The 72,089-nt window shown below is 42.0% G+C and overlaps 1 protein-coding gene across 1 annotated transcript; it reads left to right on the top strand.

Annotated features, from left to right (window-relative positions):
• The first annotated feature begins 13,729 nt into the window (after positions 1-13,729).
• ADTRP (androgen dependent TFPI regulating protein) lies at positions 13,730-44,308 on the top strand. The gene is made up of 6 exons (XM_010708350.3): positions 13,730-14,324; positions 21,414-21,548; positions 22,903-23,004; positions 33,403-33,518; positions 38,099-38,250; positions 43,414-44,308. The coding sequence occupies exons 1-6, from the start codon at positions 14,172-14,174 to the stop codon at positions 43,455-43,457; spliced, it is 702 nt and encodes a 233-aa protein (XP_010706652.1). The 5' UTR covers positions 13,730-14,171; the 3' UTR covers positions 43,458-44,308.
• Positions 44,309-72,089: the final 27,781 nt, after the last annotated feature.

Raw genomic sequence — 72,089 nt, forward strand, 5'->3', positions numbered from 1 at the left:
GGCATCTTCACCGTATACACAGCAATGTACTTTTTGAAAGCTATTGTGGATTCTCCAGAACATTTTCATTTTCCTGTCAGGATCAGTTATGCCCCTGTTCCAGCACTAGCTGAAATAATGAAGAGAGATCTCTACAGGCTTCAACAGACTGAGAACGAAACCTCTAATTTCCTGGATGAGACTTTTTGAAGAAGCGCATCACAGCGAGCTGCCCTGTGGTACGAGTGAGTTTTGACTGGAGAAAGTGAAATGGAATGTTCCTCTTGCAGATCAGAAGCCTTCTGTTCTCACCTCCAGCAGAGAGGCCTATCACTCAGGGAGGCAAAGCCATGTGTGAACTTCCTAGGTGATCTTGCCTTGTGTTACACCTTTGTTTGCCCCATACTTAATTCTTCATTGAAAATACAGTACAAGTGTAACGGCCCCAAATAAATGTACTTGCTCTATCTGATGACTGAAAACCCTATTAATAAAGAAAAAATAGTAAGGACAATCCCTCTGACTTATGAGTACACTTTTCATTTCTTGCACCTTTCTCAAATTGGATAACCAAGCTAATTTCATCTTTATTTATGGTTCAGTTTCACTGGTGGGATTTAGTTGCAAAGACAGAAGCAGGGAAGGGATAGAGCTGTGGATGAAAAACAGCAGCTGACAATTGAACTTCTTATAAAAAAAAAAAAAAAGGCATTTTCTACAACTCTTTTCCTATCACTGCCTAATTTGTGGCAAAATCAGAAATGCATTCCAATAGATGAAGATGACAACATCAGAAAACTCTCATTGTTCACAAGGTCACAGGAAGATGATAATGATAGCAACGGGAGAGCCCAGGGTCCCTCCACAAAGGGATTTCTGGTTTGTAGGGATTTATTTATTTAATCTATTTTTAGGATTTATCCTTAACGAAAACCTTGGGTGAAATTCAGCTTGATAAAATCTACTTCAAATTAACATTTTGGCAAAAATATTGTATATGTTATCATTCCTACCACATACATTTGATTGCTGTGTCAGGCCGTTTTGAGGCTCTTTCCGCAGATACAAATTGTGCCAAAATAAGAAAGTCCTAATTAGCTACGCAGCCTATCGTGTAATCCAAGCCCAAAACACAATATTACTCTTCTCCTTAACCCTATAAAAATCATCAGAAAGTCCAAATTTGCATGCTTCAAATTAGATCATGCTCCCATTGGGCTGTGATAAGTTGGTACCAAAGAGAAGATGTTCCTTTCTGCATAATGCCACCCCACAGAAGGGCACAGGCTAACAAAACAACCACTGACCGTAAACAAGAGGGGAATGGCATCAACAGCCAGATGGGAGCACCACACATTCAAAAGGCATCTTGTTCCAGAGGCAGCACCATACATGACCTGTGCCAACCACATCTCAGTAGTGCTAAGATGCTTCCCTCCAAGGCACACCCAGAACTTTTCAATGAGAGAAGGCTCCCTCGTGAATGTACAGCAACAGGCATTGTAAAAAAGCTAAGAACTGTAAACCTCAGAATCAAGCTTAGAAATGAGTAAACTGTTCGTAGGAAATTACTGTCTGTATTCCTTCACATCCGCCTCAGTTGGACAGTGTCCACCAGCAGATACCAACCTTTGGATATACATTGTTGAAATAATCAAACATGTAACTGTCTGCATAATTTATCATGTAGATCAGTTATGAGCAGACTCCATAAGCATTTAACATTCAAAATTCAGACTGTGCTGATTAGTCCTGATTGAAGACAAATCAAGAAGTCTTGCTGTATTTGAATGATTAACTCCAATTTTGGGGGGAAAAATGCTGATGTTTATTATTAATTCATAATTTGCTTTTTGGGGACTACTGTGTGACATTTGCCTTTTCTCTAAAAAAAAAAAAATCCACAGCACTCTCACCAGTAAGTCAATTTGCAGAAAGTTAGCAAAAAGGTGGATGTACTCCAGTAGCTTCTTGCAGAAATGGGAATCTATTTTTTACAAAATTTTTCTGCAGTGCTTGCTTTGACTCTGGTTCTTCAGGCAAGTAATGAATCCATGCTGATAAGCTCTGGACAATTTGCTGACATGGAAAGTCAAAGAGTTCTGAAGTGAACTTTTTTGGTCTGCCTTGCCTAAGATCAGATCAATGAATGCAAAAAAAAAAAAACCTACAGACTTGGGGTCTTCCATTTAACTATTTTCAGAAGAATATCTGGAAGACATCCTCTCTGTTTCTTAAGATGAAAAGCCTTTTGAACTCCATTGTCACTTCAGTGACAGTAATGAGATCAAAATGAAGGGTTTCTTGCTTGTTATACCTCCAACCAGTGTAAGCCTGCAGGAATATCTGAGACTATCTGATAGTCTCCATTCTCTTTGCTTCCCCTGGTGGCAGATACCCTCTTCACCCTTGAACACTGCTGTCCTCTGAAGTATTTGTAAACCCAAAGCCAAGGAAGAATGCTCTAGAAAAGGAACCTGCTAAATTGCAAGCAGCAGTTAAAATATCCTATCACTAGCCAAATTTGTAGCCAACTGCATCGTACTGTTACAGCAAAGTGCACATCAGATCCCTCTGATGCCAAAAGCATCCACTGTAGATAAACCACCCTGGGGAGAGATCCCTTGGAAAATGGCATTCCAGCAAAATCAAAGCATAGCAAAGTCAAGATGTCAGCATTCACTCATGATTTCTTTTGGAAATAACATTAGGAAGTGAACACTGTCAATTCTAAGACACCCGATCATATTTTATGGTTTCCTTGTGCTTGAACAGCATTGGTATTCTCTCTTCAAAACAACCTCTGCTTCACTTTTCAGTGTGGCAATCCCTATCTATACCTACAAGAAAAAGAGTGGGAAGGAAATGCTTGGGCCATTTTGTTATTATCTTGGTCAGTAATTGTGCAATTTGGGCATGTTATTCCAAATGAGCAGGAACCATTCAGAGTAACATCCCCAGTAATATTGGTGGGTACGTGGAAGAGGGATGAGCAAACGGAGCAGTTGCCTCTGAGGAGATGAATGATGTCTCCTATCATGGCCTCTGCAAGGGATTCTCCAGCAGCAGTTATACCGCTCCAAACACAGGGAAGGGGACTCGGGAAAATTAGTTGGCAAACGATGCTGAGAAACACAGATCTGCTCTGATTTCTGCTTCAGATGGGGAAACCAACTGAAGCTCTTCTGCTTCTGTTCTTCAAGCAGCTGTGCTCCATACATGCACACTCTATGTATTTTATTTCACTTGTCCAGGAGGAGGACAGGGAAAGAGGAACATACTTAGACATACAAAGCCTGTGTTTGCTTCATGAGAAGAGCGAGACAAAGTCAAGCAAGAAAAAGAACAACAACAACAAAAAACAAAATTGGCAGAGCAGAAGGACAGCACCATGTGAGCATGCACCCACTCACCAAAACACAGCTGGCTGAAGTTATTTTTAGGCCTGTTCTAACAGGGTCCCTTTAAATTTAACTGGCTTTTGTCAGCCTGGACCACAGAGCTGGCATTGTTTAAGGGAGATGTATTATTTTTGGCCATGAATCACGGCGCTCGCTCAGGAGCCTTTTCACGCGAGCCACTGAGAGGCTGTTTTCATGGCAGCAGATTATTGCTGAAAAGCTAATCACCAGGTATGGCCACGGGCTTCAAAATCTGCACGTCAGGAGCAAGCTATCAAACAGCTTCCTGGAGCTGTCAGCCGTGCGATCTCATTGCCGTTAATGAGAGTTTATGCAGCTAAATCATCTCTTTCCTATAGGCGTACGTGTATATGAGCACAGTGCAGTGCCTTGCATCTGCAGGCTGGGCTGCTTTGTGCCACGTGGGGTGTCCCTGGTGGCACAGTGCTAAACACGGGCATCCCTGGGGAGCGACGGCGGTAATTGCGGGCTGCGGCCGGGAGGGAGATGCTGGCAGAGGAGCTGTGGGAGCATCGCGAGGGAGGGCGAAGCACCAGGGGAGTGCTAAGCAGGAGGGGAAGAAAAAAAAAAAGAAAAAAAAAGAAATAAATGAAAGGAGAGTAGTTTGTTTTCTGCTGTATTCCTAAGGACGGCTGGTCTCTAAAGACAAATTGTCCTGACCAGCTGTGAGCATCCCCAGCCCTGGATGGGCTCACCTATAGGGCAGCCCTGGAGCACTGCAACCCCTGGGACTGCTGAGCACCTCACAGTACTCAGGAAATCAAAACAAAGCCGTGCTCATTGTTGGCTGAGGATGGGTTTAGGAGATGATTTGCAGCTGTTGCACAAGAGCAGCAACCTCTGCAGGCACCAGCCCCTTCTGAGCACCCCGGGGAGTGGAAGACAAAGCCCCGAGGAGGGCCTTGCTCTGTGAAACCAAACCCTCATGCTGAGTGGTCCCAGTTGCCTCTGGCTTCCCTCAGTTGTGCACACTCAAGAATGGCCATTGCAGAACCACAGGAATACCCAAATCATGACATATGTGTGAAAATGAAACAAATGCAAAAGTTTTTTTTATTTTTATTGGTTCTGGGGATTCTCCTTTGCTCTAAATAAAAATAGAGAAGTGAAAGGGGGAGGGGAAAGTACACACCCTGCATTTCTGATGTTGGCATAAAGTGACGCATTTAGTCATTCTCACTGGGGAACTCCATGCTCTTCCTCTTTCTACAAGGATCAACTCCTGTATCACAACATCTCCAGATACAGCTCCTCTCCATATGCCTTGTGGCCTGACACCATCATAACTAGCATCCCCAACCCAAAAGTCCCAAGAGATGGGGAAGGAAGTGAGCAGCATGACCTGCACCAGGCTTCAGATGCCCTCAGCCCTAGGAGGGAAGCCCAGCAGGTGCTCAAGGAGGGCTGAAAGCTAAAGCAGAGAGAGGTCAGATGGTTGTTACTTTCTCTGGAGCAAAGATTTCTGTGTTGTTCACCCCCTCATGACACTTTTTCACCCACTCCAGCATCCTCTCTGTAAAAACATATCATCCTCTGGGACCTCTGTGTAGCTGACCCACTTAAAGAACTTACATTGCATGTAACCACCACTAACTTAATAAGGAACAATGTCTCCAAAACAAACATGTCAGGCCAACGAGCTTTGAGCAGCTTCCAAGCAAGGCTTACCAAAACTCAAATGAAATCAATGTGAAAAAGCATGCCTATCTTCTGCTTTTCCCCCACTTCCCCACATCTGGGGAAAAAAGAAAAAAACAAACAAGTTTGTTCTCAGTGAAAGATTCCACCAGAAGCAAGGAAAGATAGGATTACCTTGAGGGAACAAAGCCTCATTCATTAGGGGTAACAGAGTGATTTATATGAAGAGAGAGGAAGAGCTTGATTACCATTAACTACTATTTCACCTCAACAGTTGAGCAAGAAGGAGAGTCATGAGTTTGCCATTGAGTGGCAACTGCCAACTGCAGTGACTGAGGAGGAAGGAATAAATGCATTAACGCAGAGCAAGAGTCCTCATGGCAGCTGGTAGGACAGCCTGATTTGGGGAAAGGACGGGAGGTTAATAGGACAACACTAGTGACTCACACAGCAGTTCTTTACAACTATTGTATCCCCAAGAAGCCCAGATCCCTTTCCTCAATGCTTCACTCAAATCTCAACACACTGCACTGTGCCTCTCCACTTGTTCACAGCAGACAACCACCACTGCAAACTACTTCACCTACCCCTAAAAACCTAACTGGCTGGAAAATGAACAAGGCAAGAAGAAAAGATGCTTGCTAATGATTTCCCACAACTTTTTGACAAAGTCTGCACTGCTGATGCTTTGTGATTTTCACTGAAGACCTACCAGTTACATAACACAGGTACTAAGCAGCACACTGGAGATATGTTGGACTTAATCAACATTTCCATTCATCCTGCTTTAGACAGTGCTGTAATCAAAAAATAAGCAAACTGCAAGTTAAATGCAACCTCTGAGCCGGAAGAGTCCAATAGCAGGGTGTCATACCAAAGTGCTATTCAGATAATCTCCTTCCTCCACCATAGAGCTGCTCTACTGTAAATGAAGCAACCCAGGGAAGGCTCATCAGCAGGTGGACAAAACAATACATCTATATACATACATATATTTAAATACAGGGATTCCAAGAGACAGAATTCCCCTCTCTACTTCACCAAACCAATTCTTGATTCTAAACCAACAGCATTCACAACATGTCCTCCTTTAAGAAGAGAGCACCCAAAGGCAACAAGCAGCATAACTGCTGCTGCTGACAGCTACCTGCTTGCACAGATCAGCTGCTGCATTTGAAAAGCAGGACAGCTGGAAGAATCATACTCCAGCTTCCTGAAAGCTGTGTGCTCTCTCTTCTTTCCATTTCTTGCTGTCTGTTTTCATCTGCATACTTTCTTCCTGTAGATTGTAGGATATTTTTCATTCCTTGCCTTCATCTTTTTTTGCCTGCTAAACTCTCCGTGGCCTAAATGCAAAGCTAACCACTGAAGCTCACAAAGTGAAGGTGAATTCAGTGAGACCAATTAGAATGGAGGGCTTTTTTTGCCTTCGCTGTAGAAATACGTTTCAAACACATTTTTAAAAGTCTGCATGTGTCCTACAGACTGAGGTGGCAAGCCTGATTTGCAACAGCAATCCCCAAAACCATCAAGATGCCCAGGTCATTGTACTATTGAAACAGAGTAGAGCTTGCTTACATCTATTTTCTCCACATTTTCCACAGTGTTTGACTTTTTTTCCCCACCATATATCTGGAACAAAGTACAAATAAGTAATCAGGGTATCCCATTTTCTGGGGGCTATACACATTCAGAGTAGCCATACAGTGCAGCACAAGACAACTAAAGAAGGGCTTGTGTTCTCAGAGTTTGCCTGCTGCTTCCCACAGAACTAGGCTTGCTGATGAGGGCTGTTACTGTACCTCTGCAAGCTGGAGGTGCTGCTGGAATGGCTTCTGCAAGTCCAGCATCACAGCGACTGTTGTGGAGACACTGGCAAACCACAAAGGTGAGTTCTGAGCAAGAAACAGTTCTGGAATTTTAGCATCACCCAGCTCAGCTTTTTTGATAACACTGCTCCACAATGATAATGTTACTCCTCCAGAGAGGAGGACATGTTTGCGAACACCTGCACAAGGGAGCTTCTGCCACCAAAGCCAGGGAAACCATGCCAAACAGATCCCAAGAGCACACTTCTGGCTTTGAATATCAGTGCACACCACCTACGTTTTCCACTGTGCTTTCTGTACACATGCTGGGCTGAACTCCAGGGATTAATTTACCACCCACTACGCAGTTTTGCAAGGGAGAAAGGGATCAAAGGCTCGTTCAGCACCATGAAGCTGTCACTAATGACGCAGAAGCCGATATTTCCTCTTGGCAGCCCAGGGCATAGAGAGAAGTGGCACTGATGCCTCATTAGGTGGCACCAGCACTCCTCTCTGTGGGAGCTGGCACTGCCCAGCTTCAGCCTCAGCCAAATACCAGCTGGGCTCACACAAGTCTGGTGTTAATGGTATCCAGCAACAGTCTCCTCCAGGTTTGGGTGCTCTTCAATTCATTGCCTCTTTACCCCATGCCTTGGTCACCAGCCGTGGCCATCACCAGTAAGACACTCAAAACCACCTGCAGCATTCACCCATGTGAATATAGGCAGTGCCACTACAGCAGGGCATGGTTTGGAAAGAAAAGACAACTCAAAACCATCGTCTTTTCACCAATTCCCACCTATTACTTTGGGATCAGAACCCCTGAGCAATTTGTCCAGGAGCTCAGGTTTCCTTCACAGCAGGAGTCACAATGCTTTCCCTTTTTAAAGGGCTCCACAAAGTGCAAACAGAAAGCACTGCTATGGATCACTCCTAAGTCTAAACTCAAACAACAGAAGAAAGCTTCTTTAGAAAACAAGGAGGAAGCTCTGTCCTGCAGGCTGCAGATGAACTCAAACTCACTGCCAAATACAGGAAGCTTTCAGCTGCGTGAATGGTAAACAGTAAAAAGTACTGATAACCAGCATCTTGAATTTGGCAGGGGCAGGTTTCTTTATTTCTTCTCCACCCCCACTTTCAGGAAGGAAGAACGAAAGAAAATTTCAAGTATATGAAACAGAAAGCCAACAGCAAAAACCACTGCCCCACGGCAGCTGTCCAGGAGACAAAGATCTATGGACAACCTCAGATTTCATTAGGAACCTAAAGCACACAGACCAACAAATCTCAGGTCCCTCAAAAGTAGTGAAACATTCATGAAGCGTGTTTTCAGAGGACTGCAAAAAGGATCATATCAGTACAAGAGTTCTGTAGCAAATGGCCTATCCCAAGCTCGGATTCCTCACAGGTAAATCTGATTATCTACCAATAGCCAAGTGAAGTGTTGAAAAAGCTGGAGGCACTTTTACTCAGCCCTGAAGATAGCCACAAGGAAAAGAAGCATGCCAATGTGCTGCATCTAACAAAGCCAGCAGCAACAACAACAACGTTAAGGTGGATTTTATCAGTAAGGATGGAAAAAAAATATTTTTGTTTGTTTTCTCTCCTATTCCCTAAACAAAGTCCATTCCTACATGAAATTACCTTAAGAAGTTAATAGCAACAGCTTGCCTTGCAAGCAGCAATAGCAAGGTGCTCTTTGAGATGCCATCTCTGCACTGACTCAATCCACAGGATGTGACACAGTGCAAGAAGCAGGCAGGTCTGGGCAGAAAGAGGTAAGTCCAGCTGTTCCCTCCTTCCCTAAGCTTGCAGTCAGAGAGTGCAAGACTGAGGAAGGAGATAATGCACTCTCACTGTCACCTCAGTCACTCCCCAGAGCCTTCTCCTCTCTGGGCTAACAGACCCAGCTCCCTCAGCCTGTCTTCAAAGGAGAGGTGTTCCAGTCCTCTGATCATCTTTGTGAGCCTCCCCTACACCTGCTGCAAGAGTCCCACATCTTTCTTGTGCTGGGTGCCCCAGGTCTGGATGAAGTTCTCCACATAGGGCCTCACAAGGGCAGAGCAGAGGGGGACAATCACCTCCCTCTCCCTGCTGGCTATGCATCTTTTGATGCAGCCCAGGATACTGCTGGCCTCCTGGGTTGCGAGCACACACTGCTGGCTTACGTCCAGCTTTTCATCCACCAGGATCCCCAAGTCCTTCTCCGCAGGGCTGCTTCTCCCAGTCTGTATTCATATCTGGGACTGCCCCAGCTCGAGTGCAACACCTTGCACTTGGCCTTAAAGCAAAAGAGATTTTAATCCCCTAACTCCTACCTTATGGTTCCGAAACACGAGAGATGTGGGAAGCCTGGCTGCCAGCAAAGACCAAGGCAAAGAACACACTGAGTACCTCAGCCTTCTCCGTGTCTGTTGAAGCCAGTTCTCCCTTCTTATCTTTGCTGGAAATATTTCACTGTAATGTCATAATTTTCATTCATTTAACTCTGTCAGAAGTGTCAAGCTAGTTATTGTTACAGAGTTGTTTCTGTATCACAGTGACATTTCATTGAGCAGTGTGAATAAATGCACAGCTTAAACACCAATACAACTCACGGTATTGCACAGACTGAAATCGGGGCACAGACACAAATAGGGCCACCTGCTGCATCCAGCTTCTGCCAGCACACCAATTGTCACCACAGGACTGAAAAACCCCTCTGAACTTTGACAACATAGAACAAGTTTTAAAAAAACATTCAGAAGAAGCCTATCAAGATGAGATAAACCACTTCCCATCTTGGCCTTAAACATCCACATGAAGAAAATCTCACAGAAGGTAAGAATGAGAGGCCCATGCAGAAGGATGCATGATGTTGTTGAACTGTTCTTTCCATGAGCAGCAAGTAGCACTAAAATCTGGAGAGCAAACAGGGTCTCAGGATATTTGTTTTTTATTGGTTGTAGCTATCACTGCCATGCAATAAGGCAAAGCCCTCGTCCCAGATTAGCAGTTAGAGCATCTTTACATTTGTCACTCACACAGCTGTGAGGAAGAGCTGGAAAAATCAGACCCCTAGAAGCTACTAAAGCCCACGACAAATAAAATCAGAATGAATTACGTCTCATGATTTACACTAACCACATGATTTCCAGGAGCTTTCCTCAGGATTTGAGGATGCTTGGAGCAAACTACACCAGGCTTGCAATTTTGTCAATTATGCTTCATTTTGAATGTCAGAACAGCTACAGAATTGTTTCTGTAACCGTTATTACAAACGTCCCCAAGGATATAAAGCTCAGGCAGACTACTTCTACATGCTAAAATCTTTCTTGGCTAATATTCATCAGACGATGCATCTTTACACAAACCCCTACAACACCAACAGCTACCAGAACACAGCTGAGATATGCTCTATTAGCTCTGGAAACGCTCACATAAAATACAGAAGATGCCACAGAAGGGCAGCTATGGGTCCTGCTTTAGGGGATGCCATCCTCAACACACGCCAGCTTATGACAGCAATAAATTAACAATGAACTATTTATGGCATTCAAGCCTAGGATAACAGAATTGCATTGAGGACAAAAACAAGCAGCAGAAAATTAGAAGAAAAACTGTACTTACCTCACTCTTCGTGCTTTGTTCACCCAATAAAATCCCTCTGATAGGAGCAAGTTCTGTTTTCACATCACTCACAGATTCTTAGAGCGTGTCTAGGAAAGAAGCTAGGCACAAAGACCCAGCTTGGCTTTCACATCCCCAAAACCTTTCCTGTGTGGCTTCCTTGGCTTTGAGTCCTTCCCTCCCACCTGCCCTTAGAGGCAACCACCTGCTGGCGATTTCCTGCTCAGCCTCATTTTGCCATCAATGGAGGCATCTCTGGCAGAAAGCAAAACTTGCCAGTGTAAAGTATAATAAGAAAGGCACCTCACCAATTGCTAGCCCATGAGAAAGCAAGAATGTTTGTTTCTATCAACAGAGGCAGCTTTCAAGTCCCTGCATGGAGCCTTTTCTGTGTGTTACACCTTGCAGCCCATTTGAGTACATAATCACACAAACACATCATGGGGATGAGGGCTCATCACTCCCTTTTATACTCTCATTACAGACAGGCTGAGGTGTGAACCAAGCACTGCATGGTAACAACATGCTTAATAAGAGGAGTGCTTGGGAGCCTGGAGGTACTGTGCCAACCATTGGAGACACACTGTTGCATCTCAAACAGACGTGTTGGTCTATGATAATACCATCCCCTACCTGAACCATAATAATCATAGAATCACAGAATGGTTTGGGTAGGAAGGGACCTTAAAGCCCACCCAGTTCCAAACCTGTGCTGTTGGCAGGGCAGCCACCCAGCAGATCAGGCTGCCCAGAGCCCCATCCAACCTGGCCTTGAATGCCTCCAGGGAAAGGGCACTGACATCTTCTCTGAGCATCCTGTGCTGGTGCCTCGCTGCTCTCTGAGTAAAGAGTTTCTAATGAGTGATTGAAGGCCATTTCACAGAAAAACCAGGTAAACTGGCTTAAATCCCTCCCCTAGAAGAGAATATGAGCAGAGGACATTTTGCATATGTAAGGTGTTTCACAGCTCTGGTTAGTCATCACTGCCCTTTAGTTTAACACATTATTGCACCAAGTGGGAGCCTTCAGTTTCCTTCAGCAAAAACTCAGCTATCACTGCTCAAACCAGATGAGCCCCTGCAGCATACTGGGAGCATTAATACATTCACGTAGTTCAGCTGCACACGTGAGCTGGGATGTGGGACCAACCAGATGGATAATGGGTTATCCTTTGCCGATCCTGTCTGCTCTGCAGCAGTGCTAGATATGTCTGCATCCTGATGTGCTCGCTCTTTCTTCTTCATCTTCAATTCTTGCCAAAAAAAAAAAGTTTTGGGTTGAATTTTCTGTTCCATTGAACTTTGAATAGCTGTTTATCCCAACGGGGAGAAGGCGCAATGTACTGCTTTTCCAGTGTATTTCCTCCCTGCGTTGCACTGGCAGCACAAGAAGACTCTGTGAATCACGGTGTGTGAGACTTCAGACATACCTGGCACTCATCCTTCCTTTGCGATTTTTCTGCATTCAAACTGCATTCTGTAGCTAGGCTGAAGGATACGTATCCTGTTTCTTGTAGATAGGAAAACAAAGCAGATGGTCTCAGTCTGAGGGACAGGTGTCCACATCAAAAAACTGTCACCATACTTGACACTTTCTCAGCCCTACCGGCCACGATTTTCCAGAAAAGAAAAACATACCTTGCCATTTTGCATATATTTACATTTATTTGCATGAATTCACGAACCTGCTGAGCAAAAGCAGACGCCTTCCTGTTTTTAAAGTTGCACTGTAGCAAATCCATCAAAAAGACTGGTGTGAAGATAACTTAAGTGCTGAATGCCAGGTGCCTTTGATATGCAAATCAATAATAAAAAGGGCCCTTCCAGGCCATACTCCTATTCTACTCCTGCCTTTTGTTGCAGGGATGAGTCTTAATATGTCCTGGTGAGCTGCAGAGGAAGAAGTTCATGAATCATAAAACCATTAAGGTTGGAAAAGACCACTGAAATTATCACTAACCTGCCCCCCACCATGCTTGCTAACCATAACCCTCAGTGCCATATCCACACATGTCTTGGACACCTCCAGGGACAGTGACTCCACCGCCTCTCTGGGGAAACTGTGCCAGTGCATTACCACTGTTCAGAGAATAATTTCTTTACTAATATCCAACCTGAAGGATGCAAATTGAGGTCTTTACCTCTCATCCCACACTGCCCCTCATCAGACTGTCTGTAAAGGCAACTGAACACTGTTTCCCGCTGCCTTTCTTTGGAAAAGGCCAATGGCCTTGTCAATGTCCAAAAACATATTCCTTTTTTCTTCCTTCACTGTTTTTTTTTTCTGGTTTTCTCCTCCAACCTCAAACAACCACAAAAACATCTACATCTACATCTTCCTAAACAAGTCAGAACTATCTCATTTGGGCTGGAATGCTTAGGGTATTGGGATGTGGGTAGTCTGAACCAGGGGAAAGGTCAGTGAAGTCTTACTGAAAGGACTACTTCCCAACATACATGCAAATCATTGCCTGAGCTCATAGCAAATCAACCCACATGGAGCCTTATGTCCAGTATCAGAGGGGAAAAATAAATCCAAGGGAAAAAAAAACAAACCAATTCAAAACACAGCAGATTGCTCAATGCTTCCTCTAGGACAACTGGAAATGCAAAAAGACTTCATTTTATGCAGTGTGCTTGGCCAAAGCCAAGCCCTGCTCAAGGAAAGCCTTTGCAGTGACGAGAGGAGCACCCCATTGCCACATCCTGCAGGGCTCGAGCATGGAAAAATACCCAGGTGCATATTACTGCCAGCAGCACTGCGATTATGGGGGCCCAGATAGGAAGTGTTGGGTGTAATGTCCAGAGCTAATCAAGGCACTTTGGCAAGGTGGGTGAGGAGGAAAAAATGAGCATTTCCATGAGATCTTCACTCTGTGTCCACGGTGTGAGTGCTAGTTCTGCTCTCCTTTACCTCAGCTGGTCACATTGTGGAAGAGGTTGTCTGGATGGCAGCGCTAGGGGAGCAGGTGGGTGAGGAGCTCTGTGCAGTGCTCTGGCATTGTCACCCATACCCATGCTCCATGCCCTCTGGGGTTTCCTGTGTGAAGGGCTCCAGCTGCACACAGCAGAGTGGAAGAGGCTGAGCTTTTTCCCATAAAAAATGTCAACACTCACTGTTTTTCAACTCAGAGAACCTTTGCCTACTAATCTTCTCGGCTTCCCTCCCACCTCCCCAGCCTATTAACAACTCAGTTTCTCTTTCACTGAGCACTGTGTTTCCCTTTGGCACAAGGGAAGGCAGTCACAAAGGCTGCTCAAAGTGAATCAGAGCTGTGCCTGTACCTGGAGCTACAAGCAAGCAGAATGTCTGTTCTCACTCACTTGTTTGCACCGCAGTCAGTTACACAAAATCAGTAGCAAAGCTCCCCCAGACTTCTGCATTAAAAAAAAAAACCAACCAACCACCAAAAAACTTATGTAACTCTGCAACTAATCTTTGCTAATCTTGAGCAAGGCATTTAAATCCAGGGAGTAAGCCTATTCTTCCTCTCGCCCCGTCCCCCTCCAGCCTCTCTTTGCAGTAAAAAGGGGAAAAACAGAAGCAAGGTTCACAGCACTGTGAATGTTCCTACCAACGTGATAAAGTGGCACAGGGGCCCGAGTCTGCTCAGAGGCAGCAATCCCTCCCTCCCTGCTGCCTCCATGCACAGCCACCGAGGGCCTTAAAAGAAAAGCTGCTTTCAGACCGATTACCACTCGCTTTTTGCTAAAGCATGGAAATCTCTACTCTTGCAGCTTACCATTGCCTTGTTCTTGTCTGGTATTTTTTCGTCCTCTATTCACTCACACATCTAAGAACAGAAGAACGGCCATCTGAAGTGTTCCTTTACGGTGGGCAGTGGAAATATTTGACAGTCCTCAATCTGGTAAGCAAATTGTGTTGTACAGTGATACCAATATGTCTATTTGTTTGTCTGCCGTCTGTGCCTCAAGACATATGCAGCTGGTGGATTTGCTGCTGTTAAACTGCTTCCTTTAATGGTTTATAGCCCAAAGGGAGCTCAGTGGGTGCCTGTGCTTGGTGCAGTGAAATGTAGTCACAGGTTTTATGCAGAAAGAGCATTGGCTGGCAAGCTGCTTGGCTTCTGAAAAGTGAGTACTCCACAGCAAGCTGCCTCTTTGTGACAGATGAGCTACCAGTGAGAAGGGGGGAACAAAGTAGAGTATGTCCAGCAGGACTGATGCATGCAATCTAACCCTTAACTAACAGTTAAGCAACAGCAGTGCATGTTATCGTGCTGCTTGCAATTTGACTTCCTCTCTTTAGTAGGTTGCATTTCCTGTAAATTCAAGAAAGGGTGAAAAAAAGCATGGCATAATGCTAATTTAAGCATTCACAGTTTGAAAATCACTTTAGAACACGAGGGGAAGATATTCCAGCCTACAGAGAGATGCTTGTGACATTATTACTTGTGTTTTAATAGTGCTGTCAACTGTTTGCTGCATTTCCTAAAATTACGCTGAAAAATGTGGACCATAATGCGTTCTGGTTCTCCTATAATGCTGATGTTATATGAAGCAGACATAAAATGAAAGTGCCTGAGATATTCTGAGGTTGAGCACTTTTTCCAAAAGGTTCATCAGTGACTCGTGATGATGGCAGCAGTGGGGTGGAAAAGCTGAGCACAGGGAGAGGGTTCCTGCAGGTGACAGATTTCAGCTAACCTGAAAGTGACCAAGGGGATGGAGGTCACTTCGGTCTTCTGTTTGTTCTATGTGACAGTCAGAGTTAAGTATCAGTGGGAAGCCTGGCACTGGATGTATTTATATTTAATTTTACTCTTAAGAAGGAGACACCTCGCTGCAGTGTTCATTGGAAGCCTAAGGTGTCTCCAACTCCAAGCAGGGCTTTTGGACACACTCAGGGATCTTGGGAAATTTAGGTCCCTTCCAGCCTCACTCTTTCTGTTATTCAAGGAAATATTTGCAACCAAATTAATGGCACACAAAGTGGCAGATGCCAGCCTGGCTTCAAGGAGCCACAGGGTCCTTGTCAGTGGGCAAGCGCCAAATGGAAGGACAAGGACATATGTATTGCTTCAGTCAGGATGACATATGAGTGGTTTGTTGTTGACTTATTTTCATATCAGTACACTTAGACTTTTTGTGAAATTTTCTATTTATTTTATTTTATTTTATTTTATTTTATTTTATTTTATTTTATTCTGAAATGCCAACAATCAAATGGCCAGGATTCAACTGCCTTATGGATATTCAGTACTTCATGCTGGGACATCTGTCAGTAGCCTAAAACATCTATAGTTAAGTCCTGGACAAGCTGCTCCCTGTGTGCCCAGCTCCTCTCCTTTGTGTTTTTTTTTTGGATTAAAGCTGTCCCCTCTAAAGCACCAGCCATGCCCTTTGTCAAAGCAGCACCTCCATCCTGCATCCCCAGACACAGTCATATTGAGATCTACCACCCAGTACACCACAAACCCCTGAAGCATTAGATTGAAAAGAGAAAACAAGTTCCCCTCTCCCAGCATTTTGGGAAGCAGAAATATCCATTGGAATGGATATTTAGGTTCCCTTGACCTTAGTATCCAGCGGTTGATCAGGGAAAGGCTACATGCACAAAGACAAGACTATGTGGAGGTGTAAAATGACCTTTCCACAGTTCTGCCATCTTACTTTCCAGTGGCACGTGGACTTACCCAACCAGAAGGTAAACCTAAGCTGAGATAGCTAGTACTTATTCAAAACCTACTTCTCATCTCTATAAACGAAAATCAAACCTGTTTATACTTCTGGTTCCTTCCATGTCCCACGGCAATGAGTTCCACAATACCATGCCTTGTGTGAAAGAGCAATTCATTTTGAAAGAGCTTTTCATTTTCACCATGAATTGGGCACCCATTTACTGCTATGTTACAATTTAATTGTCCGTCCTTGTTCACTTTCTCTTTGCTACTCATTACAGACCTCTATGAGATTTCCTCCCCTGGTTATTCTTTTCTTCAAGCTGAAAGTCTCAGTCTTTTTCATCTCTCTTCACAAAGGGCCACTTCTTTCATTAAGACTTCCTTGTTGCCTTTCTCCTTATGCTTTCTAGTTTCAGGAAGGGCTAAGTAGGACAGACTGCAGTAGTTGAGCTCTGAACACATCACACATATGTATACAGTGGCTTAAGGTTGTTTCCCAGTCTGTTTGTTTCTTAAAAAGCCTTAATTTTCTGTTTCTTTTTTCTGATGACCGTTGAGCAAGGAGCCAGCAGTATGAGGCAGCTGTCCACACTAAGCCCCAGATTTCTTCCCTGAAGAGCCATAGCTAATTTAGAGCTCACCATTTCAAAACATGTAACCGAAGATGCTTTTTATCCTGAAATACTCCGCACTGCATTTACCAACACTGATTTCTGCCTTTCTATTTGATCTCTCAGGCACTCGGTGTCCTGAGATTCTTTGGCAGTTTTACAGTCAGGCTTAGCTTCGACAGAAAAAAAAAATAGAAAAAGACTTACAAAGCTTTGCCATCTTCACATTCACTCCCTTCCCCAGCTCATTTATGAATCCGCTGAGCAGCTCAGGTCCCATTAAATCTCTTTGAGCTGGGGCCCTTGCTCCACTTCTCTAGCCTTTCATCTCCAGTCTTTAACCATGCATTGATTCTGGTACCAACTCTACAATGGAGCTGTCAGCCAGCAGGAAGGTAGTGAGGGGCTGCCTTGCTCTGACACAGAAAAGGTGGCAACAGCGCAGGGAGTACAAAATTCCTCTTCCATGGTCGACAGCCCTTCTGCCTCAAAGAAGCTGCCTGACCCCCCAACTCTGCTGCATGGGATCAAGCCCAGTCCTAAGATGCACATCTCCAGCATTGTATTTCCTTGCATCCCCTGAAAACCAGTGGTTGCCCAAATAGCTCCTTCCCTATGCCAGTGCCCACAAACAACCACTGTGCTGTGCTTCTGCACAACTGGGAATAGGCCTAGGAGTGCCCTTGGGTGCCGGAAGCACAGTGCCGTGGAAGAGTTGAGAGGCTCCCAGTACGCTGTGCTGATGCAGAGGAGCTGCCGTGCTGAGCTGTGCCCCTGAAGCTTTCCCCAGAGCCGTACAGACCTCTGGTTCAGCTCTTCTCTTTCTTTCCTGCCAGGCCATGATTGCCTCTTCTGGCATCGTTTGGAATCTTTCCCAAAAAATTCCTCCTACCAGCTCAGAATTGCATTTTAAAAATGCACTAAATTCAATCCAGCAGAAAGCTGCTGTGGCCAGCTCACTCTAATCTGCTATGGAAATATGGGGAAACATGATGATTTCCAGGAGATGGGAATGCAGTTTGACTCCCAGCTCTGCTGGAGAGATGCTGGAGGAATTTCTTCTAGATACGGTTCTCTTTGAGCACTGTGCACAATGCATTGCCATGTGGTGCTCCCAGGAGAGCTGCAGCTCTCACGTTCCTTCACTTTCATTTATCAAGTGATCATAGCAATCGAGATTCAGAAGGTAAACAATATTTTTGTTGAAATAAAAAAAAGCAAAGTGGATTTTCCACTAAAGGAGTTAATTGACCGACTAGGGAACGAGCAGAAATGTTAGATAAAATTAGTTCTGTATTTACTTGTCTGTGATACAGAAGAATACCAACAGAATCATTCACTGCCTGAAATAGCTGAGCTCATGAAAATCTGCTCTCTGCCATAAATCTCTTAATAAATCATTGAACAGTGAGCACACTGCACCTTTAAAAACCATTAATTGCATTCCTGCCCCATTTCAGTCCTTATGCTTTTGCCTCATATAACTGAAATATTTTCAGTTCTTCTGAAAGTTTTTTTTACATATTTCCAAATAGACCTCGCATTTAGTACACCTATTTTTCAGATGTGTGAAGGGACATGTATCTGCACTAAATGTGGACTGTTATATCTATTAGGTCAGTCCAAATCATTAGATTTGTTTCCCCTTCAGGGCACAGTCTGGAGCCCAGTTTATTTCTACAAGTTTGAGAGTTCAGTATGTACATACAGCTGATCTTACATGTGAAAGTGAATCATGCCAGAGCAGAAACACCCCTTTGATCAGTGAAGCAGATAAAAATTACGGTTTTCCTTTGTCACAATGACTCTTAGTTTGGAAAACGGATCTGGCAAATGAAGGGTTGCTACAGTACCTTGCACCATGGAGCTGTGCAGGGTCTGCAAAGGAAAGCAACATCTCTCCAAAAGGGATAGTCATATCCGTACTCTCTCCCTTGGGTTAGTTGTTAGCCTTCTGAATGCTTCCAATCTTTGGGAAATTCACAGGACATCTGGGATAATTTCATGTTTTCATGTCAATTTTTTTTTTTTTTTAAATCTCAACATTTTCCCAATGTTTCTCAACGTTCGTAGAATAATTTGAGCTGGAAGGGAGCTTTAAAGATCATTTAGTCCATTAGAGAAGGGCTGCAAGATTTGGATACACTTTTTTCTTACAGGAGTAAGAGCAAGTTTGGACGACTGCAAGTTGGGAGCTCTGATTTAAGTCACTGTTTCTCATCCTGTCAGAGAGATGGTTCTTGCTAGGTTCAATTTTCTTCTTTGAAAATTATTTGTATGTCTTTCCATTGCTTCTGAAAATACAGGGTGACCAGAAAGTGACTGAATGCCATTTGGATCCATACCAATGGACATGGGTTGAGCTATCAGCAGTACATAAAATGAGCTGCTGAGACAGAATTAAAACTTCTCCAGGAGATGCTCTTAGTGCTCAGCTACAGAAAGGGATCAGGCTACATATTTGGATGAGTACTTTCCATTCAGAAGATAACATTCTTCTCCCCTAAATAAGACAGAATACTTAACAGACCAACATGGCTGTTTTGGAACTCTGTGTTTCTTTTCAGATTTGTTTGTTTTAATTAATTTTGAAGGGCCATGGGGAGGGAGAAGCTTATCTCTGTCCCATGACTAATATAAGGCTGAACACGAACGAGATAATAATAGCCCCATCCTCTGGGAACCATGCCTTCCCCTAACTGCTTTATTGGTCATTAGTCACTATGTGTCACCAGATCGTCACCACCCTCATGCTCATTTTTCAGGCTTTTTACAGAAAGTTACTGTTGGCTCTACAGAGTGTAGCAAGAGCTTCTGTTTATTACCAGGCTTCTCTTAGCTCTGCAAGGACTTGGTTTTGGTGTCCTGTGAGGCCACGCACTCGGACATGTGTTTGGGTTGAGCATGTGTAAGGCTCTAAGCACACTACACCCTGGCACATACTTCTGTGTATCAGAACCATGACTTGGAGGGCTGAATCCCCAAGTGGACTCAGATTCATGCCCAGAGAAGCTGCGGATGCTCCATTCCTGGAGGCAATTAAGGCCAGGTCGCATGGGGCCCTGGCTGGCACTGAGTGGCAGTCCTGTCTGTGACAGGTGACTGGAACTGGATGATCCCTGAGGTCTCTTCCTACCCAAGCCATTCTACAATTGTATGAAATTATGCTAGGAACCACATTTAAAGAGCTGGTTTAGATACCTTGGAGTTGAACAAAACCATGTGTGCATTTTTATATTAAAAATACAGCTGTTCACCTCATGCTCCAGAGAGGAAACGTGAGGTTTTGCAGCTGAACCAGGTGATGCATGACCTCATCCTGAGTGGCCACATGCAAGGCATCTTGGTCTCTAAAATGTTCTATCAAAGCTTCCAGAAGCTCCATGGTGCAGAAGTCCTACTGTGAAGATGGGTATGGTGAAATCAGTCCTTCCTTCCCTCAATCCTTTTCATAACAGGGATTTTAGAAGGAGAAGTGCTGCACTAATTCTGTCCCCTCCCAAGCACCACCCTTCTCAGCTCCTTCACAAACTAATGAAGTAATCAGCAAAAACTTCAGATACTTTTCTTGAAACAAACATTGATTCAGAATAAGATCATGGCAAAAGAGATCTCATCCTGAAAGCTGTAACACAGCATTTGAGCATCAGTAGCTGTCCAGAATTTGTTGTAGGCTGATTTCCCCATGTTGCATCACTTTGGTCCACTCTAGCCTTAAAAAAGAGGCCACCCCATGAATTAACAGAACCAAACTAGACTCAGCTGTCTGAATGCGAGATAGCAGATTTTTTTCTGCTTGGCTTTGTGTGTCTGACACATCTGGTTCAGCATGAGTTGCTGTGATAGCACTGTGAGAGAAAACAAAGTAATCAGAAAAAGCAGTATTGGCTTAAACCACAATATTCTGACAATTTCATACACAATTTCACACACAATTTCACACGCAATTTGCAGAATTCTGTTTTGTCACATTGCACTTACCTGATCGTTTACAAAATCCTCCTACCATCTTCCCTAAGCAGCCTTACACTCATACCTTACATATGATTTGTAAGAAAGATCCCACATGCACTCTGAAATTCATTAGTTATGTTTTAATGTACTCAGTGTTAGTAAAGTCTGGATCTCTGCTTCCAAGCACTTGAAATCCTTCCCTGAATCCCCCTGAGTTAAGCAACAGAGGTTCTGGTTTGGTGACTTCTGCAGCTGATTTTCATACTGGAGCATTCTGAGCTCCTTGGCTCGTACAGCCCTGGAGTCAGCTGCACTGTGAGTACCCAGAGAGAAGACCCTGCATTGACTAAACCATGGGAGAAGCTATCGAGCAGTTCCCTTACAGGAAACATCTCCTGGCACATGCCAAATTTTGTTTACTTCTGTTCCTGCTCAGATACACTGAACATAACAATTAACATACAGGGCGCGATGGAGCTGCTTTCAACATGTCCTTCCATTCCTTGATCCGAATCACATGACACATCTCTGTTTAGTCTGTTAAACGAGATACCGTTAAAGTTATCTCCCAAACTACTTTATTTAATCACTTTCAGTTAGTAAAAAAGATTTAGCCCAAAGCTATTTCCCTCACGCGGGCTTGCAGCTCACGAACAAAACAGCTCCCTGAAGAGCAAGAATGGAGTTCAGTAAGGAACATGCTAATTAAAGCTGGATGAGTTTTCCTCATTAGATGTAATTACTTTAGTTTTTGCAGGCTGTCTTCTATGGGGTGTCCTTCCTGGCTGATGTCTTGAGGCTAATTAAGGAACTGCGATGTGCTAAGTGCGTAATTTCCAGCAGAGACCTTCTTTTCAGTGTCCTGGCTTTCCCAGTGTCCACAGTAAGTAACCTCTGTACATACAAATAACATTTGCATAGATGTGAATAGCAAAACATGCACCTATGTCAAACAGATAAGGATTGCAGACCTTCTTTTACCATTTGAAAACAGATTTGGACCATCTAGAAGAGCAGACAGTGTAAGCCTTTAGCATCCACGATTGAATACAAAGCTTCTTGTGAAAACTGTAGGGTTACTGTCCCCAAATGAACAGAGATTGACCCCAAAGGGTGAAGTATAACCCCTCTGTTAATCTTATGTTCCAAATAGCTTTGGAATGATCCACTTATGGCATTTCTCAAAAGGGCAGCATGGGCCAGGAGGACATGAGAGGATGCTTGGGAGACAACAACGCCTCACACCTCCTTCTCCAATTCCAGCATGACTTAAAATAAGCACCAGAGAGATACAGCTTCACAGGACATTAATTGTTGTCATGGTCTACATCAGATTCACCATGGATCACCTACTCCCTCACAGACGGCACTGTTTGCTGCTGAGTGTTGGAACCCATGGGTACCACTGCGTGTGAATGAAGCCTGCAATCACCTCTGAATCTCACAGGGCTGAGAAACTCTGCTTAAATCTTGTCCCCAAGCAGCTCAGCCAGCTGGCTCACTAAAGAATTTCTGCCAGGGATAGAGAAGGCTTTTTTATCTTCCCTGCACAGCAATATTCACCATGTACTTGTCCTATCCCCCATGCATCTTCACCAGCACAGAGGCATGACATAGTCACATTCTTTCAGCTTATTTCCAGGAGACACAATGTATGCCCAACTACAAAGCCAGGACAAGAAACTGCAAATCAGTTTCCAGCTGTTGGTTGCTGACACCAGAGTTTGTTTCCTCCTTTTCAGTTCTCCCACTGTAAGTCCTCCTTTTATTGGAAAAGATGGGTTCCCACCATGTTGCTTGCACCTGAAAATTAGAAATTAAGCTTACGAATTGTGAAGGTAGAGTAAGTTTTAGGTGAACTGCTCTAGCAAGCTCTGTTTTTACTTCATTACCAAGCAGTGTGGCTTGACAGCCAATCCCTCAAAGAGAACTTCTGGACCATCAAAAAATCCCATCTGCAAAGGAAAAAAAACATTTAAAGTTGATCACACATTCCACAGAAATGCCAGTGCTGTCAGTTTATAAAAGGAGTTTTCTCACATTATCAGCACAGAACACTGCACCTCAATGTAAATTCTCTATGTTGTAACATGCGAGATATATAAGATTATCTGGCAATATCACCATTTTTCATATGGGAGATATTTTACCTTCTCGAAAACGAAAGCACTGTCTAAATGCCATCAATTCCATTTCTTTCCTTTTGAAATGTCTTCCCTCTTGCGTTCTGTTTCCAGTTTGTTTCTGTATCCTTTTGGATCCTGTACACCTACAACCGAGAGCTGGTTTATCCCCAAAGCCTTGATGGAGTCATTCCAACGTGGCTAAATCACACCATGGTGAGTAACAAACACTCCTGCCTCTTGCACAGCAGAGAGCCTTGGCAATGTGCGTCCCACCATTGCGTTGGGCATCTTTCCAGAAAAGTTTTACAGCTTCTTCTTTCTCACCTCCTCCTTCCTGCTTATCTGACGCTGATGTTGAGCTGTACACAACAAACAGATGCATGTGCCTGAAGTTGCCTTGAGAAGCCTTTTAGCACACCAGGAATGTCAGTGAATCATTGCTTGTCAAACCTCTGAAGCCAATGTAATGATATGCAGTCACAGGGAAGAAAAACCTTCTCTGTTTATTGTAGCTCAAAAAAGAAATTGTTTCTGCAAACAGAAGTCTATGACATACAAAATGGCTGGGAGTATAACAAAGTGTTTCTTAATTTTATTTTAAAAAGGTGAAAGAACCAAAGAACATCTGACAGCTCAACAGCTAATAAGCTAACGTGTGCACAGCTTTGAATTGCTGAATCGAAATGATTGTTTACAGATTTCTAAAAATACTTTCCAGATTTCTCCTTCATTTGCTCTGGCTGTTTTTATGATGTGTTAAATAATCACATATTTCTCATCAGTCAAGTGTAAGGAGGATGACAGTAACATGGAAACCGTGGGTGGATTGTAAGGTCAGGGAGGCCTCATGGGGCTCATGGGAAGGGGGAGAGAAGGGAGAGGTTCAGAGCTAGACTGAACTGGAGGAGCCAGAAAGTATGAAATAAGCACACAGAAGTCTCAGCTTCACTTCTCTCCAGACTTCATTTCTTCAGTGCACCCCTTTCCAACCCACTGCAGCAGCTCAGCTGTGCTTTTAAGGTAAATTTGTAAAGAGTTTTGAAAAGCCCTTTGGTTGAGATACGTGTTTTTGAATGTATGTGTCTGGAACCCAAACACAGATAGGCACGTTTGCACTGCTGATATGCTGATAAACAGCAGCCATCGTGCACTTTTAACCTTATCACCTGCTCTCTGCCCACCAATCTATCTCCACTGGGGCTCTTAAGCACCAGTGCAAACCTCTGAATAGATGGAAAAGGGCACTGTTCCTTCTTAAATCCAGAAAACATTCCTTTAGTCTTCAATATCATACTGGCTTTAGGTTCAGAATTGGGTACTGATGGCTTGCTGAATTTTAAAATCTTCACAGTAGGAGATGTCCTGGGGAAGGGGAGGGTACAGGATGGTGGTGAGGGGAGACGGGCTCTGCTTCTTGTTTTAATCCCGGCACACAGCTGAGAATTTGCCCTTTCCATTTCCACATTTGTTTATGACACGGAAGGTTAGGAGCTGCAAGAACTTACAGTTTTATTTCATGAGGTAGAACTATTTGCAGGAACTCCTAAAACGTGTTCGTTATAACATCTTCCTTACCCTACCTACATCTACATTTCATAACAGAGTCATTTTGACAATAACAAAAAGCTTTTCCATTTCAGAAATGTCAAAAACGAGTGTTAAAAAAGGAAAACAATTCTTCCTCAAAATTATTTTGACGAGAGAAACTTCACATAAAGCAAACCTCTATCACAACCTGGTATTTTATTTCTAAAGCTCTTAATACACTGCAGACATCTTGTGCTTGACAGTTTCTGGGTGGTAAATTTTCCTTTCCTTAGTTATTGAGTGTAAGACATCTGCCACGAGTGCAGACTGATCCTTGCTATTGACAATCTGTGTGTTTTGGGACACTTTTTCATCGTGGGGCCTCTTAGAAATCATCTGCACATCACTCACCAGAGCGCAGTGTGCACTGCACTGCACTGTCCTTCTTGGAAAAAATCTGATAAAGCCTCCAAAAGAAAGTATTTGATAGAACTACCACTTCTTCCTCACTGTGGAAACAGGTGAGGTGTGTAGCAAAGTTCTTTTTGCCAGAGGCAAAAATTCTAATAATGCCACGATAAAGATTTGGAAATAAATCTTCAATGCCCTCCAGAAAAAAAGCTCTCTTTTAGCATTACAAAAAGCTTTATTTTCCAGCCCAACAGCATTCAGGTCTTCAGTCTTAGCTGAGGTATTTCTTTCTTCCAATCAAAAATATTCACTGGGAGGATCTGGGGAGCTACCAACATTTTAAGGGGCAATCTCTCAGGTACTGATTGCCAAGCAAACACTTTTTCTCTCACATTGCTGTGCTTTATGGCTCAGAAATTACAGACATTTCACAGCAGATTGAGGCAGCATCTATCTGACTGAGGTGGAAAAAGACATCAGTGTATCAGCAGTATATGTCAGTGCTGTATCATTTGCAGTGGGAGTTTATCTCAGCCTATTTTAACATGGTAAATAGGGAAAGCATATGTTGTTATGTAACTAAAGAGTGAGCCTAAAAAACAAGCATACAAAATCACTTCAGGAATATAAAGCTTCTTCAGTCCACAGTGATGCTCCAGCACTTTCCCTGCAAAAATGAACTAGCCACTTATTTTTCTCACTCCCTGCTCTCAGAGTGGGAAGGTGTCAGTGCCTTCCCACCACGTAGCCAGAATCATCCAGAGCTTCCATTTTAGGCAAGTTTTAGCAGTTTCAGCCGAAACATTTCCTATTCTGCAGAAAAGACGGCTAATGCAGAAAAGAATCTTACTAATAGCTTCCAGCTACCTGGGGTTCTCTTATAGCTTACTACTGAGTTTAACCCAAAGGCTTTGCCTCAGTTCCATCTCCTGTTTGGCTGGGATAACAATGCTGCTTTTGTACCAAGCTTTGAGAATCACAGAAGAAGAAAAAACTACGATTTATGTCTCCAAGAAAATAATTGTATTTGAACAAGACTTTTTACTAGAGTAAGATGGCTGGGACAAAAGATACACTGGTCCATTTGTCAAGCAAAATTGTTTATTTCTTTCCCAGTTATCTCTTTTCATGCAGTATCTGGATACTCTCCAGAAGACCACTAACTGCTGGAGACAGCTTGGATTAAATCATATGCATGTATTATTCAACTTAATGGTAGTTTAGGGGAATACCACATTTTGATGGGGCTGATGGAATTGGATGCTGAACAAAAAAGGGCAATGGTGGGTCAGAAGAGATCACTCAAAAATACGTCAATGTTGAGCAGATGCATTTCCAAAAATGGAAATACTATAGTTGTGTTTCCAGAAAGGAGGTTTGTATTTTATTTTATTTTATTTTATTTTAGTCTACAAGTCACAATTCCTGTAAAACACAATTTTTCTTTCAAAAAATACATTTTCCTTTATTTTTAGGTTGTGGCTAATTTTAGCTTAGCTATCTTTTTCCTACATTATTATGTAGCCATACTACTCCTCCTTCTTGAAAAAAAAAATTCAGCATTTTAGTACCCCAGGCATTTTAATGACGTGTAGTTATGAGTAGTTACTGTTCTGAAGATCTTGTAAGAATAATAGCTAGGACTTAAAAAGGAGCAATGATAAACAGAGGCAAAGAAAAAAGAAACCACTTACCTGGCAGACTCTCAGCAAAGTAGACAACATAAGCCACATCATCTACCTTCGAACTCTGCTCTGGTGAAGCTAAAATGCCAAGGTGAAACTGAAAGTAAAAAGGAAATACCGCGGAGTCACAGACTTGGGTGCCCCGACAGTAAGAACTGGATCAAGACTTGACAGTCTTCTTCTCATCTTGGAGCTTCTTGGTGTCTACAAGCTGCTTGTACCTAGCTAAATCACTGCCTTCCCTATGAGGACACAGCTACACCAACAGAAATGTTGTGTTGCAAGAGTATGGTTTACCTCCATCTGGAAAAGAAAATGAGGTGTATGCATGCAATTCACTCTTACTCATGTATGAGGGTATGAATATATCTTTCAATATTTGAGGAAGCTGCTGTGACATTGACCAGCCTGGGGCATGCAGAACCACTGTGTAGAGCAGAGCCTGCTTGTCCAAGCCACTCCAATTAGACTCCTGCTCCAAATGTGTACACAAGAACAGTTTCATTTTTGGCCATCTCAAACAATTCTTCTTGCAATTGGTATTTAATGCTTAATAATTCTTGTTACTTATACAAGAGACAAACATTTCAATTTGTTTGCATTTCATAGAATCTCAATTTTAAGCTGTCTGGCACCTATGGACATTCATAGGTTTCCAATTACATTCAGCTTTTGGCAAAGAAGAAGAATGTGTGCATGAGGGCTATGACACATTAAATTAATCACCCCACAAAGCAAAGATGCTTTGCTTTTCCCAGCACTACATATATTTTTTTGAAGTTCCCATTTTTGTTGACATAAGCTCATTTCCTCAGGGAGAAAGTATGTGTTTCACAGACACATGTTATGGCAGGGAATCCTCCCTGGCTGCTGCTACTCTGGTGTGCACAGGTGCAGCCCCCATATCCCACCCCGAGAAGGAACATCTGGATGAAAGTATTCTGCAATGAAGGATGTCACCTGAGTCCCACGTCCGCTTCCATCTGCAGTGCAACATCAGCTCCTAGACTATGCATCTAATGCCAGGCAGAAATGCAATTAAAATTCTGTCTTTGACACTGAAACAAAACATTTTCTACTAACAATTCAGATATTCAGCCAGGAACCCTGTTTGCAAAAATGCCCACAGGAAATCTCTGATACTGCTTTACCTTTGATCATACAGTTGGTCTGATGTTTCATCCATTTTCCCAAACATGCTCCCAAACTACCTATGTGTACAAAAAAAATAAAAACATGGAAAAAAATAATGCCTTTAAGATGAACATGAATAGGCTCGGGAAAGGGAGACACAGACAGTAGCTGAAATTCAGTGCAGAGTGCTACTGGACTTGAATTGAGCAGTAGCTTCCCAATTAATTTGGTACCACGTGTGCTTGTAATAGGGCTCCTTGTACTTCCTACTCTATCTATGTTTGAATAGTGAGTTCTTGAGCATGCTCGCATGGCTAAGATTGTAAGAGACAGCTGACAACTCTGAGAGAAAATCAGTTATGTTGCTAAATATCTTAATGAATATCTCAATGAACAATGCTGCTTAAACCTTTTTCCACTCCAAAAAAAAAAAAAGAAAAAAGAAAAAAAAAGAGGAGGTTCAGAGAAGAATTAAAAATGGATGCAGACAAACTATAAAATAAGATTTTAACGGAGGCATTTGAATAAAGAGAGTATCTTAGCAAAATAAATCCAAAGAGGGAATTTATCTCAAGATGAAGCCAAGAAAGGAGAAGAATGCCGGGATCCAGAAAGTTATGAGGAGTATATAAAGCTAAACAGTGTCTATGGTGACAGGAAGCCATTTAGTTTTATTATGAGAAGACACAAACACGGGTATCTACCATGAATGGTTTTCAGCTCACAAGCACTCTTGGGAATTTGTCTTAAAAAAAGATGGGCAATTTTTCAAAAGCACTCAATGGTGTCCAACTGAGCCCAATTAAATTTAGTTTGGCCAGTGGTAAATGTTTGTGAAAATCCCCTGCTAAAGTCTCACATATTAATGAAAAGCAGACACAGAGGGTATGTAAATGCAGACAAATGAGAAACAAACAGCTATGGTCAGCCGTGGCATCATTTCCTTGACTGTGGAGTCAAACAGGGTCAAGCTGAGTCAAACTGAAATGCACGCGTTAGGCGTGTGAGTGATCTCAGCAGCTCTGGGGAGAATATTCATGGACTTAAAGCTTAGCAAAGCTGGAACCTACAGCTGAACAACAGCTCTAACCAACCCCGTCTTCTTAGCCCTAGGAAACTTGCTTTCACTTATATTCTCAAGGGCACAGCAAGTATATAATGTTGAATAAACAAACACAATTACTCAAAAATAACATGTACTGGAAGTGAAAATTCCATGTGGTCTTACCCAACAGTGGAAATAACATCCAGTGAGGACTGTTTATCTCAGTTTAAACTCATGAACCTGAAATGTATCCTAGGAAACAACTGACAACATAGGGCAGGAAACAAAAGAAGAGAGAAACAGGAAAATGTTATAATTTCATCATTCTCTGTAGGAGACAAGATAGCATGCCAATATTTCAGACAAAGTTCAACATACATTTAAGAAACCTTTTCCCCTGTAGTCAAATGCCAAAGTTCATGAGCAAAAAGAAGAATGTGCAATTTTATAATTAGGTCAGATTCACCTGAGTTTGTCAGAGCAAAGAAATCAAATCCAAGCTGAATACCCTAAGTGACAAAAAGAGCCACGGAGGACTTTTCAGTCAAATGACTGGAAAAATAATTCAGAAAAACAAATGCTTTTGTTAATAAAATGACAATTTTGAAAGTCCCATATCCTTCTTCTTCCCACTCTACAAATAAAAGAATTGCCACTCTGAATGCTTCTATCCTTACTCAACTTGTACGCTAAGAGCTTACAAGTGACAAACAGAGGTTGTTAGACAAGTAAATTAATACTTAAAAGAACAGAAAAATAAGTACTAACAGGTTTCCTACCAAGAGAAAAAACGTCTCTGTGATTCAGTTCAGTTCACCAACAGGCAGACCAGTACACACCACTGTTGTTACACCCAGTTTTCCATACCTTGCAGTAAAATAGTTTATTCTCCAGGATAATTATTTTTGACACTTTCACTGTTTATACGGGAAACTGAGAAACTGTTAATTGAAATAAAAAAAAACCTGAGTCAATGTTTCCAGCAATTTTTGCCAATGTTTTGATCTGTGTCAATCTGAGCTTAATTATTATGTTTTCTTTAAAGAAAGAAGCAAAACTTTGTCTTTGAATTTGGTCCCGTACAAACGCTGTGCTCTTTAGACAAAGCATACCTAAACAGGGTTGAAAGTTTGCTTAATGAACTGTGGACTAGAAACCAGTGGTAAAAATAATGAGAGGGAAAAATACATCTTTTTTGAGGAGGATGTGAAAAGACTTTAAAGCCTTTCAGCAGATATGATTAGCTATGATACACAGTCTATCGCTAATGATGCTGCCAAAGTCAGCGTCTATCAGCTATGAGAGGGAAGTCATCTGGAAAGCTAACGGAGTGTCATAGGCAAAGGGCAGGCTCTGCATTCTGTGGCAAGCTATGCTTTCTTCTGGTATCTGCTGCATAAATATGTGTCGTGAGGAACTCATCTGCTCTTGTAAGCATGCTCTGTTATTCAGCAGAAATTCTACCGTCATTTTACCACTCATGGACAAACTGGCCTTGGCAGAAACACATGAAGTCACCAGCAGACTCTAGGATAGCAGAGACACAAGGAAAGATTTCACCACACATTCTCCAAGCCAGCAATTGGTTACTAGGTTGTACATGTAAAGAAAAGAGAAACTTCATATCCAAAACCAAAAGGTTAAACACTATCATGCTGAATGTGCATGAACTAACTGAGAACTATCTGTCTTGAGAAGTTATCTGCATGGTAATTATAAATGGCCCTTCACAGAGCAACTAGTTAACATACACAGTGTCTTTCTAGCGAGGAAAAGCTGAAAATACATTGCTATGTAAAACTGGGTTAATGTATGGCAAAATATGTTTAGAAATCTACAATGATTTGTATAGAAAACACAGCACGTGCATTAATAAATTCTATACCAATGTCATTATTAAACTTGGGAGGAAAAAAAGCCTTCCTACACTACAACAGATTACTTTCTTTTCATTTTACATTTCTTCTACTTTTTTCTCTTTCTCCTTTTTCCTCTCCCAAATCAGGGTAGATTCATGAGCTGAGAGAAACTTCACAAAACAAGAGGGAGGCAGCCCTACTCCCAAACAGTTTTCCTGCTCTTGGTGGTGGCAGTACTCTTCCAGTGAGAAAGAAACTTGTCTTCAAGACCTTATAAATCAGGCAGAGCAGAAATCTGAACTTGTCCCTATCTCTAAACTCTTGTTTATTTCCAAAAGTTTCCATATTTTCAGCTTTGCTAGAGACTTTCAAACTTTTTTTGATCTACAGGCCCCTGAGTATTTTCTCTATCTCCTCCAACAGAGGAGAACCCACCAAAAAATAACTAGTTTAGCAGATCAGCATTTTCTAAATCAACATATAATAAAAAGGAGAGCTTCCAACAGTCTCTCACAACCACTGCTGGTTTCCTAAACTTCCCCAGTGCCAACACGCGTGTTAGCTCAGTAGGCTTGCCTTTGTTGCTCCCTGTGAATGTATCAGAGAGCACTGCTCTGCTGTCTGATGAGGTCAAAGTGCTGCAGTGGGATGCCTTGAGCAATCATCTGATGGAAGAGAGAAATTGAGAAATTGCAAATGAGGTGCCTTTCTCTCCTCTTTCTCTTTACCTGTGGGATCCCCGTACTGTAAGACAGCACAAAGATGCATGAATTGAGATAGGGGATTGTTAAGCAAGTAGAGATGCTGGTGGTCATCATCATAGAATCATAGAATCATAGAATCATAGAGTGACCTGAATTGAAAAAGACCATAATGATCATCTGGTTTCAACTCCCCTGCCATGGGCAGAGTCGCCAACCACTACACCAGGCTGCCCAGAGCCAGTGGTCTTAGTTGTGACTGTGTTCTTACCAGAAAAGGAGACCCCCTGTTTCTCCATGCTTTCATCCTCTGCTCTTGCATCAGCTTTGGAGTCTGCATGATAACCCTTGGTGAGCTGGTTCAGATGGTTAAGTAAGAGGAAGACTGAGGCTTGGCAGAAACATACCCAATCTTTTGTCTTAGCTTCTTCTATAAAGTGGTTGCTCAGCTGCCCTAGGTCCTTGCTTCTCTGCTTGTCCTTACGAGGTGTTTCCCAATATAAAGCCAAATCTCTCTTGAGGGAAACTGAGTCAATCACTCTTGGTCCTACTTGTGATGGATATGGAGAACGCAATCATCATTGCTGTATCAGCATCTTAAGTCTTTAAAAGTCAATCTCATTTTCCTTTTCTCTCAAGATTCAATAATGTGTTTCTACTTGTCTTTGGGCTGCTTTCCCATTCACGTGTTCTCTTGTCATTTGTGCTGTTCTTTCTCTGGGTGTGTTCCAAATTATTTGCCCCTGTCAAAATGGGGTGTCCTTGATGAGAGGTAGAATGCAAGCCAAAATCTCATCTGTGTCAAATAGAGTAGAACAGTAACTTCCCAGCTCTTATACACAACATTCCTGTTAATACTGTCCCAGAGCATCATATACTTTTTCTATTAAAGGAGCATCATACTGGTGAATTGTGCTTATTTTGTGTTCACTCTGAGAGCAAAAAGCCCCAAACTGAGGAAAAAAGTATATAAAATAACCCTTACCTGAAAACTGTTTGCTTTAACGAAGGATTATTTCACCAGGTCACTAGTACTAAATTCTTCTCAGTACAGCAAAAATACAAGCAGGAGCAACCACCTTATAGCTGTTAAAAGTGTTTAAATTAATTAAAGGACTAGCAAGGACATTTCTTGTTACCCAAAGGAATTTTGTAGGCTGTTGCACGTCAGATGAAAACCAGAACTTATATCCGCTTTGCAAAATGGACAAATCCACTGTGAATGGCTAAAGCCTAATTGTGAGGACAAAGAAGTTTTCCATCATAGCTGTCTTCCATGGGCATCTCATTTTTGTTTGAAGACAAACAGTTGCCCGCTCGTAGAAAAAAAAACCCAAAACATAACTACCGTTACGACAGTGGTATGCACCCTAATGCAAAGATTTTGGAGTGACAGACAGTCACAGGGACCATATATGAAAGAGAGTGTATGCACTGGAGGCATTTTTCTGGTTAAATGAGTGAGGGAATCATTTGTACTGATGCAACTAGACCTCTCCCATCAACTGTCAGGGTCATAGAGCTGAAGAATATCTTTGTGAAGCAGAACAGAAGAAAATATTGGTGCCAGTAAGTGAAAGAAACTGGAACATCAAGTAAATATTTTCTCTCTGTTTTCTCTGAGAAATGATAACTGAGACAGATGGGTTGTTTTGGTAGTGTGACAGTCAGGTATGAATAGCAACTCCTGGGGGTGCACTGGGGGTCTTGAGGGAGTACGTACAGTCAGCTGTTACTTGGCAGCAACAGACAAAAATGGATGTCTGCCTCTTAAAGAAATAGATAAAGAGCATTTTCATCCATGCTGTACATGTGTGCATTTAGAGACTGATGTGCATCTAAAGAATTTCATGCGTATTTGTGGTATCTCATACTACATACAGCAATAAATTTTGATATCATACTACCATATCTTACACTCAGCACAGTTTCTGACAAACATAAACATTGAAAGTAATAGAACCACTTCCTTTGGACAAGAGGAAACATCATGCTATGCATCCAGCAGGTTGTGACTTCACAGGGGAAACAAAAAATTACTAATTCAGTGTTTTTCTTTTTTTTCTTTCTCCCTCTATTTTTTAAATCTATGCATCTTTCTCTGCTATCCTGCTCACCTTCTCCCATCAGCTACCAATGACTTTGCAATAGTTTTCTCCTGTCTAAGCATACCCTTTGCCCACATGCCAGCTCTTGAGCTTTGTGAGCAGCGCTGCAACCATTTTGACACACTCTTTTTTTCTCTGCAGCACACGGCTGTATTACCACTTGCTTTTCTGGAAATTCTTGCCACACCGCATCGCTACCCAGCCAAGAAGAAGGGACTGTTCCTGTTAGGCTGTGCCTCTTTTCTTTATGTCAGTTGGTAAGAACCACATACTTTAGAACACATACTTCAAGTGATCTGCTTTGGTACATCAAGACCACACTCTACACATACGCTAAGTTCCCTCTCAGACAACAATCTGGTCTGTGGATAAGCCATTTAAACACCAAGTGAGGCTCATGAAGATCATTTCCAGACACAGGCAGAGCGGGTTTCTTCTAACTAAATACAGCTGCTGAGGCCGCACCTGTATCCCCTGCTCTTTCATAGCCTCTTTAAAGAAGACCATATATTATCAGAAACATCAACTCTCAAAGTTCAGGAGCCAGGGGAGCAGATCTTAGTTTTATATCTCACAGGGGCACGGGACTGGATTTAGAAAGTTAGAAAGTGATACTCAGAGGCAGGTGCAAAGTGATGGGTACTGGGGAGGCATCTGTCCCACTACCACCTCCGTCTCCACTGGTGGACACCGCCTACATTGCCAGCAATGTGCCCAATTTTACCACCACCCTGTCTGAGAGGGATCCTGAGAAAATAAAGGCCATCTAACACCCTGTCCACAGCCCTCCACCCACTTCCTCTTTGTGCTGCACACCCCTGGAGCTGTCTTTGCATCCATTCCAGCTCATAGCATCCAGGTTATGGGCAGCTGCTAGCATTTCAGATCACTCTGAGACTCAGCTCTGGAGTGGATCTGCATAGTTTCAGGGTGCGCTCACCCAAAGTTTTCTGAGAAGCATCTGGAACCACGCAGGGATCCAGCCTTCCCACTTCCACCCACCTGTTAGATGAGAGTAACCTCAGCCCACTGTTTGAAATACAGGAACAGAAAATAAGCGGCCCAGATGAAACACTCCCGTGATGTGAGACCCGTAGGAGCGGCTTTGGAAGCAGCAGACTTTAGCTCTATGTTATGCAACCCAGTTTGGAGCCATTTATCCTAATCCGGCCCACAGCCTAATACTATTACAGCTGTGAGAGACGTGTTTCCCTGCCAAGTCCTTTCCAGTCAGTCCTGCCTGATGCCCATGAGGAAGCCTGAAGCACACAGGACTACCACCTCCCTTGGCTCCCCAGCAAGTGCTCTGTCTCAGCCTTGAAGGCCACAAGTTGATGCAGAAGCAAACTGCTGTGTGCCATGCCTATAGGACAACGTCTCCTGCCCCCAGTTTCCAGTCAGGGAATGATAATGGTGGGGGCAAGCTTTCACATATCCTGTTCAGTCAGAAATTGATCAGACTGCATGTTTCAGTCTTTCTTGTATCTTCTCTGAATTGGCCTTGCACGGCACTGGGCTCCTTGTTGTGCTTGTCCGCTGTGGCCCAGGGCCCTGGTACCTGGATCTGGGCTTCTTGGGAGTACAGTGCTGTTGCTTTCTCTCCTTCTGAGACAGTGAGGAACCTCCCGTCTGCCTTCCTTGTTCCTGAAGCCTGAGACAAAAGCTTCCAACTAACAGAAGAGGTTTTCAGTCTGCATACTTAACATGTGCACATATTTTACTGTTGGTGCTGCAACCTGCTGATTAAATAGCCCCATTTGGGTGCCTTATGTTTCACAAACAACACAGAGTGCTCCCTTAAAGCCTCTTTTTGAGTTGTCACTGTTGTCATCACACTGTCCGTCCTCTAGTATCGATGGGCTGAGAGCTTCCAGGTCCCTCCAAGGCAGTGAGAAATCAAGCAGTTGGTGATTTTTTGCACCAGATACTTGCCTCTGATAGCTTTGAATACCCATAGGATTAAAAAGAAAAGGCAGCTTCCAGCTACAGGTCATCAGGGCAAAGAGAACTGCTCGGTATGTTAATTCTCGCATGGATGGATCTTGCATCTCCTGCCTTATTCTTGGAGCCATCACACTGAAAGCTGTGAAGAATATATAAATTTCAGAACTGTCACTTTTAAATCTTGGAAAGGAGGTAACAATAGCAAGCTCTTTCCCATTTCAGTGGCAATATCAATTTAGCAATAAAGATCAGGATAAAATAAATCTTACTCTTCACAGCTGTGCATGTGTTTTTGGAGAAAAGATCAAACTACCAATGTAAGGGAATATAAATCATTATAGATTGCACACCATCTATAAAGACCTAAAAAAAAAAAAAAAAAAAATAACTAGAAACTGATGGCTTTCTTAAAATATGCCCATATTTCATCTCTGCTAGGAATCAAAATGTTTTTCTTTTACTGTACGCTCATTTTCAGTTAAAAACCTTTTAATTTTGCATTAACCACCACCTCAGAAAACTCAAATGTGGCCAATATGTTCTCCTCCTTTCTGGATCTTCCCATTCAACAATTTCCTAGGGAAACATTTTTATTTTTCCTCCAGTGAATGCAGAGCTCCCATTAACTTTAATGGGCAGATAAACAAAAGGAGAGGGTAAACCTCTCCTTTGCATCAAACTGCCTTCTCAGACTGCTGCACATCACTTTCCTCCACTATCTAAATGTTGTCCTCAGTCTCACAGCAGTTTGGCAGCTTTGGTTATACCCAGGTTGTTTTCTGTCTATCTCCTCCATAATTCTGGGCATTCTATAGATCTAAATTATCACTGCAGAAGCTTGCTAAACATTGAATTTTGGTGTAACTAAATGTTCAGAATAATCAACTTCTGAATGCTTCATGTATGTTGAACAGCTCGTTGCCCACAAGAAAGAGGCAACATGCATTTGCAAGTTGTTGGGTTGCATTTTATGAAATCCCTAGCAAAATAAAATAAAATAAAATAAAATAAAATAAAATAAAATAAAATAAAAATCTGTCAACCATTCTGTAGTCAAAATGAATAAACTCATGACCCTGAATGTATGTCCCAAGATAAAAACCTAGCTAAACACGGCTTCCACAGGTCAGAAAACTGAAAGCGCTTTAGTGCTTCTGAACAGTCGAGTAATTTTTTAAGTTCAGAATTTCCAGTTGAAGTGCTTCCTATCAGGCATTCCAGGCAGCTAAATTAGATCAAGATAAATCTAGTTCCTCAATATATAAAGGCATTTTTTCACTCTGTTTTACTGTTTGAGATGTATTAAGAAAACAGCAGACTCAGAACAGTGAAGAATGCATATGGATATCTGTATTGTACAGGCTTCGGTTAGCACCAGGTCTTTGACATTCCTACTCATCTTTCCCTGGCCTTTGCACAGGCCTTTTTCTGTTTATGGCTGTGTTGCAGCCCAGGTTGTCTGATGAGAGAACCTCTCTTGAATCTGGAAAACCATAGAATCATAGAATCATTTGAGTTGGAAAGGATCCTTAAAGGTCATCTAGTCCAACTGTCCTCCATTGAACAGGGGCATCAGGTTGCTCAGAGCCCTGTCTGGTCTGACCTTGAATGCCTCCAGGAATGGGACATTCACCACCTCTCTGGGCAAATGAATCTGCAGACTTCACATCTTCATGCAAAGACAGCTCCATCACTAACCCTCTTCATCTCTCCAATCTACCTCTTCCTTTTCTACTTGGAGAAACAGGAAGCCATCCTTTCAGCCATGTTTTATTCCTCAGTGCTCTCTCGTATCTTAGTTCTGTGACATGCTGGTGGAACAACCTGTTTCCATTTCTCTCCCTGAGGCATGATGCCCCCAGCAAGGCAGGGCACCTTCAGAGAGTGCCATGGTGTTCCCATGTCAGCACTGGTAGTGGGAAGTACTCAATGGGTCTATTTTCCAGTCAATCATTAAATCTTTTCAAGATTCTTTTGTCCCAAATGACCATTTTAGGTAAGTTCAGCCCTACGCTATAAGGGCACAGCCTCATAGAAATCACTGGAGACCTGCCATATATTTTATATTCTCTACATATTCCATTCAAATATATATCTAGACACCATTTTTATGTTCATAAATGTATGCACTTGCTTCCATCCACTCTTATGAGCTGTAAGTAATGGAATAAATAGTATTAGTGAACTGGCAGCAGTCACGTCTCATCTTAAGAGAAGAAAAGGCAGAAAGAGGGGGCCTACATCAGACGGTCATTCTCTTCTTTTTCATTCTTTCCCTCTTCCAAACCAGTGCCTAGCAATTGGTCCTGGAACAAAAGAGCAAAGTGAGTACATCTCTTTCCTACCCACTTGTTCCTCCTCTCCTAATTTTGGACTTAAGAGAATAGTCCATGCCCTGTCATCTCCTGAAACCTCTCTTCTTGCTTTCTAAAGCATTCAACATCAGCAGGATAGAAAGAATGAGAAACAGCACCTTTGTCACCATAGACCCCTGGATTCTGGATAGGGACCGAAAAGTCAGAGTAACTAAAGAGCAAACACCTATGTAGGGGCTTATTTGAACAAGCCTCACTTCTATACTGAAGTGCACACCTGTATTTCTGAGCATTTTACTATTTTACTGTTGTTTTACTGTTTTAATAACCAATGCCACCAAGGTGACAGCAGAACACCGTGTGTATTTCAAGCTGCACCAAAATCCATCTAATTTAGCAGTGATTCAAGTGTGCTACACAGAAAATAGCCCAAATATTGAGGAGATGCATCAACTGCTGAGCTAATCTTCTCTGTATCAATACTGTTTTGATAACGTGGCCCTTTAGAAGCCAGAAATCAACAAGTGATTCTTCTCGCTGAATAGCCCTAACCAAATGTTGTTTCTCCTCTCACCTAGGGTCTTGTGGATTTATTTTGTAACAGGAGAGTGGGTATACCCTCTCTTTGCTTCATTCAGCCCAGCTGGGCTAGGAGCCTTTTTCATCAGCAGCCTTGCCATCGTCGTCTGTTTCTACAATTTTGGAGAGTTCCTAAACCGTATGATATGGGGTCAGTCCAATTTTTTTTTTTTTATTTCTATCCGTATGAAAAAAAAAAAAGAAATTCCTATGATCACCAAAGCAGGTGGGGAGAGGAAGACACATACATTGGGGCAGGGGGTGACATCTGGATAGAGATTGCCACGTCCTAAGTATTTAGTAACAAGCAGGACAAACCGGAAGGTTGCCAACTCTACCAAACAAAAACAAATGTCTCGGCCAGTTTTCTCCAGTGTGGCTTGAGAAGAGCCTTCACCAGCATAATCACTGTATTTTGAATTCCTTCTCAAACAGTGGTTCAGAGAAGCAAAATAGCTCTGCCTAAAACTCTCTTACTTATGTCGTGTGGTGTTTATCAGACTCAGGAATGGTTTACTAACAATTTATAGAAAGGCATTAGTCTATCCAAGGGAAAGCTCCGTGAATGCAGCAGCACTTTGGGAAATTTTAATGGGCTGTTGAAACATCTCTCTTTGGCTTCAGTAGTGGCATGATCAGTAATGCTTTAAAGAAAATGAAAGTCAACCTTACTTGGATAAATGAGCAGTTAGGAAAAACGATGTCTCTTAGAAGGACAACACTGGACGAGGAAAGAGAACTGACAAAGCTTGAGAGTCTTAGGTGAGACTTGATTATTATTAATTATTTTCCCTTCTGGTTGCCTCTTTCCTTTTTCATTCAAGATTAAGTTTTTGAGGATGAAAGCGTTTCTGTCAAGAAAACGTGTGTATTTTATTTAGGACAAATGTGTGAACATTTGCAATTTCTTAAACTAGATTTCTGATGAAAGAAAAAGCCCTGCAGAAACACCTCTGAAAGTAAATAAGACAACCTCCCTCTGTTCTCAGGGAGCATTTGATGCCTGATCCATTTTGTGAAGTCTCACATGCCTGTCAAGCCAAAGTGGAGTGTCTGTAGCTAGTCTCTCACCAGCCGTACCCAGCTACCTCAGAGCAGCAGATTGAATTTCAAATGTGCTGAATAACCAAGTTCAGTGGTTCATACCTTTGCAAACAAGGCACTTGCTCTACATACCGAGTTTGGAAATTTTGGATGAATTTTATTCTTGCATAAATACGATGCATGATGAGGATTCTGAGTAACTGAAAACAGATCTGCATGCACTCTGCACTAGCTCTGGTTAAAGAGGCATCGTATAAATAGCAACCATTACTACGAGTAATTTCTGACCTCTCTGTTTAATCAAAGACCATGACACAATCACCACAAGACAGCTTAGGTCTCGTGTTAGATATAAGGTCTTCTATTAAATAAGAATCAGATTTTTTTCACCAAGGAGTAGGTAGTAACAATTTCAGGTCTACAGTGCGTGCTAATGTAACTGCAGATAATATGTATGTGTGCAGCATACATGATAATTCTCTGTTGATGTCTGATGTGCTCTCACAATCCATGAAGGCCTCTCCATGTGCTGGATCTATCTCTCCATTTATATTTTTCACTTTGTCCTTATTTCTTTAAATGCATCCTCAGCTGCTTACCTCCAGGACTGATGGCATTCCCTAGATTTACAGCACACTGATACAAAAAGCTGCAAGCTGCACCCCAATAGCTGGTCCCTCTGTGGCATCTGCAGCATGATATACGAGGGCTTTGGGAGCAATAACATCTCAATGAGCTCCTGCCCACCACCTCCAACTCTTTCCTACTCCACCACACATGCCTGTTTCTTGTGAGCAGGGGTTGTTTTTAACTCAGATCATTTTGCCAATCCATTTCCACCCAAGAGAAAGGTAGGACTTCCTTAAGCTGGTATTGATAACAAGATCCCAATAGTGTTGAAACACAGCCAGGGGGAAGGTATTCCAAATTACAGTGTGCCAGAGTCTTAATATATTCCTGACTGAAACAAATCTGCTCAGCACTGCCAGAGTAAAAACAGCTGCAAATAGAATGAAGATGCAATTCCAACATACCTTTCTTCTTGCAGTAAAAATGCCTCCACGTACTTTTTTTTTCCATCCTACCCTTTCCCATCTCACCTTCTCATCACAGTAAGAGATGATACAGTTAAAATAAGCCGGTGGAAAGAAACACACACGCATGAAACCAAACCAAAACAAAACCCAAACCAACAAAGCAAAGCAATTTGCAGTGGGAATGGACAAAACCTGCCTGGGCTGCTGCTGCCTGAGACTCTGCCTAGAGCAATGGAGATAAGCTGTGCTTATTTGAAGAAGCAAGAAGTGATTAGCAAATAGCTCAGTGAGAGCATCACACCTGGTTTCCTGGAGCACTGGCATCCTGGGGAAAACTGTAGGCAGCAAATGAAGCTTGTCCCACAGCACTGTGCTCCGGAAGGACTCTGCCACGTTCCTCTGTAGCTTCAGGCCACCACCACTTCTGCCAAAACAAAGGGCATCAGCTACGTAAATGTTTACTGTTTTTTCCACCCATAAAGGTATATTTAGCTCCAAATTATTCCAAAGTCCAACAATAGTGACTTTCAGCTTAGGGCATGTTATTTCAAAGCTATGTCCTGTGCTCCACCAGAGAGATGCAGCATCATTTCTGCGAGCTAAAAATGCAGGCTGTTTAATAATATAACCTTGTTTTTTTTCCTTTTCAGAATAGTCCAAAGATGCCAGATCCTAAATTTGTTTTATTATTTATAGACAAACTGCCTCATATAGTATTAGAGGCTTTAAAAATGTATTATTTCTCACTTGCTTTTCCCTCCAGTCGCACAGTTGGATTCATGGTAACTAAGGCAACCCAGCTGCACAGGCCGAGAGGCACAGAAAATAGTACCAAGTAATGACTTTTTTTTTGTTTTGTTTTAAATCCCAGAGTTTCTGGAGTACTAGACAATGTTGAGTAATACAGAAACTCCAAAGAGGATAATTGGAAACAATGGGCTGATTCTTTCATTGCCATACATTTATCTCGGCCCAAGGATTTGGCTGCAGGGTCAGGGTGCCAAAGATGAACCGTGTGATAGCTTCTCTTGTTCCTGACGGGTAGGAAACATCATGCAGGCAACTTTGATCTGCAAAAACTAGAACCCTGAACAGCAAAAGCCAAGCAAGCTTCCCTCAGGTTTTGCTCCAGCTGAGACAAACAGATCCTCTGGATCAAAGTTCTCCATTGCAGACAAAGCAACATTTCAGATGAGGTCTCTGGCACCAGTGTTTGAAGATGCAGAGGATTCATTTGCCTTTTGTCTAGCAGGTCTGATAAAACGTTCAGCAGCTGTTTCATTTTCATGTTGTGAAGTGCAGGTGAGCAGGAGCAATAGGTGAGCAACTAGCAACAGCCTCAGGCGTAGATGAATGTGCTCTTACAGAACCTGTAGGAGCTCCTGAATGCTTTGGAAAGCCTTAGCTGAAATACATTCACCCAAGGCTAAGCTAAAATTAGAGGGCAATCTTCTCGTTAACATATTTTCCCTCTTCTTTTTGAAGCACCTCTGTGCAAAATTTATTTTACAGAACCATATAACTTGTTTTAGGAGCTGGGTTGTTTTCCCTGGCTTTTATTTTTGTTCTTATATGCTTGTGAAGCCAAGCTCCCTTAATACCCAGTGCGCAGCTATTGGGATACACAGCCTGCGTGGGGCAGGGGAACCTGCACAATACAAAGTAATACCTCCATACAATTGAAGTCTTGACACCTCCTGAGCAGCTACTGAGTTGAGATGTAGTGGCAAAGTGGCAAAGTGGCAAATGAAGGGGTACAAAGCAAAGCTGTGTGGGTTGAGAAGTCATCCTACCGTTGTGCTGGCACAGGCTCACAAACAGCAGCTTTATTATGAACCCTAAAATGCTGATGCTCTGCAGGTGATTGTCAGCATAGAGACGGAACCCACCCTTCGTTACGACAGTCCTCTTGTTTCTGTACAGTCCAGCAGGGATTTTTAAACAGAGCCTCTTTTCTAAAATATATCTTCATTTGTTCTATCAAGAGCATTTGTTCTATTGAGCTTTTAGGACTGGAGAGTAACAGTCCAAGGTATAGCCATTTATTTCAGTGAACGAATAATGTTTTTGTCTGCAGTTTCGCAGTATTGCCAGTGACGAATGGGACTCACATTTAAGAGGGTTTAGAGGCCAGAGTTTGCAAGCCATGTATGAATACCCACTTTTGCCTCATTCATTCATCCTAGTTATGCCACAGACTCGGGATGGCATATTTATATCCGTCACACTTGCCACTCCCCCGAGCTGCAGATTACCCCTTGGTACAGGAGTTCAGCTGTTTAAAGGGAACCCGCACCATCTGTCACATGCCCTGGTGGTGCTGACAGGTTTATCTGATGATCTGCAGGGGAGAGAGGGACACACAGGCGGAAGCTCAGGCAACCCGGGGCTTACAATTTCATCACTGGAGGGCAGATACAAACAGGTGTTTGCTAATATGCTGTCTCTGGCCCCATAGGCTGATCTGTTATTCCCTGCAGTCTTTGTACTGGTCAGCACTAAATGCTCACAGGATCGTTTAGGAAGGAAGAAATGTCAGGACTTTGTTACTTATCAGGTCAATCACCACATGCTGTGCAGGCTGGAGTTAAATACAACCCAGCAATTACAGTGTTTCAGGCCCTCTGAGGACTGCAGACAAATACAGCACCTTTAAATAGGGGCTCCCTGTAAGTGATCATCAGCACAGAGGAACAGGGGCTGAGACAGCGCTTCAGATGATAAAGGTACCCCAACATACTTGGTTATTGCCATGCTAGGTGCCATGGCAGCACAGATGCTCTCAAAAAGCTGTGGTTCAGCAGTAAGTCCTGTGCCATCCTACAGATATCCCAGCTGCTTGGATTCATATCTGCTGCCTTTTCAGAGGTGCTTTATTTTGAAAGCTTCTCACATGTTGTTACAGCGAACCAGGCTGCTCAGTGGCAGACGCTTTTTCCACTAGTGAAGCACCACTATTCCCAACCAAGGATGTGGTCCTTGGCAGATTAGAAGTCCCTCCTGCAGAAACTGAGCAATCCCTTACTTGCCAGGGACATCCCAAGCTCCTTTGACTCCTGCAGGCAGCTGGTCCAAGGCATTTTGCTCCTAATCCCCACCGAGCTCAGATCCTGCTGGCAGGCTGGGGACAGGTTCACAGCCACCTCCCAGCAGCATGCCTGATTTATCTGAGGACTTCTTTCTCTATTCTACCTTTTTTTTTTTACATTCTTTTTTCCCCTGCCTTGGAACAGGAGATTCAATAGTAATACTGGACTACAAACGGAAAGGCAAGTGAACGCTCCTCTTCAAGCCAAACAATCTCTCCATGAATGCTGAAGCCATGAAGTAGAGGAAAATAAATGCAGCTGTGATAAATCCTTTCTCCAATGCGTTGCAGCTTCTGGTGAAGCCATTATGTCATCAGACATATGGAAAACTGGTGGAAAATGTGAAACGTTTGCCTCTTACATGATAACTCCGCAACTGCTATGAATCAGAAAATCGTGTTCATCTGTTTACACAGATTTCTCGTCTCTTGCACAACGTACATCGGGATGTGTCCATGGTTAAAGCTTGTCACTGGTAAATGAACTCCCTCACAAGTTGGCAACACACCGTGAAGGACCCGTGCACGCAAGCCAGCTCTTGTTTGGATTGCCTTTCATCAAGTCTGGAAGAAATTAAGACGAGGGATAATTTTAACACTGCTGCGACTTCCAAGCTAGATAGATAACAAATTGGGCTAACAAGGACTGCAATTAGGAATGTTTGCTCAGAAAGTTCACCACGAAGCCAAATTCTTCTAATGAGAAACATTCTGGAATATTAACGTGCAAAATATCCTCCCTCCCCCTTCCACATTAACATGAAATCTGAACGCAACTTTTTTTTCCTTTTTCTTGGTTTCAGTTAATCTTGTAGCAAAAGTAACCTAATTATACTGACTGTATGATTGCTTTGACAGAAAGCACGTTAATTTAAAGCACTGTTTAACATAAAGCTGCCTGCCATATAATTACACCCCATTCACATGTTTACTAAACTCGCTCAATATAGTTGATTTCTGTTATTAGCCCCAACATCTTGTTAACATCTAAAACACTGGAGATGTGCTTTGTAAACTCCAATAAAAAGACAAAACTGGCAGTGGTGTAAGCACTCCTTCATGGTCAATGCGAACAGGAGAGATCTCTGTTATTAGCGTTGCATTTCAATGAGGATTTGAAACCAGCTGCAATACTTCTGCCTTCACTGCCCAAACCCATAGCTCAGAGTTACTGCACACACAGCTCACCAGGGTCTTGTTCTCATCTTTTTAGTGCTGCTGTAGCTTAAGAAAAACGAAACACGTTGTAAGCTGCCTGTGAGCAATAAAAAATTATGTGTACGTACAATTGTTTTTCTCAGGTGTTAAGCACCTGATTAAGTTCTAGACTGGGTAGTTTACACACTAGAACTAGGCTGCAAACTGACTATATGCAGTGAGATGCATGTGCACATTCAACAGCTCATAGTCCATCTAGATAATGCACTCCAGCTAACTTTGCTGGGGGAATATAGGAAATTAGACACAGTTTTTCTGTTGAAGGAGAGAGTGGAAAGGGTTCAGCTAAAAGACACTGGTCAGAGGAAATATTTCTGAGAGGCAGACAGAGGAAAGCCATGCAGTGAGTTAGGGAAGAGGAGAGAGTTCAGGATACTCCTTATACGGCTATTTTGGGTTTTTTTGTTTGTTTGTTTATTTTTTAACTGATAACCTAATGCAAGCATTTTAAATGTTGGAAGCTCAATACAAAGCCTGGGGCCTGACAATGGGACTGTTCCTTCCCCACCCACTAGCCAGAGGATCTAAAGGGCTCCTGCTGTGGCTTTTAAGGCTGAAGACCTTCCTGCTGGACTGCAGAAGCGTGAGGAGGATTGCTTGCATTCATTACTTGCTTTAGTGAGGACTCAAGGAAGGCTCTGCTCTCAGCCACGTTCCGCCTGCTGCCTGGAGGAGGAAGAGGCTGGGTCTGGGTTATGTGCTTTGAGAGGTAGATCAGGAATACTCGCCTCAAAGACACAAACAGCAGGATCTCAGCTTTGCTTTGCTCCTTTTTCTCTCATGCACACATGAAGCTGCATATGGAAAAAACTGTACATTGTTGATCACAAACATTTTCCCTTTGATTTCAGAAGGGCTCTGGGCAACCTGGTCTGGTGGTTGGCGACCCTGCACATAGCAGGGGGGTTGTAACTAGATGATCACTGTGGTCCTTTTCAACCCAGGCCATTCTATGATTCTGTGATGGGCTTCACTGAGGAACACTGGTCTTTATGACATTTACACTAGATTTTTCTTTCAGCCTCTTTCTCTCTCTCACACATTTTGTTTTGAGTAAGCATGCAAAGTCAGTCAGAACTGTTTATTTATAGCAGCAGATTTTCATGGCTGTATAAATTAGAAATTATTACTGAATGAGATGCCCGCCTACACACACAATGCAGCCGTACAGGAATCCTTTCATGCTGCTCAACAGTACACAGTCTGGAACGGGAGGGAAATGACCTGCTCCCAGGTAAATGAAGGGGCTGCTGCATAAAGCCTTGGGCAAAAACACAGCAATTAATATTTTCCCAACACTATGTGCAATCTGACAACCGCAATTACCTAATACTCCTTAGACCTGCCACTTTTGTTCGGCAGAGAGAAAATGAAGGTTTAAATTCACCAGAGGAAAAGCACATAAAAAAAAAAACAACCTACCACCATAACGTATTACTGGACTTTTTTTTTTCTTACAAAATTGTGTTTTTCTGTTTTCTTTTGAGAAGAGTGCACTGGTAAACATAAAAGGGATTGCTATTTGTGGCAGAGCAGCACCAGATGCACCTATCCAGTACACTCACCCCAAGCTATTTCTAGCAGCAGCAGCTGGAGACAGTCTCCACCATGTTGAGGAGCTTCCATCCCAGCTCACGCCTTCGTCACCAGTTTACTTCTGCAAAAAGCTTAGACATGCTAATTTATTCCCTCTCCAATTTCCCACATGGATTTCTTGGTCTGGGTCCCTGCCAGGGTTTTAAGGTCAAGATTCAACCTCAACAACATGACTGAGTGCTGTTCGTACAACCATAGCATTGTTTGAGTTGGAAAGAACACTTGAAGGTCACCTACACTCCAACTCCTCTGCAGTGAAAAGGGACAGCTACATCACGGTGCTCAGATCCCCATCCTGCCTGACCTTGAACATTTCCAGGTATGGGGCTTCCACCACCTCTCTGGGCAACCTGTTCCAGTGCCTCACTACTGTTACTGTAAAAAAACATCCTCCTTATATCCAGTCTAAATCTCCCCTCTTTTAGTTTGAAACCATTTCCCCATGTCCTGTCACAACAGACCCTGCTAAAGAGCCTGTCTCCTTCTTTCTATAGACTCCCTTTAGATACTGAAAGGTGGCTCTCAGATCTCCCAGGAGCCTTCTCTTCTACAGATGGAGCAGCTCCAGCTCTCTCAGCCTGTCCTCACAGGGGAGGTATTCCATCCCTTGCATCATTTTTGTGCCCCTCTGGACATGAGGGACATCAGGTCCTGTACTGAGGACTCCACACCTGGACACAGTACTTCAGGTGAGGTCTCACCAGCACTCAGCAGAGGGGCAGGATCACCTCCCTTGACTTTTATCTCCCACGTGGGGGTTGTGATGATCCAGGTGCAAGCCCTTGCACTTGACTTTATGGAACCTCATGAGGTTCACCCGGGTCCACTGCTCAAGCCTGTCTAGGTCTCTCTGGATGGCGTCCTGTCCCTCAGGCATGTTGACCACATCACACAGCTTGGTGTCATCTGCAAACTTACTGAGGGTGACTTGATCCCACTGTCAATGTCATTGATGAAGATGTTAAGAGCATCAGTCCCACTACAGACCCCTGAGGGACACCACTCATCACTGATCTGCTTCCAGACATTGAGCCATTGACCACCACTCTCTGGGTATGATCTCGTAACCAGTTCCTCATCCATTAAGCAGTCCACCTACCAAAACCATATATTTCCAATCTGGAGAGAAGAATGTTATGGGGGACCATGTCTAAGGCCTTACTGAAGTCCAGATAGATTACATCAGTGTCTGTTCCCCAGTTCACACAGCTACATCATCATAAAAACCAACAAGGCTGGTCAGGCAGGCGTTGCCTTTGGTAAAGCCAGCCTGGTTCTCCCATATCGCCTGTCTCCATTCACCTTAGCACAGCTTCCAGGAGGACCTGTTCCATGATCTTCCCCAGCACGGAGGTAAGGCTGATAGGTCAGTAGTTCCCTGGTCATTCTTTCCATTCCACTTAAAAATGGGTACAGCTTTGCCTTTTCTTCATTCACCAGAGACCACCTGACTGCCAAGATGTTCCAAATGTAATTGAGAATGGCTTGGTCCCTACATCAGCCAGTTCCCTCTACACTCTAGGATGCATCTCTTGGAACCCATAGGATATTCAGGATTCTCGGGTGGTTGTGAACTTGACTTTCACTTGCAATGGGAGGGACACTGCTCCTCCAGTCCCCACTTTCTGTTAGAGGGATGTGCGAAGAATACTTGCCAGTGAAGACTGAAGCATAAAAGCTGTGGAGTTCCTCAGCCTTCTTGTCCACTGTTACCAGCCTGCCTGTTCAAAGCCTTCAGTGGAACTTGTTGAAGATTTACTCTTTGATGGTTATGGGGCTAGAATCTGGCATGCAGAAAATATGCATTTTAGTCCAAAATAGTTGTCCAGAGAGGTTAAAATTCAATTGGAGACCTTGCCTTCACTTGGCAGAGCACATAATTAAATACTTTGTGCCACAAAATTACTCATAGACCCTCTGCGGTATTGGAAAGAGGAGGTTTAGAGTCATCCATGAGAGCCAAACAAACACCCATTTCCCAGGCAAGGTATTCAATAACTATTGGAATAAAACCACGGTATTCATATATGGGTTCATAATCCTTTTCATTGGTGTTTATCTTTGCTGCTTAACCACTCATCCCATAGGAAGATGCTATTGGCTGCCTGTTCTTGAGCTAAAGCCACCTCTCACTGCCACAAGAGCACACATGACAAATCTTCACTTGCCGCCCCAGCAAAAGGAACTCGAGTTGAGCCGCTTGGCTTCGCGGTAGAACGTGACACTGTGATTTTTGGGGGGGATTTTCCAATTTCCAGAGGCCGAGGCGGGCAGAGGGCAGGGGCGGCCCGACCCGCGATTACGAGGCGCCACAGCGCCACCTGGCGGCCGGCCGCGCTTGGTTTCCTCACCTGCACCCAGCGTTACCCGCCGCGCTCACACCCACCGCGAATGCATAGCTTGAAATGGATCACGGCCTTCTGAGGAGCAGTCCCCTCTTGGCTTTAAGCTGCCATCTCGCTAAAGCAGCCTTGTTGCTAGCTGCCATTGTTCCCAGATTACCTTGCCAAAAATAATACAGAATGCGACTGCTTTCCCACACTTGTCTTTGCAAAAGCACTTATTTCCAGGGTTGACTATGGATGGTGTGCAGCACAAATAAACCAGGAAGGAGCAGAACAACTTGGATCACATGTAGAAACATTGGGAGTGGGGGAAGCAGGAAGAAGAAAGAGGCAGGGGATGCAAGAGGGAAACACACGACGAGGAAGAGTTCACACATTAAAAGCTTGCAGAGTTTTAAGGGGCTGTCCTGCGTTGCTGCCTCGTGTAGGTGAGAGCAGAACACAAGTATTTAGGTACCACATCTCTATGGTCTCTCAGAATTTTATGTTATTCTTGAGCACAGAAGTTACACACTTACACGATTAGTTCTACTTTTATACTGCTCTGATTTGAGAGAGAAAATTAATTTCAAAGAGGGGAAATGTAAGGAAAGCTGAGGTAATTTTTCTCCTACGGCTTCTTTCTTTAACTTTTCCGATGAAAAGCTTTTTTAAAAAGCATTTGCCTGTGTTAGTTCTCAAGAAACAAATTTGAATAACAGTTTGTGAGGTACCATGAAATGGTGACCAGTCTCGGCTGGGAAACGTGAAGGCAAAATATTTGGAAACCATAGGCATCAGTGACTTTCTTCCTTAGCAACTGAATTTATTTATTTCCTACCTGGAGCCCAAAAAGTGAAGGAGCAGCTTGCCTTTTCTGCTGTCAACAGCCCAAGTCACGGCTAAGGCATCTTGGTCATCCAGGAGAACTTTGTACTGTTGCTTTCTGCATATTTCTAGATACAAAATAAAGGTGACAGTCTCTATGCTGTCGGTCATTCACTCTCTGTAGTTTTATATTTATCTCACTGATAAAGAACACTCTGAACAAAAGGAGAAAATCCACAGTTTCAAGTTTTCATTCACATCTTGTTATCAGACATCTCAGTCATTCAAAATCTGAGTTCTGGATTCTGATCAAATAGAGCTCTGAACTTTAACCTAAGTTCTGAATCGTAAGTGTAGCAAAACCATAATGGGCCAAAAATATCACCTCAGCTATCTCAGATGGCAGCTATTATCTAGTTTTTCTTTTTAAAGTACAACTTGAATATCTGGCAAACACCAAAGCTGATTTCTATGTAATGCTATCTAATTACACAATGTTTACTAACCACAGCATATTTGTTGCTGGCAAAATGCTGCGTATGCTTGCTGTAATGGGCCTCTGTTTGGCCATTGCTGGGTATTCGATGAATGATCCGTGGCATTACAAGGTCACAGAATAGCAGAGAAACATTGAAGAAGAAAAAATAAGAAAAGGAAACAACAGTCAGGCCCCAAGTGGCCAAAAAGACCAGCCCCTGAGGGAGATTGAGTTATGCTCTCTTTAAATGCGAACATACCTTATAAGGGAGAAAAATACCAACATATTTAAAGCGCTGTAGGCAAAGCCTGTGCCATTCAGCTGCCCTGTCCCTTTCAGAGCAATTTTTGTATATGCAACCCTAGACAATTCCTCTTGACACAGTACAGCCCAGGCAAGCATTAAGGTTGGACACATGCCTCAAACCTCGCAGACGGTGCACTGCATGGATACGAATTGTCTAGGGTCGTATACACAAAGGATGCTCTGAAATTAATGCCTCCTAATTATTTCAATTGAGACAACAGCAGATACAAAGAGCTCAATAACACTAATAAAGCAAATTCTCAACTACAAAACACTGTTTTTCAATATAGTCATCACCATGAGCTCTGCATTTTTGCCAGCAATGAACAAGAGCCTGCATACTGCGCTCATAAAAATCCATACCGATGGAGGCGACCCACTGTCACCACTGCTGAAACACACCGTGCACCATCTCACTGTGCTCACATCCACTGTTTGGTATCCCTAAACGTTCAGCAAGCATCAATGAACGTCTGTGGGTATTGGTATATACCCTGCATGGAGGAATTCATTGACACACCTTTGCTCCATATGCACTTCCATATCAGATGCCATTCTGTCAGACTGCCCCTTTGTTGCCATCTGTCACACAGCAACAACACGTTACAGTATTGGTGCGAAGGTTCAACCTCTGCTGCTGTACCACCAACGTCTGCCTCTGACACTGCAGGCCTACATAATGAAATAGAAGCCATTAATTCCAGAGCAGCCCTTGTCAAATATATTGTATAGTTAATGCATATAAGTAACAGAACTTATTTTAAGCTTCAATATTTTTAATTAAAATAAGAAAACCATAAATCTGCTGGAATATGTGACCTTGTTTTTGAGGAACTAATAGATGAGCGTAGTTTGATATCAGGAGTTGCCATTCTTAGGGAGCTCTCAAGGTGTTTGTCAGAGATTTCTGACGAAATTTTGCTCTTCCTGTGCTTCATCCTTGAAAACAATTGCTCACAAGTGCTTGCACTGCCAATGAATGAAGACACAAATAAGGTGCAGTTGTGAAGTGAGGGATATTTCTCCAGTAGGAGAGAGCTTATGGAAGGGACATGATCATATTTTTGTTTGAGTTGAACATTTGACTGCAACTCTATACATTCCACTTGAAAATTCACAAGTAATGTATTTAAGTTGCCTGAAAATGGAGTCACAAATAAACTGAAATATTGATTGGCAGTCTTGAAACCTATTCTCTTGTTACTATATCAAAACCGAAAGCGCAGCTACATATTTTTCTGCTCACAGGACTGTGTTTGGCCAATGTGCCAGAACGCACACAATAATTTGCCATCACTTGAGTCAGCACTGCACCGTGACCCCTCCACATCCCGGTTCCAGTCTATACAGTGCCAATTGCACACCTGTGTGTGGCTGTTGTGAGCAATGGGTGTGAGCTAGGGCCAGGCCGGGCCACTCAGTGGGGCAGAGCCATCGCCATGGTGGCACAGGGTGACTGCAGGATGGACTGGGCCAGGCCACATGTGGGCCACGGGTTGGACATGCCTGCCCCAGGGGAACGTGTGTATGCTCATCACAAAAGTATATTCCACGTGTGGGAGCAGCAACACCCTCGCTGGGACCCCAGCATCCATCCACATGGGAAACAAGTATGTGGGTGCAGGTCTGGTCAGCTGAGGTGACACGGTGCAACCTCCTTCCAGAGCTGGAGGAAAGGAAGTGACCTGCAGGGAAGTGCAGGAAATAGTTGCACAAGTGCACTGTTGTCAGCAGCTGGGGAGCTGGGGAGAGGGAAAAAAAAAAAACAGTCACAACAGGAATGAGATTGAAATGGTGAATACACTGACAGAAAAAATGCGTTTCCTTTTCACAGCTGAGGTGGTGCCGTTTAGGAGTTTTGGGTTTGTTTTGTTAAGTTATTGGAGTCTGGAGTTTCCTACTCATCAGAGAATTCACAGAGTACTCCCACATTTTTTGCCTGCGCATGTAAGTGCTGTCTCCTGTCCCCAGAGGAGAAAGAAATTTGAAACTAAGAGATAAGGCAGAATTTTCCCATACAGTTGCTATCGGGCAATCGAAGTACTCCATGGCATGTTAGAAATGAAAAATGTGTTCATGCTCTTTTCAGCTTGCACTTGCCTTCAGGTTCCTCCTCCTTGTCATCTCAGGGTCACAGTGAGATAGGCAAACATCTCCCGCAGTGCACAGCACTTGCACTGTTGTGCTGCTCCAGGAAATGCCAGACGTGCTCCCTTGCCCTAGGTTGGATCCTTTTGCACACCTGTCTTAACTGATGGGAAGGTTCAGTCAAGCAGAACACAACAACAACAACAACAAAACAAAACAGAGGCTGAGAGAATGAAAATTAACTATTGTATTAGAAGTTTAGTAACAAGCTTGTGAAATTATTTGTGTACTACCCCATATACTTTGAAGAGCAATAAACAGTGCAAAATTTCCTTCGGGCGGGTTTGAATTACTAGAACAAACTGAAAATATCTGAGAATCAGGCTTGTAATGCATTCCTATAGCAATGTTCATGCAGGAGGAATTTCCACTGGGCAGAGGGGAATTCACTGTCTGCTAACATATGACCACATGAAGTGCATTACAGCTTCTCACTCCCAAAGAGTTAAGGAGGTGATTCAGGTTCAGTCACAGAATAACGTTCACTGGTTACAGAGGGCTTCCTGCCTTTTAGCTCTGATGGCATTCGGTCAGCTTTTGGTTCTCCATGGTGCAGGGAACAACCAAGGCTTTTTGGGCAGCACGGAGCAGCAGATGGTGGGAAGAGCTTCCAGCACCCTACTGCTGAGGGCAGGCAGCCACCACAGCCAGCTCAAGGACCCCGCTTCCTGCCATTGTTATCACAGCAGCCCTGGAATTTCATCCAAATGGATCTGACCCCTCCGCTAAGCAGCCAGCACATATTTCCCTGATTAGGGTATTCCTGTGTGAGGAGGGGGGGCTGGGAGGAGAGCAGCTTGCTCCGCTTGTGCCAAAGTGACACGAGTGCACTGTTATGCACTGGACTCCTCGTTCGGCGTGTTGTTTTCTGAGGAACAACAGCTTACCCAGCAACGTGGATCTGTGCAGCAGCCAGGGTGTGTTTCTGCAGCAGTGACTGCAGCAGAGAGGAAATAACACGAAGGACACAGTTGTCCACTTGTTTTGCACGTACTTGCGACAGAAGTTCTACAGGTGCCACTTAGGGCTGGCAGGTCAAGTGCATTCTGTTATTTCAGATTTTCAAGTCTGAAATGCGTTGTGCTTTCTTAGAGTTCTGCCATCGGTCTGCCATCGTGCTTCATTGTGCTTGCGTGTAGTTCTTATTTCTGCACATATTTGATATTGATTCTGTACAGCATTCCTCTGCACAGAGCTGGTCTTGGCTTCTGACTATGAGATAGCCTCTCCTTACAAACCTTTTTTTTTTTTTGCAGGAGAGATTACACTTCCCCCTTCTCTTTCCCTTCTCTCTTTCCTCCATCACTTTCATAACAGCTCACAGCCACTGAGCCTCTGGCATGGAATCATAGAATGGTCGGGGTTGAAAAGGACCTCAAAGCCATGTAGTTTCAACCCCCCTGCCGTGGGCAGGGTCACACGGGGATGTCATCTGAGGACATCTCAGATGATGCTCCAGTCCTCTCCTACAAGTATACATCACATGAGCCTTTGCCTTGTGAATCAATGGCTGTAACCACCCCAAAGACAACTGCTGTTTTTATCTTTTTCTGAGCCTTAGAAACAGCTCTGTCCTATTCCCAAACATCTCCCTTATTTTTCCCCTTTATATTTGTTCCAGAATACATTCAACTGTAATTCCCTTTGCCATAATTTTAACTAGGCTTCAAAACTTGACAACGCTTTGTATAACCCAGAAAAACCACCAATTAATATGACAACCTTCCAGCTGCCCCATTTAGTTGCTCTCCACTCTGTTCTCCCAGCTTCCCTACAAGAAAAACTTCACAGTTTCTTCCTTGACAAGGCTGCTCTTATCCAAAAAAGTAATTGTCACCACTTCAACCTCTGTTATACAATCTGTCCTTCAGCTGATTCTTGAAAGCATTTCTAAAAGCTAAATATTGAAGAATGCATTTAAATTTGAATGCAAGCTTTGCCTTTGTAGCTCTTCTCAATTTCTCCTCCAGGGCATTCCCTTGTTCCCCCGGAGGAGCTGGAAACATAAGGACCACCTCTCTTCTGTCATTCCAACTTTCCCTGTCTGCCTTAAACAGATTACTTTGAGTTAACTGAAAGCCTTCTTACTTCTTTTTATCTCTCCTTTCCGCTACCTCCACCCCAAACTTGACTCCCTGGCAGATGCCACTCACCACTCTCTGCAAAGAATCTCTTTCCTGCTCAAAGATTCTCTCCTCCCTCCCTCAGGACCTCACTAAAACACTGAATCTCCTTACTCTCTGGTTCTAAACTTCTGCTCTGAGGCAGACAAGGTAGTATGACAGAACATTCTTAACCCTAAGCTAATGAAGAGATTTTCAGGTAAACTTTTATAGTTTGCTAGGTATTAATAGAGTTTTTGATATCCCAGAGCAATGGCTTCCTTGCTGCTTTAAGCGTGACTGGATGTCAGAGCATAATGATCATAAATTCTCTTTCAGCAGATTGACCTTCTTCCTAAGAGCATATTAAACAATGCTTTGTTTGAATAGATCTGCAGGTACTTTGGGTAGGATCGTAAGTTGGGTATCAGCACAGCTCTATTTGAAGTCAGTGGCAGCAAATCAGTTCACATTTAGAGTCATTGACCTAGCATAATTCTTCTTTCACTTGAAGTTATCAGAATACCCACCAAAATATTAACTAAACCTGAAAGTGGGATGAAGACTTTATATCACATATCACATTTACAAGCAGGGAAACGGCCTTGAGAACACAAGACCTAGGAACTTGGTCATATCCACTGCTTCTGGATGGAAGCATGTGAAAACATATCTAGACTGAATTTCCAGGACAGCTCCACACAACAAATGGAAGGGGAAAAGGTTGCCTTACAGTACTGTTGATGACCATGTCATAGGGGGCTTGTGCTGCCTGTATTACTCTCAATTAGAAAAGCACATAAACCAAAAGCTACTTCCATACCACTTCCAGCTAGAATGTCCTTCCAGAACACTGCAGGTTTAACAGAAGAGGCCTTCTGGCTCCCAGCACAAGATCACTATTTTATTCCCTTTATTTGTACTGGTCTTTGAATCAGTGCTGGCAAAATTGTTTCTTTTACATCAGGCTTTAACTTCGGCCATCCACTCAACTATGCATGCCCATATGATCACATTATGGTTTTAATTAGCAAAAAACAAAACTCATCCATTGTTTCAGTAAAGTTTTGGCCACAAAGTTGACATGGTCATACTAAAATGAAGCATTCAAATAAGCATGCAAGTTCTTTTGTCACAATTACAGCTCCATGTTTGTTTTATTCACACACGCTCACCTTCCCCTGTCCTCTCTTCCTACTGCCAGCATAGCAGCTCAGAGCAGTTTATTCTTACTTTGCTGTGATGGGTGACTGTACCATGCAGACAGTTGAAGACAGTCTTATCTTTGTACCAATCTAAACTGATATTTTGACAGGGGCATGCTTTGGCAACAACATGGCAGTGAATGAATTTACAGTAAAGAGGCACCACTTGATCTCAAAGTACACAGTTTGCAGCTGTGCAGCCCTGAGTTCAACCTCAAGCCAGGCTGCTTATAGCCAGTGGATTCAAATAGCAAAATAGATTGAGAATTCCTCCACAAGAACAGAAATGAGAGAGAAAAAAGGGATTGGATCTTCTTTAACATCTCATCATGATTTCAAACAAACAATTTCATCACATTCCCACACAATCAGGCATTTTGAAATACAAGTGCACATGGAAGAGTGAAATGATGGATCAAATCCTGTTCTTAGCTGCACTGACAATAGTAGCGTTTAACCTACGTAAAAATTAAGACCCCTGTCATTTTAGAAAGCTTTCCCCTTCTATTTGGAAAAAGGGTTGTCTGGTAATCTACACCAAATTAATTATTAGCTGACACTTCACTCCACGTGTGAAATGTGAGAAAATAGCCGTAAGTTGGACTACATTACTGAGTTCATGCTATGTTTGTATTCAGTCTTTTTTTGTTGTTCTCAGCTTCTCTGTATAGAGAAGACATTCAGTATCTCTTGTGTTCTTCAGCTTAAGATGAAAGAATGGTAACTACCCCCAAATCCAGTAGGGTTCCCATTTTCAAAATCTGTTTAAACTCAGTTTATTCATGGACCACACACAGATAACAAGCTCCTTGTTAGCAAAGTAATTCATAGTTGGATTGTGGTTATCACAAATGAAACCAGGAAGTTTCCTCCACGGAGAACCACAGTCATTTTAATTAAACAGAAATACTTACCCTTTTGTCAGCTTTGAGTTGTTCCAAATACGGTGACAAAACCAGACTTCTACAGATCAGTCAGCATCTCAGAACAGATGAAGCCAAGTCCTCAGAGATAACAACTCTTGGAATCCCCCAGACCATGAAGGGAAAAGACATAAGCAATTCTCTGATAAGAGAGTATAGGTCAGGTGTGATACAGCAGACAGACATCTTTAATCCTTCTCAAAATATAAGGGAAGGATCTGCTCAGGATTTCTCAAGACAAAAACTGCAGTAACTGACTTATTAAGAAACAGAATGGTAATTAATATTCCTCTCCTTTTTGTTTTCTTCAGAAATGATTTTTTTTAAGCATAGTATTGGTTAGCTTTCATTAAATCCAAGTTTGTTTGTGAATACTCAATCAGCATGAGGAAGACTTTTCCTCCTTAGATGGAACAAGAAGCAACATCCTCTTAGAGCAGCAGGTGTCAAGCAGTACTGAGATTTTTACCTGAAATTTGAGATTTCAGAAGTGAAAAAAATATTATTTATTCTTAATGATGGTAATAAAATAATCTTTATTATTACCTTTTTAATTATCTCCCTAACTTTTATACTAATAAAATAGGTATCTAAACTAGGCAGCTAACAAAGACAGAAGGTCCATTTAGAATTGATTCACAGTTGTAAGCAACACCTATATTTTCTTTACCTCAGTGTGACTGGGACATCACCTATTCTGCACATCCTGAGAAACCTTTTGGTTTCCATTAGGGTACAGAACAGTTTGCATATTATTAGAAATAGTGTAACTAATGAAAGAAATGAACGCCACTCATGAAGCATAATTTCTAATACAGTTGGTCTGTCATTGTATCAAATTCACATCAGAACAAAAAAAATGAGTGGCGTAGATTAGTTTTGTGCTGGAGACTTGTTAGCTATCTTACTGCTGTAGTCAGACAATGCTCATAATTAAATATGACATGCACAAGAAATTGTTTAACATTAGACTAGTGCAATACGGAGCTCCAGAGGAAGAACAGAACATCAGATATTCAGACTTATTTTGCTTCTGTGTGAACAGTAACAGTACTTTATTGCACAAGTAATGTTTACTTAACGAATCTAGACTCTGATTGAGTCTGCCCTCACATGAGGCATTCAATTAACACAAGGCTCTGCAGCAGGGAGAAAGATGACATGGGAATGGAAGAGAAGGAGGCATCTCAGTTTGAGGACAAGAGGCACACCCAACGCGTGATGGAAAATGAAGTCAGACCTTCCATAGCAGGGCACAAAACATAGCAGCAGATCAGTCAAAGAAACATGGAATATCCTGACTTGGAAGAGATCTACATTGCTCACACATTGTACCACACATTTTTCTAGCTGCACGCTGGACATTTTGTCTAGAAGAATTTTAAGGATACTGTAGGAACAGTATCAAAACTTTTGCTAAAATCGTAAAACATTACATATACTGGATTCCTTTGGTCAACTAGATTGGTAATCTTGTCCTAAAGGGAACTAAGTTTGATTTTATAAGGTCAGAAAACAAACAAAGATCGTGAGCTGTTGCCACCAACTAACTGAGAGGACTCCAGTTGTGGGATGGGGATGGAGCTGAGGACAAGTACGGGGAGGTGGAGAGCAGGTCCAGTTCCAGAGAGGAAGCATTTCACTCTGCCAGCAAAATGGCTTGGCAGAGCCACTCCAAAGCAAAAGGCCCTCAGTGTGGCCACACTTTGCCCTGTTACTAATCATCAAGGCCTTCTCCCGGCCATCCATTAGGATAAGGTAGGAGATTGTGATGAGGACCTGCAGAAATCCACTAGTCCATTCATCTCTTCAAAACAAGGCCCATCTTGGCCCTGATGATGCTGTACTGGTTGCTCCCAGAGGTCGTCTTGTCCACTGTGTGTGCCTTGTGTGGATCCTCTGACCAAAATCTTCACTTGCAGATCTGGCTTCATTTGATATGCATTTGTTCATGTAGCAAACTTGACTTTAAGTCCAGGACAGCATAAGAGTTTCCAGGGAAGAAAGCAGATCAAAAACAATACAATAAAACGTCACATCATGCTGAGTTCTGAACCCAATGTCTACTCTGGGATAGAGATAATGCATGACATGATTAGCTAGTCAGTTGCTCATGACAGAACAAGCTCAAAATTCAATAGTTGTAGGGAATTCTTAGGTGCCTATCAAATGAAAAAAATAACAGTAGCAAAGAAAAGCAAGAAAACATCATTAAAAAGACCATTCTTCAGGTCTATATGATGCAAAACAGTCTCCCTGCTGAGTAGTTGCATCATCTTGAGTCACTTGAAAATTGATTTGACAAAGCTTTGGAAATTTTATCTCCTATTAAAATCTGAAAACAAAACACAGAAGTGTATTGGCTGGGGAAAAGACATGGTGATCCAAAGGGTCTTTACTACCTCTAATTATCATGACCCAAAAACTATCAGAGAGGAATGGATGTTGACACTTACACGAGGACATGGGCCCCTGGGGGGATGAATACATAATTGCTGCAAAGAAACATATCTAACTAGTCAGGAATGTAAAGACACTGCACAGAGACACTAGTAGTCCAGTTGAGCAATTTGTGGTTTTTTTCCTGTGTTTGTGTTATTCGTTGTTTTTCATTACCTCCAGCTGTATCCCTGTGTCATTCAGGTGATGGATTTCAGCTAGCATTTTTATCCCCGTTACCAATTAATCTCACAAATTTCAAATGCACTGCAATTACGATCATGCTATTTAATGATGCAATTAAAAAAATAAACACATTACTACATAAGCAGGAGTTCATTTAGGAAAGATAGCAGTGTTTCAGGTATTCTATTCACCGAATCTATGCGATTAAAGCCAAGGACTAACACAAAAGCACTCACGTGAGCATATAATCACATCAGACTGTATGCATACTACATCACTGCTTTTTAATGTCCAAATAAAGATCAGGGAATGATATGAAGAAGAGAGTTACAGGCTGAAAGCGCTCCCAGCTCGGCACAGAGTAACAGCAGGACGCCCCCTAGCACTGAAGGTGGTGAAAGCTTTTGTAGTTGTAAGCTCTTCCCCATCCCTAAAATCATAGAATGGCCTGGGTTGAAAAGGATCTCAAAGATCATCTGGTTTCAACCCCCTGCCACAGGCAGGGTTGTCAACTACTAGACCAGGCTCCTCAGCGCCATCTCCATCAAAACGTCATTTACCCTAAAACTTACAGAGAACTGGAAAAGTACATGCCTGATGACATTAGCTTCTGACTCTTGGTATCAGCTTTGTCGGCATTGAAGACAAATATCTGAAGAGAACAAAATTTACAGTTATGAATCTTTCAAACATTAAAATAAGGGAAAACCTTCCTGCTCAGTGCTCTGTGTAACATGACCATTTGTTCAGTCTCCGCTAACATTCAAATTGCATTAAAAACTATGACTAGGAAAGATTACATTTGAAAGAAAGATCAGGCCATGAACTTCTATCTAATCTCTCTGGAAGACGTGGATTTGTTATTATTGTTACATTTTTATTGTTTTGAGATTAGTCTTAATGACAAGCGCTATTTTTGAAACTGAATCATAAGCAAAAAAATGCTTGAGTAGCAAGCCAGGCTATATTAGGGCACTGCTCTTTGGCAGGGCTTTCAAACATTCTAGAGAAATGAACATATATTCAAAATAAAGGAACAAACACTTCCCTGTGACGCCTCTGAATAAGGTCAGAGATCTGCCAAACCACACTGTTTTAGAGTTGCTAACCTACTCAGGAGCACCTCTGTTTCCAGATATACAGCCCAGGGAGGGGATTTACTCATAGGAGAGCAATAGATGGAACAAACTGTTATCTTGCTTTATTCATTAACACACTGCCCAGCCTATACTCGTTAAAAATGTATTTAGACATATGATCACTTGATCATAGATCTATATGCTGTAGAGACATCACGTGCATAAGCACATAGAGATATTCCAAAAGTCCATACATAATGCAAATGGGTTTCCATATATGCAATGCTCTTAGGCTCAGCTAGATTGTGTTTCTTAAAAATAGCAAACTGATCAGACTGCACAAGATAAACTCCTTGCCAATGTGCCTAAGTATGAACTCCATCATTAACTCACTGAAAACAGCACACACAAAGCTGCACATGCACTTTGCTACCTTGATAAATTGGGAACTGTAAGACTTGCAAGGAGCTGGTACAAAATAAATCCAGAAATGTATTTTTGCTTATTGATCCATTTTCTAAAGCAGGAGCACGTGGGCAGTTTGGAATGAAATCTTAATGAACGTAAGATAAGAATGTTTTCTTTGTGCCAACTCTAAAAGCTCTTGTGGGTGCAGAATTCTAATTGGCACACTTATTTCTGAGATGCTTAAGAATATGAGCGCTTTCCTATTACGAAATGGTGTCTTTCAGAGGGTCACTCCTCCATGCAGAGTTGACAGTGAGCATGTTTGCAAATACACAACATAGCTTTACCTGTATCCTCAATTAAGATAGTGTCCATCAAATTAAAGATGTCCTGCAAGGATCCTGCAAGGGCCACAGATGTCTTCATCAAGATCTACATTATTATTATTATTCAAGAACTCCAAGAAATTTTGACAATTTGGCAGCGTATTCCCAGAAAGGGAATATTTATTTTCTTATCTCAAAACCAAATTACTTAAAAAATTAAAATGAAAAGACACAAACATACACAAAAACAATCATCAAGACACCAAAACTCCACACTGGCATCTCCCTAAATGCATGTTGGAAATCAGCAAGTGTTTTGGAAGCTGGGGCTTGACGTGTTGGCTTTTTTTTTTTTTTTTAATGTGCCTCTATATTCTTCTGCACCTGTATTAATATAGGAAAATTCCAAATATGTACAGTTTATCAATTCAACGACAGGAACATAAACATGGCTGCTTTTCCTGAGATGGCTTTTAGTATGTATGCCTTTGCATCACTGAAACTCCAGCACTGTTTTCCCTTGCCAGACACCACTGTGCGTCTTCCTGAACAGCAGGCATTCTTTCAATAGCAACTCAGGGCAGCTAACATAGAATAGAAGGTCAGTTTTTAAGACAGGATGCCAAGAGGACAGGAATTGAATGGTGCTGGCTAGTGAGGAGACGCCATGTAAATCAAGAATGAAGCGTGGTCCCCAGGGAAACGGTTCATGAGCCTGCAGTATATGATAAACCTGCTGCTAAAGCGTCTTAGGCAACTGTGATAACAATGTGTCACATTCCTGAGGAGTCAAAAACAAAGGTTGCAAAAGTCCTTGCAAAGCAGGGCTCCCTTAGACATCTGTGCTTTCAAGGAAAAGGAAAGATTTGGCAACTTCTGTCACTTCTGGCTTTTTTTCCGAAAACAAAAAATCAAAGAGCCATGGATTTTTGAGAGGGACTGGCCTTCAAGTGACACTTTAGTGACAGCAGAAAGTGACTTTAAGACTTTTTAAGTAGGTTTTTTTTTTTAAGGTACACAGAAAACACCCATACACATTCAAGATGGATTGAAAATAAAGTAAACGCCATAGTTTTGAGTTGATAAACAAGTAGTTCCATTGTATATTAGAAATAACTACTAGTCTAGATGTAGCGTTAAACACCAGCTAGGAAGGTTAAACCCAACCCATCTCTCCAAGTTGGACTTCTTACCCTTTTCATTTAGGCATTGCATTGCCCTTTGTAGTCCCTTCACTGCTGCTTGTAAATTGAGTACACTCTGAGGTACTCATTCTTTTATTCTCTGCCACTGCTCAGGGATCAGCCTATGCTAATAAACATCATGAAATGACTACAGCAAGCATTTATTATTCATTGTTGGTTACTATGCTGGCTTACAAACCAAGTACCATAGGCTGAGGGAAAAGAGGTGAAGGTGAATGGCAGACCAAACAGAACTCCCATGCTAGGGTAGCAGACACGGTTCTAGTATGTGTGTATGAAACATGGGCTGCAGTATCAGATTTAACAGTAGTACAGCTCACAGTGTCCTTCTGGGAACCGTGGAAAGGATGATCAAGAGCAACCCAGAACTCAAAGAAATTACATTGCACTTTTGTGAATCAGAGCAAGCTTACTACCTCACCTTGCTTTCAATCGGTGCTGGAAGCAGCAAAATCCCAAGCTTATTTCAGATGTGAAGCACTCAGATATTCCTGCTGGCAGCAGTACAAATAACACAGATCTCTATGGTGTTGTTCTGTTAAAAATTCTTCAGTCATCAAAGATCGCTTCTCCATAACAGAGTATCACAGCACACCATTTCCACAGTGAGATGAAGGCCTTCCTGCCAGTTAGCTGAATTGCAGCAAGTTTGTCACCATGTATACAAAACACATCCACAGAAAAAAAAAAAACCCACCTCCCCCCCCCAAGCAACACCAAATTACAAAACACCCATCTGCTGTGCAAGGGTCTAAGACCACAGGACCACAAAACTATCAAACAGCAAACACAGGTGGGTGTCCTAGGCGATAGTTTTCATTTCTGCCACCGTTGTTTAATGTATTTCTGTCACTGTGTCATTTGTGGGTACTGTATGGATGCTTATGCCAGGCTTTATTTCTAGCTCCATGTGCACGACAGATCTCTCACAGACCTCATAGGGCACTGTTTAGATCACCATACTTAAAATTACAGTGACATGTTAACAGTCATTGTAATTTTGCAAGGACTGAACATGATCCACAAGCTTTCCAGCAGGTTCTAATTAAGAATACCCCAAATGTCAACCTGATCAAAGAAAGTGCTGAAAGGCTATTTAGAATCACAGAGTCCTTATAGTTGGAAGAGACCTTTAAACATCATCTAGTCCAACTCCCCTGCAATGGGGACATGCACAGCTTGATCAGGTTGCCCAAGGCCTGATCCAGCCTTGTCTCTTGAGCCTCTCCAAATGCGATTTGTCAGCATAACTATTTCCCAAAGAAGCACCCAAAGGTTGAGATTAATTTCACTTTGCTTTCAAAAAGTACATTTAAGAAGATCAGCCCGTTGTTTCACTGGCAATCCACACACAAAGTTTTCTCCATTACACCTGCATCCCCACCTGTGAGTCTAAAGAAATGCAAAGCCGCAGGGTCCATGGTGATAGAACAAGGGGAAATGGGTTCCAACTCAAAGAGGGTAGATTTAGATTATATATATGGAAAAAATCTTTTGCAGTGAGGATGCTGAGGCACTAGAACAGGTTACCTAGTGTTGTGGTTGATGTCCCATCCCTGAAGACTTTCAAGATTAGCTAGGCAACCAGATCTAGCTGCGCTTGTCCCTGGTCATTGCAAGGGAGTTGGACTAGATGGTCTTTAGAGATCCCTTCCAACTCTAAGGATTCTATGATTCTATGAACTTTTTCACATACATTGGAAAAGGATTCTGGGTTTGGATTTACAGTCTGAATTTTCCCAAGTGTTCAGAGCTGCTCAGATTTAATTTTCCAATTCAGTTCTGCTAGCAGAGGTTAATATATTCGGTTAAAAACAAAACAAGAACAGCACATTAGAACAATAAAAAAAACAGCAAAATAATAATAATAATCTATTCAGGCACCACTTGTAGTTGAACATATGTATTCATCACAGTTCTATTATAGATTTGACTCTTGCTTTCAATTTCCTCACCCTCAGAAACCTCCTACACAATTATTTCCTGTAAGATTCTTTCCTTCCCAACCTCCCCAGGCACTGCCATTCCTGCCTGCGTGCCAGTTAAGTTACTGTTCAAAGGTGAAAAAAAAAATCCATCCCAGGGACTGACTCTGGAAAAGCCTGATGTAAAAGTTTAAGAGGAGCGAGATGGCCAAGCAGGGCCATTAGACCCAGTAGAGCACAAAAATTCCACATCATTTGCACTGAGGGAGCTGGAAGCCCTGGAAATAGAGAAAGCTAATTCAAGGGAGTTAAAGATGCACCCTCTGACCTGTGATTAACCTCCAGGCAGGTGGACTTAGGATGTTGCCATAGGCATGCTATGAAGCTTTCAATCAACAGCAAATACAGCACTTCCCTCCCCCAGAACCCCAACACACAGCTGAGGATTTTCTCTATTTATACAATTTGACTAGGTACCTAGCTGGCCCAGGGGATAACCTACTGCTTTTGCAAAACCAACTGCAAAATAAAGCTGAGTAGCAGAGCTAGGATCATTCGTACTAAATGGAGACTTCAGCCTCCCCGCAGAATCATCGTCTCTGCAAAAAGTTTCAGCATCTGAATTTCACAGTTTTCCTTTCAGCTTACAAAATGAACATCTTGCTGCTTGGTTTTAGTGTTGTATCTTTTATAAGAAAATAAGAAGCTGCTACATGGAAGTGAATTAGTCTTCATTCAAAACATGTTTTACAAAAGGCTTGATTTACTCAGTGACAGCCAGAGACAAGACAGTGATCTTATTTATGAGTGTTGGATCTATTGTTTGGGCTAAATTGGCTAATTATCAGACTTCCCATTTCTGTTATTACAAATCCTTAATTCTTTTCCTAACACGTTTAAAAATGTTTTCCAAAGAAAGCAGAAGACATTTGTATTCATTCTAATTGTTTGCCTCCTCCCCCCCAGGCAATTAGCTTGAAATACTTGGCTTCTCCCTCTCAGAACCAACCTGTAACATCTCTTTCTCTCCCCCTAAATCACCAGCCATTCATTCACTTCTTTCCACAGTCCCGCATCACTCAGCAACTTTTTCCACTGGCATTTCCTCTCACCAGATGGTCATTTGCCCAGAAGAAAACATATCCTAATGAATGCACTGAAGTCTGTTCTCCAGATAGCAGCATAGCACACTACTGCTGATGCACAGGAGCGTGCACAACATGCCACCATACCACAGGCACAAACAGTAAGTAGCAGGTAGGTTAGCAAGTTGAGCAACTGCTTCTTCATTTCTTACTGTTTTGTTTGTTGGTTTGTTTTAGAAACATCATAATTGTGGTGAAAAGAATGAGTGAAGAGTTTTAGGAACTTTGTCATCAGTGCTTTGTCCAGTAATGAAAGTAAGCAAACATTTTACGGAAGTAGCTGGAGTCTTTAGATCATTTCTGCCAGCATCATGGGACCCACGAGTTGCGTCTTCCATATGATGATGTTTAACACACCAGTCTTAGAAGGTTACTGCAACATCATTTGTCTACGCATAATCTAGGCTAGCTATTTCCACCTAGCTGTGTACATGGGCCCTCTTACTGCAGAATTTCGCTTTTATTTCATATTATAGAAAACATCCGCAGGAAGCCAAGCCCTACACATTTTTGTCAGCCTCTTTTTTCCAAATATCAGATATTTGGTCTGTCTTTATGTAGATTGAGTATGCTATCACAAGAGGAATAATTTAAAAATAAACAGACCCATTGGATCAATGCACCCATGAAATGTACAGCAACAAAGAATCACGGGTGAGAAGTGCGTACTGATTTATGCCTTCCTTTGATAGCTGCTTCAGCAAAACACAGAGTGCTTACTTACAAAAATAAGTGGCATGAAACAGCTACCCAAAGTATTTCTAGGAAAATAAATCAGAGCGTGCTTGAAGTAACAGTAGTTCTAGTTCTCCTGAAGGGCTTAACATCAGTACTGCGATAGGGAATATTCACCTGACTCCTAATTCATACATCACAGAACAGCTACAGGACTTCATATTCTCCTTTCCTACTCCTTCAGCCCTTCTCTCATGATACTGCTACCCCAGGGAAATGTTGAACACTTGCAGGAAGAAAACTGCTCTACCCTAAGCCCGTTCAATCCAAATCATCTTTTACAACACAGTAACACATTGTTAAGGTAGCATTTGCAATACGGTCATTTGCAAAGGATGAAACATCAATATATTGTTTGTTTGGTTTGGTTGTTTGTTTTTAATGTATTTTGTCTTAGAAAAATATATCAGAGATCTTTGAATATGCAGCTTATCAAAACTAAATTTAAAACATTGCATGTTCTCTAGCTAACGGTGCAGTAGTCCTCTTCTAGCTAGGGAATACTGTTAACCTAAGCCATTCTCCTTGGCTTGCTATTTACTAAAACAACCACAGTTCTCAACCTAAAGGATGTTAATAGCTCAATATATCTTTTCTCCTTTGTCCACTGTCTGCAACACAATTTTGTCATGGCAAAAAAGGAGCAACAAAATGTAGGCACACTTGAAAAATCTCACACATCTTCAGCTTGATTTTCCCTGCAGCTCCCTGGAGATCGTTCCTTGGTACTTCGGGAAAGGCAAAGAGAAGATTTTTCACATTGTACACCTGTAAGACTCTCCAGTCTCCTAAAACCAAGAACTACATTCTATGTGCTGACATCATCTTGCCTGACATAAATCAGCCATTCTATTTCTTTAGTACAGCTGAAAGCAATCAGACATGCCACAGCTGGTTAGGGCAGTAGGGGTTAGGATACCAGACAAAAAGATTCTCAGTGCCACTGTCCATAGCTAACAATTTTGCTTGACCCTACTATGGTATTTTTTTTTCTTTCAGTTCATACTTGTCATAGATTTTAAAATAGATATTTTTAGACTGCTTAATATCCATCTCAAACTGCATAAAGGAAACGTTCTGTAGCCCAGATAAAGAATACAGCCAACAAGATACAGACAAAAACAAATCCTAGAGAAAAGGAATATGACGTTGTCCATGCATAGCACCATAATTTTAATACCAACTGTCCCAGGCAATTAAAGACAAATCATTTTGAATATTTCAAGTTCCAACAGGGGAGTGGTGCCAAGACATGCAGAAGCAGCTGTCATTTAACATCAGAATATAAATAAAACCATTAAAATCCTCTTAATTAAAAAAAAGAAAAAGGAAAATACAGAGAGAAATCCTCAGCAGAAATTAAGAGTGATTTGGAAGAAAGTTATCATCGCAAAAATGGAGACTTAGATTTAACATAGGTACAAACATACAGCATGAATATGTTCTAGCAGACAGCTGAGATTTAGAGACTCTTAAAAACATATTAATAGTAAATTAATGAAGTTGTGAATTGCAAGACTAGCACACAGTAGGAATTATGCCTTCATTCCAGCTTGTATTATCTTGGTGAGCAAACATATGAGGCAGTGCATGCCTGGAGGACTTCTTTTGTACCAAAATACTTCAGCTGACTACAACAATGAAAGAAAAATGTTCCACGTTTTTACTTAATATCATACTCACTGTAACAAGCAAATTGCAGGAGGCCAGAGGAAGCAGAAGGGAGCAGAGATAAGTGTATGTAAATTACAGCCTTTCAGCAGAATGCTGCTGCAATAACCACATCAACAACCTGTAAATGACAAGGTAGTAGAGTAGCACCTATTAGTGATTTGGAAGGAAGAAAACAAGCTACTCCTAAAGCTGTTCACACCTCGCTCAGCCTTAGAACACACTACAACTCCACATGCTATTTATACAAAAGCAGAGACTATGTAAGAACTTGGGAGATCTCACAGAACGTTCACTGCTGCAGGTAGAAGTAAAACTTACATCGAGTTCACTGTCTGCACATCTCTTTTACACTATGGTTTAGCTGCAAATGCTATGACCCCCTCAACCCCATCCCCTAAATGGTGCATGCTCTTACATCATGAGACACAGGAGCTCTCAGTCTTTATTTCCAGGTAACAGCCCAAGCCAAGCAATTCAACCACACTAATATTAAATTGCATGTTTGTGAAACTGAGCTTGGAAAGAGAAGCTTCCTGACAATTCTAAAAGAGAAGCAGAAGAGATCAATTGATATTACCTGATCATCATTCAGAAGTAGTAATTGGGCTGATGGTGTTACAGTCACTAACAGTTTTACACAGGTGCTGCACTATAAACTGCTCTTGTGGGCATGGGGCTACTGGACATTCAGACTTAAATCACTGATTTGGGTATAGGATGAAATCAGCGGGCTGAACCTTTTTGAGCCAAGGCAGAGCGATACCAAACCCTGAGGAAGATCAACCAAAGAGAAGTCTGAAGAAGCCGTGCACTAAGCTGCACCTTGCAAAGGAGCATTAATGCAAAGACGTGCATTAAAATTCTTAGTAGCCACTTTACCAAACAGCAAAGGCACTTTAAAGCCTCGTATGCACACATCTGCAGTCGGATAAGGCTCATAGTCTAGCTAACTGAAACTTCACCAACAGATCATCTCCTTCCCTCACCCTAACATCCAAATTCAGGAGCAACAATCTCGCAGTCAGCTGTAGCTGCACATCCTCATCCAGATCACAGTACTGATCAGCACAGGGTTTCCAGAGGGGTTACACTGCACTGCTTGGTCTCAGAAGGAAAGCTGCTACCAGCACTCATTCCTCTTACACTTTCAGAATTCAGTCTGACCTTTCAGTTTTATTTTTGAATGAGGGCATTATTTCTGCAGAATTCACAGCTCTGCAAGTTTCAAGTTCAAAACTGGAAGTGTTTGAATGTATGCAATGAATCTTCCAGCACTTCTAAGTTATGTTTTGACAGCAGGAACAATAGCCCATCACGCAACTTCTGGCATTTAATAAATGTTTGCCTTACCCTTTTTGTTCAATTATTGGAGTAATAAATCTCATGCAAAGTTTATTTAAAGTATCTTTCAGACACGTGACCCACACACTATGTGGTACGTGCTCAGAGGCCTCTCAGCAAAGGCAGACACTTTCAACTGCTGCACTGCAAGCTTACCAGAAAACTCACACCCCCTCAGACCTATGGTAAAGGTCAGAGCATTATTGTTATTAGCACAGAAAGTCTGTAATAGGGACTCACCATTCATTTCTCGACTAGAACTTTCCATAAAATATCCTGATGTTTATAGTTGCTACAGATTTTTCCCTACTCAAGTAATTAGTTGGATGACTTCAATTAGCAGGTGAGCTCTGAAAACTGAAAAGATACATTTAGACTGCTTAAGAAAAAAAAAAACCTCAAAAAAAAAAAAGACATCTCCAAATTTTGATTTTGGTATTAACCTTATTGAAATCCATACTCATGTGCTAATAAAGTAAAATTACCTTTCTGATGCAAAAAAGAAATTCACATTAAACTGCTAAAGATCTCCGAAAAGTCCTTTCTTTCTTCCATTTCATTACAAAATAATACATTTTCATTAAAATCAATAAAAACAATATTAACAAACACAGCAGACAAGTTTGTGTTATATCATAGAATGCTTCTCAATCAAGATGAAAATTGTCAAACATGGAAAGTAATGCAAGTGCTGCTATTTTTCTTGCAATAGTGCCAGAAAATTTCAAAAAAGACAGACTTCATTATTTAAAACATAAAAGAACACTTGAGAAACAGCTCCTTCCACATTAGGTCACCTAGCATTCATTCCTCTATTCCAAAATAGTATTGAATTTCCTCAACGTTCTGCAACACCACATGCTCAAATCAGCATATTTCTCTGAAATAAATCTCCTGAAGCAATCACTCAATCTGGAAAATAATATTTATCAAATCCAAGGCACGCTATGAACAGAATTGTTCAAAATGTCAATTTCTAAAAGACCTTCTGGGAAGTAGAATCAGGTTTGAAGTTAAAACTTAAATATGAGAATGAGTAGCTCAAGTCTGGGCATAAAAAAAAAATCACTGTGATTATGAGACTGTTTAAACAGATAAGAGAAAGTACTTTTTTGTTTGTTTGTTTTATGTTTATCTCAGGAATTTCAGGCACTTTCCTTTTGCATTGTAATTATTGATGGAGTTGAAGTTCACTACAGAACAGTTTGGGAGATGAGGTCCTGTATAATAGCTCTGCTTTCAATGGGAATTGATAGTTTTCTCTCTCAGTCAATTCCAATCTAATTTTGACTGACCTCACTGTTTATAAGACTGATCTTTTCATGAAGCAGGCCAGTCAGGACATCAGTTGACCTGGATCCTGTCCGTCAGCAAAGAAATTACTTAAGCAGATGGTTAGTCCTTTGTAATGACTGAAATGCAAGACCCTGTCTTAATACCAAAGTGTCTCATTCTCAACTATCTACTATAGAAAACAGAACTCTTGAACTTCTAGAGGTGGGAAGAAAAACATGAACTATAGAAGAAAATACTCAAAAAACTCACCATAGTTATTTCTACATCTCTTTTTCTTCCTTTTTGCCACCAAATAATTTGTTTAGCATAGAACAAAATAATCACTACTGCTACCTATAAAGTGATACAAACAGGATAACATCGAAGAAGAGTATCTTCACCATTACATAATGCAATGATTAACTGACAGGTGAGTAGTTCTATTTCTACCACAAGAGCTACGGAGAAGAATACTAACAGCAAGAAGGCTTCTGGTACATCACTTACTCTGGGAGACACATTCAGCCAGATACCAGCATGGTCACATTGGATATGTAAGACCCAGGAGTGGAATTTTCTAAAGAAAAAGCAGAACATGTAAGGAAGAACATTTAGATAGATGTTTAACAGAAGGACAAAAGGGAAAAGTTTATAGACTTCCCTTTTTGTTCACATTCCCTTGTGCAGAAAACTGACTGGCGGTATAGCCACAAAACTGAAGAATAAGAAAGTGAAGTTTCATGTAAATGTTTTAATATCCTTGAAATTTCCATTTTGGAAATATGTTTCATATTTACAAGCAAAGGAACCCAACCAAAGAGAATGCCAAAGGGAGCTTCACTTTCCAAAACACGAGATGGAATAACAGTTTTAATGGAATGCCATTGTACTGACGTAAGTGAGCCTAAAGCAGGACTATGCAAGACCGAGTTCTGACTTGCACTGGCAAACACAGAATACAGTTTAGTAAATGGTTAGTAAACTACTAAAAAAATTCCCTGCTTTCACTGGATGTCTCTAAGGGGGCAGAATTAGATTTGCATCACATGGAATGAAAGAATGTAGACAAAAAAAAAAAAAAAACATGCTGTAAGGAGTCAAAATTTCAAGGAGAGATTTGATTCTGTACCAGTTTGACAACAACTCTCCTATTTACACCAGTCAAAAGTTCTGTATCCTGGACTACAAAAATCAAGACAGTACTGTTCCACTCTTCTATTAAAAAACTAACAATCAACTATATTACCTGCTAGTCATATAAAGAGTAATCCAGTATTCACGTAAGTGTTCCAGCTCTATGTTTTCTTATCTGTTTCTGTAGCTTGAGTTTTAAAAACATTCACGTTATACAGCACAATACTCATAAGAACAATACCAGTCATAAATAATAATGTCTTGAGTACAGGATATCGTATACAAAGATAAAACTGGGAGGAGAATGATGCAGACAAATTGTTTCTGTTTGCCCTTAGACTTCAAGTCTTAAAACTTTTTAATTTGTAATCATATTTTGAAACAGCTTTAAAACTGAACTGGAGGTAAGGGTGATTGTTTTAGTCACCAACTGGAAGTGCAGTATGGAAATAACGTGGGAGAGAAGAAAGGAAGAGCAGAAAGCATGCAAAGGCCAAGATCACCATCTAGTGACAGAATTTTTGCTTTGCAAAAGACGTACTTGAATATAAGTTTTGTCTAAGATAAACTCTCCAACCCTTTTACAGTTATAGAATTCTAATGCAAAGACTGTATCTTCATTCAAGAGTAGGAAAAGATTCATGCTTATGTTTTGCTGCAGTGAGATACCTGAAGAACCTCAAGATAAGGCACATGTAAAAGAAAGCTTTCTTCCTTCTAAAAGAGCTTTTACAAATGGGCAATTAAGGAGATTATATTGAACCTGCCTTTAATGCTTCCAACAAAAGTTCTTTTCTTCTGTTATCTCACTACTCTCTCCC

The sequence above is a fragment of the Meleagris gallopavo genome, chromosome 3 (assembly GCF_000146605.3).
Source record: "Meleagris gallopavo isolate NT-WF06-2002-E0010 breed Aviagen turkey brand Nicholas breeding stock chromosome 3, Turkey_5.1, whole genome shotgun sequence".
Classification (NCBI taxonomy): domain Eukaryota; kingdom Metazoa; phylum Chordata; class Aves; order Galliformes; family Phasianidae; genus Meleagris; species Meleagris gallopavo.

Excerpts from the sequence above, each read along its gene's own strand:
- ADTRP (XM_010708350.3), top strand. The coding sequence starts at position 14,172 with ATGGAAATCTCTACTCTTGCAGCTTACCATTGCCTTGTTCTTGTCTGG. Across the intron at positions 14,325-21,413 it reads ATTTGACAGTCCTCAATCTG|TTTTTGCAGGCTGTCTTCTA; the intron begins GTAAGCAAATTG and ends TAATTACTTTAG. Across the intron at positions 33,519-38,098 it reads TCTTTTCTTTATGTCAGTTG|GGTCTTGTGGATTTATTTTG; the intron begins GTAAGAACCACA and ends CCTCTCACCTAG.